Source organism: Eretmochelys imbricata, chromosome 5, assembly GCF_965152235.1.
Source record: "Eretmochelys imbricata isolate rEreImb1 chromosome 5, rEreImb1.hap1, whole genome shotgun sequence".
Classification (NCBI taxonomy): Eukaryota; Metazoa; Chordata; order Testudines; family Cheloniidae; genus Eretmochelys; species Eretmochelys imbricata.
Window position 1 is genome coordinate 2,824,520 of NC_135576.1, and position 70,932 is coordinate 2,895,451.

The 70,932-nt window shown below is 49.6% G+C and overlaps 1 protein-coding gene across 4 annotated transcripts; it reads left to right on the plus strand.

Moving 5' to 3' along the window:
• Positions 1–543: 543 nt before the first annotated feature.
• LOC144264777 (dynactin subunit 3-like) lies at positions 544–29,971 on the plus strand. 4 transcript variants are annotated; one of them, XR_013346098.1, is made up of 9 exons: positions 544–670; positions 1,601–1,685; positions 3,233–3,319; positions 4,376–4,459; positions 5,516–5,574; positions 12,078–12,137; positions 13,126–13,265; positions 17,687–17,843; positions 29,087–29,971. XR_013346098.1 is itself a non-coding variant. In XM_077816594.1 (7 exons), the coding sequence occupies exons 1-7, from the start codon at positions 581–583 to the stop codon at positions 13,213–13,215; spliced, it is 555 nt and encodes a 184-aa protein (XP_077672720.1). In that variant the 5' UTR covers positions 544–580; the 3' UTR covers positions 13,216–13,668. The 4 variants fall into 4 exon arrangements, 1 of the variants encoding a protein (XP_077672720.1); XR_013346097.1 differs by lacking the exon at positions 29,087–29,971 and adding an exon at positions 24,711–26,606; XR_013346099.1 differs by lacking the exon at positions 29,087–29,971 and adding an exon at positions 26,214–26,606.
• Positions 29,972–70,932: the final 40,961 nt, after the last annotated feature.

The following is a 70,932-nucleotide window of genomic DNA, read 5'->3' on the forward strand; positions in this document are numbered from 1 at the left end:
GCCGGGGACACCAGCCCTGCCCATCCTGGCTCACAGCCATGGATGGACCTGTCCTCCATGGACTGATCTAGCTCTTCTTTGAACCCTGGTATAGTCTAATATTCATATCCTTCGCAGCGCCCTCTGGCAAGGAGTTCCGCAGGTTGAGGGGCGCAGGGGAAGGAATACTTCCGGTTGTTTGTTTTAAACCCGCTGCCCGTTCGCGCCCCCCCAGCGCTTGTGTCCTGAGCCGCAGTAAACAACACTTCCGGATTCGCCCTCTCCCCACCCGTCACGATCGCTCAGGCCCCTCTCCCGGCCCCCTGGCCGCCCTGTTCCGGCCACGCCACGCCGGGCCCTGAGCCGTGCTGACGAACTGGCCCTGTCACGTGACGGGCCGGGACACACCGTCTCCATGACAACGCTCGGGGGGTGGGCGGGGTCATAGCCTCTCCGGGGCCACACTCAGTCGTTTTAAACTAACCACTTCCGGGTCATTGGCCCCCCGCCTTCGCCTCTGAGTTCTGGAGAGGCCGCCTTCGATTGGCTCCTGTCACGGGGGAGTCCCGCCCCCGCTTCCGGCCGGCTGGGTGTGGACAAGATGGCGGCGGTCGGGGCGCTGCAGGACCGGGTGGAGGCGCTGGAGCGGCGGGTGTTCGGGGCCGGGGCGGCCCGGGTGGGGCCGCGCAAGGTGCGGGGCTGGGCGGGCCCCTCAGCACCCGCCCCCCGGCCTGTGTGTGACCCCCGCTGCGGGGCCCAGGCGGGGGCGGCTCCCCCACCAGGGGACCATCCAGGGCCCCTGGGCTGGGCCCGCGCGGATCCTGCGGCTCGGGGCCTTGCGCCGCTCCAGGGGCGGGTGGCTCCAGCCTCCGCATTGCCCGGCAGCAGCGCCGGGGGGCTTGTGGGGGGCGGGGATTGGGCCCGGGGGGGGAGGCTCTTGGGGGGGCGGGGATTGGGCCCGGGGGGGAGGCTCGTGGGGGGCGGGGATTGGCCTGGGGGGGCGGCAAGCTTTGGCTGTTGGTTCCTTCAGCAGCGCGGCCATAACCCCCCCCCGGCTGCGGGTTCTCCTCCAGGGCCTTGCTCGCTCCACTCCTGCCCCCAGCGATGCTCCCCTGCGGTCAGAGCGCTCCCGGGCCGGGGGGGCAGGCCCTGCAGGGGGGGCAGGAGGACTAGTGCGGGGCCTATTGTCCCAGTGCCCCGACGGGCTGCCTGGCTCGGGGCTGCTTCGTTTACTTCTGAATTGCCGCCCCCTCTGGGGAACAACACGGGCTCTGTTTAGCAGCCCCTCGTAACATCACGTGACCATTCGGGCAGCTCCTTGAACTATGCTGCCTGTGAATGTTAGTAGCTGAAACCGTTTTAAATAGGTTTCAGAGCAGCAGCCGTGTTAGTCTGTGTTCGCAAAAAGAGCAGGAGGACTTCTGGCACCTTAGAGATTAACCAATTTATTTGAGCATAAGCTTTCGTGAGCTACAGCTCACTTTATCGGATGCATTCATCCGTTTTAAATAGACTTTTTATCTCCTGTCACTGCTGGTCTGTTCCTGACAATTTAGTCTTATTGGGATCCAGGAAGTGTCACTTAATCCCTGTTTGGTTTATACCATCTCTTACCTTCTAGGCAGCAGACAGTTTGGTGAAAGTTCAGGTGGCTTTGGGGAACATTGCAAGCAAAAGAGAGAGGATTAAAATTTTGTATAAGAAAAGTAAGTATTCATCCAGCATTTGTGTGTTGTGGTTTTTTTTACCCCCAGGATTTAGATCCAAATTGTATTTTATATGGTGGTCTTGTTGGGTGGCCTGTCTGAGATCATTTGAGGTGTGTTTTGCAGTGGGTTTAAAAACCACCTTAATTTGCCTCCCAAGGAGCTAATTATGACTGAGTAGACAAGCTGGCATCTCCCTTGCATGCAGTGTACCTCTTGAGAGGTGAGAGTAAGGTGTTTTGGTATCCGAGATCTAAAACCTAAGGTTTCAGCTTTATTCCTTCCCTAGGACTGTGTGTGCTATCCACTGTCATAGGCACCAACCCCATGCATGCTCTGGGGCTGGAGCACCCATGTGGAAAAATTACTGGGTACTCTGCACCCACCAGCAGCCAAGCTCTGTGCCTCACCACCTCCTCCACCTCCTCCCCTGAGCATGCCCCTTCCCGCTCTTCTGCCTACCACCCACTGCTTGCTGCTGCCAAACAGCTGTAGGGGAGGGGGGAGGAGCGGGAACATGGTGCACTCAGGGGAGGAGGCGGGGAAGAGGCAGGGATTTGGGGAAGGAGTCAGAATAGGGGCAGGGAGGGTGCTGAGTTGGGGTAGGGACTTTGGGGAATGGGGGTGGAGTCAGGGCAGGGCTGGGCCAGAAGGGGGGTTGAGCACTCACTGGCGCCAGAAGAAGTCTGCACCTATATCCTCTGTGATCAGATCCTCCTAGAAATCTGCAGCCCATCAGGCCTAGTGTTATCAGCAAGGGGTAGTACATATTCAGTGTATGTCCACCTGCAGAAAATTATGGGCTCTGACTTCTCACTGGCATTGGAGCTTATTTCTCCCTGTTGGGTCTATTAAGGACAACTCCTATTGCAAGCAACCTTGGGATTTTTGTATCAGAGGAGAGATGTCGCTGAAACGGCATGCTGTGCCTGGAGAGGACACTGGTGCCACTTCAGCACACCCTCAGCCAGCTTCAGAAAGCAAGACTTGCGTGTGTAAAGGAAAGACATTTCAGAGGGCAGGGGAAGTAGCAGGCCACATGATGGAAAGGGAGCACTCGCTCTGTGCCTTCCCTTTAAAGAATGAACTGTGACTTCTGCAGTTGAATTTAAAATTGGCTAATGTGATACTTAGCAGGTTAGTGGGACCTTGTGTAAATAATGGGTGCCTATTGGCTTTGGGCCATGTGTGTACACACTTTTAAAATAAAATCAAACAAGGAAACTTACAGGCTTGGTGCAGCAGCAACTTTGTATTGTTGAGTCAAAAGCCATTCCTCTCCGATCCCCCACTGAGGATGTCTCTGCATCTTGGTACATCTGAATTGTGATCTAATACAGTTAGCTAGCTCAGATTTGTAAGCTCTCTGAGGCTGAGTGTCTTTCAGATGTTCTATAAAATGCTGTGTAAGTTCATGGTGCTGTAGAAATACTGTAGCTGCTGATTCTTCTTAACAAAATCTTTTACTAAGTGGGAAATTGTGACAGGCAGTACTTCCAGAACTAATCACTTCTCTCTCCCTCCCTGTAACCTACTTCTGATCTTAGTTGAAGATTTAATAAAATATCTGGATCCTCAGTACATTGATCGAATGGCTGTTCCCGATGCCATGAAACTGCAGTTCATCTTAGCAGGTACGTCATGAAATGGAAGGAGTATGCTCATTCCCCAAAAGCTCACAAGACAAGTTGGGGTGGGGGGTGGGATTTTAATTGAATACAGTTCTTTTAATCTCTTAATCATGGGTTTAGGACAGAAATGCCTCACTTGGCGTCTCGTCTTCCGCTGTAAACTGGCTAATGCTTCAGTAAAAGATCAGAAATGGAGAAACTACAGTATGAATTGTATAGAGAAGAACAAGCCTGGTTCAGTCCCCAGTCTCTGGCTCCCTGGCAAGCACTTGGAATGCAACTGGCACCGTGGAGCTTGTTCCTGAATGAGGGGTGCTTTTCTTGCTATCAAAGGCCTTCCCTGAATAAGTAATGAGTGACCTTGACTCCCTCTGAGTCTGTCTAGCCTTTGGTCAGGAGCTTGTGTTAGGGAGAAAGGGGTGTGTGGAATTGCTACCCTATGTCTAGAAACTGTTGCTGTAACAATAGTTTTCATAACAGCAGTTAAGTGTATATATACTGTGATGTGCATTAAGTTGTCATACCTTGAGCTTGTAGCCCTGCCCAGCTCTCTCACAGGGGACCTGAGTCGCCCCTCTCCTGTGGTAGGCGTGTGTAAATCCATTGTCTGCAGTGGCGTTTTCCCCGATTCATACTGGTGTAAGTGAGGGAGAGTTGGAGCCACGAGGTTGACTTTTAATGGGGCTCAACAACTGAGCCAATGAAAGAGCATGTGCCTTTTCCATCACTAGCTTAGTGAGGAACATCCTGGCTTCTGCTCCTGGTTCTTCCCTTTATGTACTGTGTGCTGCCTTTGAGCTTCTGTTTCCCCATCTGATAATACCTACCCCAGAAAAGGGTGGGGGATGTTTGCGAAAGGCACAGAGATCCTTGGTTGGTTGGAGGGTGCGATAGTAACCCCTCAGTATTATTGTGGTGAAGTCTTTCTGCTGCATGTAGGTTTGATTGCCTTATGAGAAGGGGAAGCTGAACCAGGCCAATTAATCAACTTATTTTTTCTCATCTGTGGAAAGCTGAAATAGTGTTTGACTTAAACGTCTCCTCTGTCTTTTAAACCAGAGGAGCAGTTCATTCTTTCCCAAGCCGCCCTTCTGGAACAGGTGAACAACCTCCAGCCGTTCTTGGACAGTGCACACATCAAAGGTAACACTTTCAGTCATACATGCTTATCTGCAAGCTAACTTTTCATAGCTGCTGTCTTGCTGTTAGCGAAGACCAGTGGCCTCTCTTTCGTTACCCTTCGCGCTGAGAAGACTGTGGAAATGCTGTTTTTAAAAGTTCTCTAGCTGTCTGCCTCAACTAACCAGAAACCATTGTAAGAGTTTCCAGCCCTGAAGAGTTTGCAGTCTAAGAAGGCTAAAGCAGTGCAGCAGCATGCAGAACAAATGCAGAATGTGGCATGGCTGTCCTCTTCAGCAACATGGGCTTGAATGTATTCTCCTGGCTATGATACTCCCACTGTACAGGGAGGATGAATTTCAGTGACCCCAGAGCCATGTTATACTGGCAGGACTGTTAAATATTCCTGAGATGCTGGTCCAGTGAGCCAGTGTAACTATGAGGAAAAATGGAGGCCAACAGATACACACTTTAGAGAAGCCTTAGAATCTTATAGGGAAAAACTCAGTAGAAAGTCTCCATTCTAAGGGGTAGCTTCCTGTTCACTGAGTATCCCTGCCCCTTGCACAGTGAGGTCTCTCTAGTCTCCATGCAGTTGCTTATCAGTAATATTCACATATAGTAATCCAGTTGCATGCTTCATACAAGTCTCTTGGGCATCTAATCCTCAGCTTGGGACCCATATCTCATGGCTCCAGAAGCAGCAGAGGGGTGACTTTGGAAAGTTGTTTTAGGTTGGTTCTGATCAGCGTGTACACAAACAACTAAAATGTTGGCATTCCACTTATTTTGCAGTAAAGTGACAGTAACCAGTGGTGATATGGTGGCCAGCAGTATTTCTCTTCAGGGCATTCTGAGCTGTAATGTGCTTCCTCTGACAAAGAAGTGTATTAAATTAATCCCAATAGAAACACTTTAAATATGACAGGTTTCAGAGTAACAGTCGTGTTAGTCTGTATTCGCAAAAAGAAAAGGAGTATTTAAATATGCTTTTACACAGTCGTCTCTACTTTGGTAACTGCAATTTCCTGGATGTAAAAACTAAGTAGTTTTTCTTCTTTTGTTCTGTGTGCTTTGCAGCTGCTCCTGACCATGCTGCTAAACTGCAGCGACTTGCTCAAATCCACATACAGCAGCAGGTAGAGTGAATACTTATCATGGTTAATCTTCAATGGGCAGGGATGGGGCCTTTTGTTAACTGTAGGTAATTCGTGGGCAAGGATGGGGTAATTAGTAGCACAGACTAGAGCCACTCTAGTTAAAATTATCAGTATTGTTTTCAGTTTGTCCAAATCATGGAATTTGCCAGGAATCAGATGAGATCTCTGCTCAGGAACAGTCTCTGCTCAGTGTACAAATAGCTTTGGGTGGCTTTTTAAAAACTGAAGTGGATTTAACGGAGTAACATTTCTACATTAGAGAGAGGGTAACAGGCATAGAGAGGTGAAGTGACCAGCCCAGCATCACACAGGAAGTTTGGGGCAGAGATGGAAAGTGAACCCAGAGCTCCTGAGTCCTAGACCAGTGTCTTACTCCCCAAACCATTCATCCTTGTACCCTGTTGTGTTCCTGTTACTAGCTCCTTTGTCTCTTCTTCCCCCAGTTCTGTACCTCCGCATTAGGGTGTGTCTCTTTTGCAATCTTAGGCTCCTTGGGTGGGTCATTCCCTGACTGTGTCTGTAGAGTGCCTAGCCCAGTAAGGCCCTGATCCCAGTTGGGGCATGTGGCCACGAGTGCAGTGTAGATTTTGTAGTAGTTACAGTAGCACCTGGCGGCCTCGCTCGGGTCCTGTTGTGTAGGAACTGTACAGAGTGCACGAGAGTCGCTGTCCCAAAACACTTGCGCTTTGGGGAGATGAGCCATGTACAAAGGGTGCAGCGAGAGGGAGGCAGTCAAATATTATAGTGGTGCAGCAATGCCATATACGGTTCAGGTTGTGTCACAACATCTGTTTGAAGGTTGACCTTTCCAAGTCCTGTAAAAATGACATGCTTAGTTCCATGTCTCTGAAATTTGGTGTGTCTCAGCAAGGTGCAGGGTAAGTGGTGACACACATTTGGAGTCATTTGATGGAGAGGTTCCTGAATTACAGACGCCCCCGCCCCGCCGCCCCCCCAATTTCCTTTTGCTGCTTTGTGCTGTTAAACAGAGCGGTACTAATAACAGGTGAATCTCAGACCTGTTGACAGCTGTGAACTCACCCTTCAATTAACATAATGAAGGATAAATTCATCACAAGCCCCCACCTAGGTTAAAAGTAGTTTTAGACTGAGTGACTGGAGGTTGCTATAATTTGTGAATCATGGGGAAAATTTTATTTTGTGGGGTATGTCTGGGGGGGGAATTAGACAGGTGAAGGCTTCCTGGGAAGGGAGAGGTGTCTGGGGATGGGACAGTAGAGAAATAGAGGGAGACGGGTTTGGGGCTGCAGTGGGGGAAGTTATGGGGAGTGGAATAAATAGTGATGGATGGTAGGGGAGGCAAGAGAGGTGGGGGGGGGATCAGGTGTAGGAGGTAGAGCACCCCCTAGCTCTGCCAGTTTATCTTAACTGCTTTGCCAGTGCACCCCAATGCCCTACAGCCCCCCCCCCCAGCTCTGCCAACCCTATCCCAACCCTATCCCACTATACTGTAGTTGCCCTTTGCTCCAGGCGCTGCATGTGAGCTGGGTTATAGGCGGGGGAAGTAATGGAAATAGAAGTGTTTGTAGACTAGGGAATGAAGCCTTCAGGGAGATGCGTTCCTGGATAGGAGGCCTGGTTTAGTCGGGGGGGCTGGGTTGGAGGAGGGAACACCTTGAAGGGGTTAGGAGCATGGCTTGGGAGGTGTGCTGTAGCAGGGCTGGTGGGGTGCAGCTGGTGTGTGTGGAGCTGAGGGGAGACAGGGACAGCTGGCTCAGAATGCTGATTGCAGGATGTGACACCTACAGCTGCCAAAAGACCACTAGCTCCTACCAAGAACCTACCTTTTGTTTAAAACCACGAGGGAATTCCGTCATCCCCGTGCAGAACAGCAAGCCAAGCAAAACTCCACTGCCTGAAAACCAGGAGGTGCCCATGTGGGCTTAGCTCTGCCCTCTTTCAGCAGTGCCCCAATATACCCCATTAGAACACACACCTTTACTCTGCCAACCCCACAACTGCTGAAATGTACGAGCTTTTCACCTCGTGTTACAGCCCAGTCGCACTTAGCCACAGGATTCCATCAAACACTGTTAAAAGGACAAAAGAAGCTGACCGTGCCACCTTCCTGATGTTCCCCAGAGCTGGCAGTGGCTACTGAGAAGTATTTGGATGCACTCCAGCTGCAGTCACTGTGAGGTGGAACTTCACTAAATGGTGGGGGCAGTAACTGGGCCTGAGGATGTGTGTGGATTCCTTTGAGGTACATGGCAGAGCTGTGATTATGATAGGAGATCTGTGTTTTGCACCCTCTGATACGTGTGAGCAAAGGGAAGAGGTTCGTGGGTACCTTCTGGATGCAGTATACATCATTTCTATGCACAATTGTATTGTGTAGGTTATGTCAATAGCAGGGCAAGGGGCTTTTTTAGTACAGGATGTCAGCAGTGAGTGGGAGTGAGAAGGTTCTAATGCTTTCTTGATGGATAAGTGAAATGAGATGGTCCCCGATGAGTAGGTTTAAGGGAGCTGTAAAAGGCTGAGAAGTGGTTCTTAAGTTGTACACTTGTGCTCTTCTTTTGAGGAGCTGGCTAAGGCTTGCTAGCACTTGAAGCACTGCAGAGGCCCTGCTGCCATCCTTTGGTGTAGATACGACCTGCGCTGCCGGGAAGGGTTCTCCCATTGGCACAGGGAATCCACCTCCCGAGAGGCAGCAGCTCAGTTGATGAAAGAATTCTGATGACCTAGCGCTGGCTACGCTGCTGGTTAGGTCAGCTGAACTGCATCACTCGGAGGTGGATTTTTCTCATCCCTGAGCAATGTAGTTAAATCAACCTCATTTTCTAGTATAGACCAGGTCTAAGTGTGTGAGGGTACGTCAGGATCTGGAATCTTACAATGCCAAGGGCCAGTATGAGTGTGTGCTATTGAGGCATTGCTTGAAAAGAGGAGAAGGAAGGTGACATGGAGCAGCCTTTTTCTCCTTCAGTATTGCTAGATGGCATCCTGTGGGTAAGAGTAAATGGGCTTTTTGTGACCATCAAGGTCCAGGCCCCCCTGGAGAGAACAGAACCCCAAAGAATAAGCAAGTGAATCAACTGGTTGTATACAGTGTTACTGTGAGAAATGTGTGTCAAGTAAGGTCTTTTATGGAAGCTTGCGATGGTCTGAACAAGATGGTCATGAGGTGATATGTACACATGTAACGGTTTTGTGTGTGTAGAACAGTGTAACTGTAACTAGGGCCTGGCCTGCACTAAAGAGTTAAGTCAGCCCATCTAACGCCACTGAGGGTGTGAAAATCCATACCCCTGTGTGAAGTTATTAAGCTGACCTAGCCCCTTCCATTAGCATAGGCACTGTCCATGCTGCCTCTGTGCTACTGTAGCGTTTCAGGTGTAGACAAGCCCTAGGGTGCACCTGCAGCATCACCTCACAACAGGAGGTGAAGTAGTCAGGCAGGGAGGGTTACAGGCTAGCTGTTTACAAAACTAACTGCAAGGATCTAGCACTGTACAACCTAGGGAAAGACAACGGGGACTATTACGTTTAATGGAAAGACACTGAAACTGAAAAGAAATCCTTAGGTCTTGGAAAACTAAGGCCTGGTCTACACTAAACAGGAATGGTGTAGTGAAGCTGACATAACCCCCAGTCTAGACAGTGCTAGGTCAGTGACCTATCTATAGCTTCCCAGGGACGTGGATTACCTACGCCAATGGGAGAACCCCTCCCATCAGCATAGGTTGCATCTGCAGCTGTAGCATTTCCGTGTACAGCTGTAACGTTTCAAGTGCAGACCAGCCCTATAGAAGAGGGGGGAGGTCCTCCTCCACCCTTCTCACCGCTGCTCTGCTGTGTAGCCTTAAATTATTACTAGAGTCTGAGCGAGTGAGGGGGAAACCCCCGCCCCACACACACCCTGTTAAAAGGGAAGAGGGTTTGAAGTGAAGGTTATCCAGAAACCATGGGCCAGCATCTAAGCAGATGCTGTCTGTACGAGACTAGATCCTCTCGAGGACACGGTAACTTGTACTAGAAAAGGGAATTTAGTAGGGCTGTCAAGTGATTAAAAAAATTAATCACAATTAATCACACCATTAAACAATAAAATACCATTTATTTAAATATTTTTGGATGTTTTCTACATTTTCAAATATATTTCAATTACAACACAATGCAAAGTGTACAGTGCTCACTTTATATTTTTTATTACAAATTTTTGCACTGTAAAAAACAAATATTTTTCAATTCACCTAGTGCAAGCACTCTAGTGCAATCTTTGTCATGAAAGTTGCACGTATAAATGTAGAATTATGTACAAAAAAACCTGCCTTCAAAAATAAAACAATGTAAAACTTTCGAACCCACAAGTCCCATCAGTCCTACTTCTTGTTCCACCAATCACTCGGACAGACAAGTTTGTTTACATTTGCAGGAGATAATGCTGTCTGCATTGCAAGATATTTACATGCCATATGTGCTAAAGATTCATGTGTCCCTTACTGCTTCAACCACTATTCCAGGGGGCATGCATCCATTCTGATGATGGGTTCTGCTCGATAACTATCCAAAGCAGTGTGGACCGATGCATGTTCATTTTCATCATCTGAGTCAGATGCCACCAGCAGAAGGTTGATTTTCATTTTTGGTGGTTTGGGTTCTGCAGTTTCCACATCAGAGAGTTGCTCTTTTAAGACTTCTGAAAGCATGCTCCACACCTCGTCCCTCTCAATTTTGGAAGGCACTTCAGATTCTTAAATCTTGGGTTGAGTGCTGTAGCTATCTTTAGAAATTTCACATGGGTACCTTCTTTGCATTTTGTCAGATTTGCAGTGAAAGTGAACATGTGCATCATCCAAGACTGCTATAACATGAAACATATGGCAGAATGTGGGTAAAGCAGAGCAGGAGATGTACAATTCTCCCCCAAGGAGTACAGTTACAAATTTAATTAACACATTATTTTTTCAACGAGTGTCATCAGCATGGATGAATGTCCTCTGGAACGATGGCTGAAGCATGATGAGGCATATCAAACTTTAGCGCAACTGGCATGTACATATCTTGTGACGCCAGCTACAAAAGGGCCATACAAACACCAGTTCTCACTTTCAGGTGATATTGTAATTAAGAAGCGGGCAGCATGATCGCCCGTAATGTAAACAGACTTGTTCGTCCGAGCGACTGGCTGAACAAGAAATAGGACTGAGTGGATTTGTAAAAAAAACTCTAGAGCCTGCATTGTTTCGTTTTTGGGTGCAGTTGTGTAACAAAAAAACCCCCACATTTGTAAGTTGCACTTTCATGGTAAAGAGGTTGCATTATAGTACTTGTATGAGGTGAATTGAAAAATATGATTTCTTTTGTTCATCATTTTTACAGTACAAATATTTGCAATGAAAAATATAAAGTGAGCACTGTGCACTTTGTATTCTCTGTCACTGAAATCGATATATTTGAAAATGTAGAAACCCATCCAAAATTATTAAATTTCAATTGATATTCTATTGTTTAACAGTGATTAATTGCAATTCATTTTTGAGTTAATCGTGTGAGTTAACTGTGATTAATCGACATCCCTAGAATTTAGCTAATACAGAAGTGAAGCCTCAGATGGCATCTGTCTCTTTTCTGTCTAACTTTGCTTTTCCTCACTATTGCATCTTTGGAACTGCATTTTCTGTGAAATTCTGTTTGCTTTTTTCCCAAGCAGGTGTCTGGTATGCAGACTGTGGGGAGTGTGTGCACCAAAGTGAAGTGATAACTGGGGGCAGGTTTCACTCCTTCGGGGGTGACAAACCAGAGGGGAAAAGTCTGAGTGTCTGATAGTTAAGAACTCGGGGAGATGGATTTGGGGGGTGGGGACAGCTCGGCACCAGAAGGGCTAGTGGATCACCCTGCAGGGAGTAACTAGGTGGGTGGAAGCCAGGGTTGAGAACCTTATGTTTGTAGGCTGGCTAGTGGTGTCAGGGCCCTGAGCCACAGCAGCACAGCCAGAAGGCCCCCAAAGTTACAGGCAGGCAGTGACAACCCCTTACTGGTCTAGGTGGTCCCCCAGAATGTGTGTGTTGTACTGGGACACTGCTGGAAGGGGCAGAGCTAAGGTTGTTGCCTGCGCAACCTGAGCATTGCCTGGGGCTCAGAAGCTTGGGTTTTGCTCAGCTCCGTGTCCTGCAAGGGATGACGTTCCGCCCAGCAGCCTTATCTTTGCATTAGCGTAGATGTTGCCATTGATGGTCCAATACTGCCAGCTCCTGTGCTTTGGGGTTTCCTGCACCTCATCTGAGTGTCCTTTTCCCGCAGTAACCCCTGATCACAGCCTGGAACGGCCAGATGCTAAGCCAGGCACTGACCTGGGCTGAGGCTCCCCCCCCGCCTCAGTTTCCCTAGGATGGTTACCTTCCTCCCAGGGGGCTGGGAGGATAAATGCTTGGAAGTGCTTTGGAGCTGGAAAGTGCTGTATCCAGATCAGGATGTCACTTATTGCCTGCTCACTGAGCGCTCTCCTCCTGTTGCAGGACCAGTGTGAAGCAGTAACTGGAAACGTCAGGGTGCTCCTAGAAGACTACAATAAGATGGTATCCTTTAACCCCGGGCACAGCCCAGCCAGGACAATTGTTAATCTGAAAATAGCTGTACTAAGTGGCAGAATGACATTCTAAGGATTCTGCAGCCGGTCGGATATCTTGGGTAGCCGACTGTTCTAGCCCCTGGTTTTTGAACAGGGAGAGCTGTCTGCGTATCGTATTGTCCCCTATGGTGCATCCTCTGTTCGGTGTGTGACACACAGCGCTGTGTCATGTTACCAGACAGAGAACCCAACCGCTCATACTGCCCTGAGGGTCCAGCTAGCCCAGTGAGTGAGTGTCTAGATCTCCCCTTCACTGAGAGGAGCTCTAGAAGCTCATGCTGGGCTAGGGGCCTCGACAACCTCACAAGGGCTGGTCTCAACACAACAGTGGAGAAACCTGTACGTTTGCACTCTCCATTCTGACAGCTTCTTGCCCAGAGCCCATCCTGGACGGGCAGCTGTCAGCAGGTGGGTCGCTTGGACTGCTGATCACTGAGAGCACCTGCCTGAGCTACATTAGACTTCCTGGCTCTGCTACTTTCAGAGTGAGAAGTGTGGATCCCAAATGAAGGCTCTAGGCCTCCTTCCTGTGGTGTGGCAGGATAGAGAGCAGGCCGTGGAGTTCCAGGGCATCAGGTGGGCTGTTCTGACTCTGTACTAAGCCCCACTGTTGTCTTGGGCTTCTTGAAATCCCACCTCCGGGAGAGACTCCTTAGGATCAGCACAGTGCTTCCCTGGGTTTGAATCTGATCGCTTGCTCTCTACTTGCCTTGGTGCATGAGCCCAGACTCCACTGTTACCCGTCACAGGGTAGAGGCGGAGGCCCCAGGCCTGTTGTGTTCACGTTTGTACAAATCAGGTGTCTGACAGAACGGCAGGGCTCAGTCTGGCTTCTGAGAGTCGCCTGGGTTCATTCTCCGGAACCGTGGCGCCTCGGCTTTCCTGCCACATTCTTTGCCATGTTCTACCACTTCTTCCTTAAAAGCCTTTTTCAGACTCTGCTTCTGTCTAAGCAGTTTGTCCAGTGGGATGAAATGCTGACGCAGCTGGAAGCGGCCAAACAGGTGAAGCCTATGGCAGAGTGATGGCAGTGATGTATCGCCAGGAGAAATGCAGCCTGCAGCCCCAAGCTTGGGTGAGCTGGGGAGGATTGGCGCTGTACTGGTGCCAGCGTGCAGTGCTCTGGCCTGGCTGCTTGGCGCAGAGTGCTGCGTGCTGGGACTTGTCGTCTCAGGGGGCTGCACCTACATAGTGAAGATGAAGGTGGCTTCCAGTGATGGCATAGGCTCTTGAAACCCACTTTTGGCCCACAGGCTGCACTTTGCCCTCCCCGACTTTCTTAAAAATGAAGCCAGATGACTGGCGTCCTGTTAGAACTCGACTGTCTGCGCTCCTCCTGACTTGCACTTCCATGAAATAACTTTGACTTCTAATTTATTTAAAACTCCCGGCTCAGCTCACTCTTTGGGATGTGATGGAAACACGGATCTGTTAAACTTACTTGTGGACCAGAATAAAATCCTCAAACATTAACTGCATTGTGGCTCACTTGCTGTTCTTTGCTAACTTCTGGAGTTATGGTAAAAACATAAGAACGGCCATACTGGATCAGACCAATGGTCAATCTAGCCCTGTATCCTGTCTTCTGACAGTGGCCAATGCCAGGTGCCCCAGAGGGAATGAACAGAACAGGGACTCCTCAAGTGATCCATCCCCTGCCGCCCGTTCCCAGTGTTTAGCAAACAGAAATGAAATCTCCCTTGCGTAACTGCAGATACCTGCTGCTGTACCAGTCACTGTCAGCTTCCTCACAGCTGTACCCAGATTTATGCTTATAGCTGAAGAAATAGCAGTGGGCGCTGGACAGGCTGGCAGGAAGTGCTCTGGCTGGCATCGGGCAGCAAATTTCAGCCTGGTCTCTGGCACGGGGGGGACTGTGCCCATCTGATGATCCAATGGAGATCTGGGGAGAACTACTGAGCTGCTTTGGTGGGCTGGTGCATGTGCTATTAGGGACTCTAGTCAGTCGGTTGCACGTCCTGCCTTGGAGTGCCTGTGAAGGGAGACTGTAAACCCCTCCCCTGAAGAAAAGGGCTGTTTCCTCTGATCCTCACCCACCGTCCTTTTGCACAGGGCTGAGAGCCTGGGAAGTCACAGGGAAGGTTCTTCCCCTTCCCCTGCTTTGTAGCTCAGTGCCAAGAGGGGAAAATAAGGCCAGGTGCCTGCAGTGCAAGGGCATAAAAGTGGTGGGTCCTCCCACTCTTTGGGAGAGGCTCTGGGAACTGGGGAGAAGCCCAGCCGGTAGGTGCAGGGTCCGTCGCAGGCTGACAGGCCCCATCCTCACTAGGCTCCATTTGGGCCCTTCTTAAACTTTTGTCTTGAATAGGTGAACGTGGAGTGTCCTGGCTAAAGCAACAGGCTGCGAGTCGGGTGTTCCCAGTCTGGATGCATCACCTCTCTGCTGCTGTTTTCCTGTGAGAGCTGCAGGGGAATGTTGGCCACCCATGGGGACAGCGCACTACAAAGTGCCCTGTGTCAGCAGACGACTGCTGCTCGTAATGGCTGCTGAGGAAGGCTAAAACCAAAGGCCTCTCCCCCCTCCTCGCTCCGGTGACTAGTTAGTGCTCGTGGCGTGTCCTGCAGGCGCATACTGGGCCAATTTCCGACAATGGGGAGAAGCGAGCTCCAAGCAGGAGGCCCCTCTGACAAACCTCTGCCAGCCTCTTGACCTTTTCCATTGCGGAAACTTGCACTGCAGTGCAGCAGCTGGGAGACGGGCAGCTCTGAGCCATGCAGGCCCAGATGGGTCAAAACCAGCACCTGAAGCTCCACGCGAGAGACAAGGAGGCAACAACGAAGCCCCTGGGGCGCTGGCGTCATGTGCTCCTGCCCCACAGCGCCGCTCCCCAAGCAGACTGCCACCTTCTGCCCCAGCTCTGCTTTCTGGGCGCCTTGCAGTGGAGACCCCTATCCAGCACGTTGGGTTGGCAAAGGGCCTGACGGGGATGAAGGGCTGCAGCCGAGAGAGATGGTCAGAACTTCCTATCCCATACACTGCTGCTATGGGACTGTGCAGCAGCACCAGGGGGTCTGATAGCCAATGGTGGTAACAAAAGGCAGGCTCCCGTGGCGAAAGGGGGAGAAATCATCCTTGCCAAATGTTCCCGCTGCTCCTGCCAGCGGTGTGTCAGTCTGACGTGTGCTGAGCTCGCTCATCCATAGCCCCGGGCACTGGGCCAAGCATCCCAGAGAGCTGGGTGTCCACCGCTGCTGGATCCCCCTCCTTGCCCTGGCAGGCGCGAGGGGACAGGGAACCTGTGGAACTCCACGTGCCGAGGTCCTGGGTGTGGAGGGGAGGAGCGATTGGCCCATGCCCTCTCAGGAACACTCCAGGGAAGGAATGGAGTTCCCAAATGCCGCACCTCCTATGCAACATGGAGTTAGGAAACTGTCATCTGTAATGTTAATAAAGCCCAGGGTGTTTTAGCCCTGGCAGCAGGAGAGCTCGAGCATGTGTCCGGCAAGTGGCCGTCCCCTGTGCTCATGCAGCATTTCCCCTACACGTTCTAGCCGGGCGCGTAAGGAGCCCGTCGTCCTTTTCCCTAGTGTGCTGTGCTGGTCTGGAGCAGCCACCAACGAACCCCCCTCCTGTGCGAGCTCTGCTCGGACACTGAGCCAGACGCACCCAGGATCATTTCCTTGCAAGTAGGGGGTGACCCCTCCGCTTCGGGCCACACAGCGGGGCCAGGATCTCCGCCCGCGTTGGGGGATGCTGCCTGAGTGCGCAGGGCCGTGAGGGTGCACGGCTGTGCCAAACGCTAGATGGCAGCAATGTTTGCACAGTGACTCTCTGCCGCGGGCTGGACCCAATGCCAGCTCCAGAGGGGTCTGCCTGCGCCCAGCGGCTTGGTCCTGCAGCCCCGGAGTCAGGGGCACGTTGGGGATGAAGCACGGCTGTGCCGCCCAGGGAGGGACGGAGCTATGACGTGTCAGCACACTAGTCAACCCGGGCCCACCCCGCACGCCCAGCCTGGCAGCAGCAAGCCAAGCCCCACCCCTAGGGGGCACCCTCAGTGCACTCGCTGTGATCACGAACGGCGCATAGACCTCCGGAGCCGGCCGGTGTTAGCGGGAGAGCACCCTGAGCTGCCTATTGCCATAAGAAATGTGATGCCCAGGAAACTCAGCGTGCTGCCCTGTGGGATGCCTGGTGCCAGCAGCCTGCGATCCTGGCGGAGGCCGGGCTGGGCCTCAGCCAGCCCCGCTCGCCCCTCTTCTGCAGAGACCGTGGATAGCATGCAAGGGGGCTTAGTCCCCATTTGCTCCTTGACCTCTCCACAGCGGTGCCCCTCCGGGAGCCAGGGATGGCGCATTGGCTGGGGCATCGCTCTGTACGTCTAAGGCCTACCCCTGCCTGTGCGGCAACGGGACAGCTCCCAACAGCCCCTGGCAGCACCCCAGGGAGACAGGCTGGGGTGGGAGCCTCAGAAACCCAGGCCCTTCTGCAGCCGGGAGAGCCACCTGCGTGGGCCCATCAGGGTGGCTGTAATGGCAGTGGTGTCCTTACACTGCAGGGGGCGCTCTCCTTCCTCTGTAACAGCTCCCTGGCTTCTCACGCTGGCCTCTGATGCAGCAAAGGGCTGGGGGACCCCCATCAGGGCGGGGCGAGGTTTCCCTGGGGGCTGCACTTGACAGCTTCTCGATGGCCCTTCCGGCCTGACATTTCGGTTATTCTGTGCTCCACGGTGCATCCTCCCAGAGCAGTGCCCAGCCCCCTTGCCAGAGGAGGCAAGAGGTGCCCAGGTGGGGCCCAGGCTGTCTGAGGGCACCTTGCCCCGTGGGAGAGGCGACACCCTGCACTGCATGGCCTGAAAGGGTGGCATTCCCCCCGCTGAACCCTGCGAGCTGCCAGGACCTCTGCACAGGACCACGGACAGCGACACCACTCGGGGAAGCCAGGCAGCGTCAGCGGCCGTCTGCTCCTGTGTCCCGGCTCCACTGGGGCCAATGTTAGATGCTGCGGAGGAAGGCAAACAGCTCCTGTGCTGCACTGACCCCACTGGGCCATGGCATAGGGGGTACGTGTGTGTCTGTGAGTGTGGGTGCGTGTGCATGCTTTTGTGCACCCGTGCATGTGTGTGCGAGGGCGTTTCCTCCTGACCCTGGCTGCTTGGGCCCTGCAGCATGAGGACTGACTGCCCTTATAACTTGATCCTAGCTAGGATAATTGCAGACTCCGTTTCTAGGCACACAAACATCCACTCTGAAGATGGGCTGGACCTGCAGGGTTCATTCCGGAGCTAGATCGCTGCTGCGGCTCACTTTAGGGGTGTTCGTAGCCAGGCTGTTGGTTCAGCTGCTATAGAAATAGGCACCAGTTCAAGGTTTGGAACTGGACCCGGACTCTGGCTTCCCTAAGGGGCTGCTTTCAGGGCTCGTAGTTTAACCCTTTTTGGGCTTTCATGAAGTGATTTGCCTCGGCAGTTCCCTGCAGCAGGGAGTTGCACACGTTCACTGTGCTCTGTGCAACGATGTTTATCCTTCTATCCATTTCAGGTTTGCTGCTGTCCGATGTCATTGCCTGCCCGCTTCTCGTTCTGTCTTGGACATTTCCAAGGCGCCTTTGCCCCCGGTACTCAGTGCTGTACAGCGACTATAACGGCCTCAGATGCTATGGTGATGGGCACCAAGGAAAGATTCCAGAGAAAGCAAGGTGGGTGGCCAGCCTGGGCTCTGACCCCATCATCTCTCCCCTTTTCCACTGGGCTTCTGAGCCTTCTTTCTCCTCCTCCTCCTGCCTCTCCTGGGTTGCATCTTTCCCTGTTCCTACCTTATGGGGTGGGCTGAAGGGACCCAGACAGGGCCTCCTCTTCACCCTCCGTTACGTTATATCCCCTCTCCCATTCCCGGACTCTCGTTCCTGAGCCCTGCGTGGTCTCACTAGGGTGTCTGCTCTCGAGGTCCCGAATGTTCTGGTCCGTTCCCTGCCACAGTGTTGCCTTCCCCAGCTCTGGGTCTCCTGTGACCGAACCGAGAGCAGGAAGGCTCAGGGAGATCGCTGTGGGGAGGGCAAGAGAGATGCCCGCCAGCCCAGCCTGACCTGGCGCTCTCCGGCCATCAGCTGCTCCGTGAACTCCCCTCCGCCTGCCCTCTGGACTCCAGCTTCCTCTGCTGCGGGGAGAGGCCAGGAGTGTCAGAATGACCCCAGTGGGGGCAGGGAGCCGGCACTAATACCAGCTGCCCCAGACAGAGGGCATTGGGCCGGTACCGGCTCCTCACGGGTCAGGGTCTGGAGTCCCTGCCCAGCACGTCTCTGCCACCTGCACCTGTCAGGTGCTGTCCTTGGGCACCTGGCAAGTGACCAGCCAGGCACCGTGGGGCCCCTCTGACTTGCTCGTCCCACCAGCAGCATGAGGCCAGAGTACAGGCCTGGCCCAGGAGTCGAACTGCTGGGGTAATTAGCATGCCAGGTGAGCCCCAGGCCCCCCAACGTGGCGACATTGGCATGATACCATGGCGACACAGAGACCCAGCCCTCGGCCTGGCGCTGCCATGGTGGGGGGTGGCTCCCAGCAGACCCTGCCGCCCCTGTTGGCGACACTCACTGGGGAGGCATTACATCTCATCCGCCCCTCCTGGGCTTGCTCCAGACTCCAAGCCATGTCCTGTGTAGCTTCCTCCTCTGGTCCATCACCAGCTGTGCTGGGGGCTTGGAGCCTGGCTCCTCACACACCAGGGGATCCCTGGTGGAGACCAGGGCGGAGAGAAAATCCCTGGGGGAAGTGCCATGCTGTGACGAGCCCGAGATCGCCCTCCTCTTGGACCACCATGGACTCTGGGCAGCTCAGGCCAGCTCTGGGCAGCTCATGCCAGCTGCAGACAAGGGCTCAGATCCGGCTCCGCTCTCAGTACCAGGGCCCCATCACCGTGGCATCTGGGACCTCCCTGAGCCATTCTAGCCCTAGCCGTGCAGAGCTAACCCGGCGTCTCGTGGGCAGAGTGCTAGACCGACCCTGTTCCCGTCGTGCGGAGAGTTGCTAGCAGCTCCCTGGGGGAGCTCGCCTAGTGTAGGTAGCTGCTGTACGAGGGGGCCGAGGGGCCATGCTATCCTTTCAGGGTGAGGATGTGGCCAGGTTTCTCTGTGGCCCCTCTGCTGATGGTGCCATGCCAGGGCTTAGCCAGGAGTGGCCTGTGGGATGTGCTGGAGCAGCCGTTGGGCTGCACAGACAGCTTGGAGACTTGTCCTCGCCTGGGGAGCCCAGCTGCAGTGTCCAGGGTGGGGAATGGCTACAGGAATGTGGAGGGAAGGGCCGCAGGGACTACAAATCCCAGCATGCAATGTTCCCTCGGGATCCCCGCATCCCTGGACCCAGCAGCTCTCCCTGAGCTGCATGGAGCTGCTGGCTGGTTCTGGAGCACATGCAGGGGCCTTCTCCAGGTGCCAGTCTGGCACTGCGGCAGCTGGGGGATGTCACTAACTCAGATGGCTGCTTGGGATTGGATGTGGCCAGCTGGCCCCTCCCTGCCAGTGCAGTGATCCAGGGAAGTCCGGGGAAGTTCTGCTCTTGGCTCTGGGTCCTGGTGTCTAAATCCCTTTGCAGCCCCCAGAGCTGCCGTGGAAGACATCCTTCTCCTGGGAAATCCCCTGGCCTCCAGGAGGGGGAGTCACCCCCTCGGATCCCTGGGAAGTTCCCCCATTTTTATGTGATTCATGGCCCGGGAGCGTCTCAGACTGGGGCCACACTGTCCCACCTCTCTTCCACCTCTGCTCAATTCAAGGGAGGCTGAGGCAGGCAAATCCCTTCTTACCCAGCCACCTGGGGAGCTGCGGGGAGGCTGTGTCTGTGCCTTGCTCTGGGCAACTGAAAGACACTGGGGCCACGGGGGCTTTTACACAGCAGTGCTCATTGGGAGCTGGCTGCAGGGGAGAACCCTCCTCTGTCTTTTTTTTTTTAATTTGCAACCAATGAGCTGCTCAGGGCATCCGCTGTGGAACCTCTTCCCATCTGGGGTACTGGTTTGAGTCCCAGCGCCAGGCCCATCTGCCAGTGGCCCGTGGGATCTGAGCACGATGGGCTCATCACAGTTCCTAGCAGGGACGTGTCAAGGCCAAGGGCTGGAGTGGTGATGAACAACTCCCAGTCCCACTCTGGGAGGCACGTCGGCAGGGTGAGCGCCGGGGAAGCGTGCCTTGCCTCTCGTTCTGTGGCTAAACAGACCGTTCCCAGTGCTGTCAGTGCGCCTCCTTCACCGACTGGCTAAGGGGCAGATCTGCAGAAAAGGCCCTGGGGATTACAGTGGATGAGAAGCTGGATATGAGTCAGCAGGGTGCCCTTGTTGCCAAGAAGGCCAACGGCATATTGGGCTGTATTAGTAGGAGCATTGCCAGCAGATCGAGGGATGTGATTATTCCCCTCTGCTCAGCACTGGTGAGGCCTCATCTGGAGTACTGTGTCCAGTTTTGGTCCCCCCACTACAGAAGGGATGTGGACAAATTGGAAAGCATCCAGCGGAGGGTAATGAAAATGATCAGGGGCCTGGAGCACATGATTCATGAGGAGAGGCTGAGGGAACTGGGGTTATTGAGTCTGCAGAAGAGAAGAGTGAGGGGGGATCTGATAGCAGCCTTCAACTACCTGAAAGGGGTTCCAAAGAGGATGGATCTAGACCGTTCTCAGTGGTGGCAGATGACAGAACGAGGAGCAATGGTCTCAAGTTGCAGTGGGGGAGGTCTAGGTTGGATATTAGGAAAATCTTTTTCACTAGGAGGGTGGTGAAACACTGGAATAGGTTACCTAGGGAGGTGGTGAAATCCTTCCTTAGAAGTTTTTAAGGCTCGGCTTGACAAAGCCCTGGCTGGGATGATTTAGTTGGGGTTGGTCCTGCTTTGAGCAGGGGGTTGGACTAGATGACCTCCTGACCTTCCAACCCTGATAGTCTATGATTCTGTCCTATGATTCTATGAAAAACAGTATGATCTGGAGAGACTTTGCAGACTGGTCCGTACTGAGCTTCAAAGATAGCATGATAGAATAAACATTAAATGGCAGGAATGTAGAACTTAAACGAGGGAGATGTGATGGAATGATAAAACTGTATTATACTATTCAGCCACTCGGTGGCGCTGTGTGACAGACCTTATTTATGCTAACCTTGGCCACACCTGGCAGAGCATTAAAAGATCTTATAATAAACACATCTGGGGTGTATCTCTCTGGGAAGGAAGCTTTGTGGCCAGTCCGTATCTGGTGTTAGCCTGACTTGCTAATAGCAGCCCTGCAACCTATCATATACAAGGGATACGTGACAACCACCAGCCTCTCCCCTTCCTGAAAGAATCCAGTGTGCAGATTGCAACAAATCCCAACACAGGCCCACTCGCTGCACCCAGCGCACACATCTTGGGAGCAGCACCAGGAGCCCTGGTCATTCGGGTACCTAAATGCAGGCCTCCAGCTCTGAGAGCTCTCCCTTTGCTAGCACTGGTAGTAAGTCTCTCATCCTGTCTGTGGCCACCTCACCAACCCACACGTTCACAGCATAAGCTGGCCCATAATGCACCTGTCCCTGAGGCTTTCCTCCAGGGGCATTCAATCCATTTGATGTTATGAGAACGAAATAGCCCCAGCTTGACCTGAGCGGCAAATCAAACGAGCAGGTGCTTTCTCTTGCCTTGTTTGGATTTAATGAAACGGCAATAAAGAGGCAAAGCTCCCAGCTGCGGCTGCCAAAAGCATGAATTCTAGCCAAAGCATGTCTTGGGAGGCTGTCAGGAGAAGGTCGTGGGGAACTGAGTCGGGTTTCATGACGATCAGGGATTGGCAGCCAGGGTGAAATCAAACCCTCTCCTTGTAACCCTTCTCATTACTCCTTGTGGGCACAGAATTGTTCCTGGCCCTCCCCAAAAAGCAGTTTTAAAGGCTCCTTTATCTCCTGCCCAGCAGATCAGATCTCTGCCCTGGAGAGTCTGATCACCCTTGCTAGCTACCACCAGGGGCTGCAAGCCCCAAGCCACGTGCACCCCACTGCAGTGGGTGCTGTACCGGTAGGATCCTAGGGCTGAATCCTGAGGCCCTTCTTCAGTTCTGGTGCAGGCAAACTTCCACTGAAGCTTTGTCTGAATCCAGGACTGCAGGTCTGGCTCTGGACACTAGGGCTGGAAATGCCCTATCAAGTCATCTTGGGCTGGATCCTGCTCTTGGTCAGACCACTGTGAGCCTGCAATAACCCCAGTGGGTACAGTCACTCCGGATTCAAACTGGTTTAACTGAGATCAGTCTCTGCCCCCTTGTGCCCCTGGGGTCAGGGTGTGCCCCGTACCAACCAGCCGAATCTGGATGGGTGGGAGCAGGTCAGGTGTAGACTGATATTTGCAGCGATGAGTGTGCCAGAACCACCCTCAGTCTGCAATCCATATGGATCTGGCTGAGGAGTTAGACCGAGATGCGGGGCTTTCTGTTTAAAACTTGAGACCACTACTCCTCTTTCTGTCATCTGCCACCACTGAGAACAGCTGAGCTCCATCCTCTTTGGAGCCCCCCCTTCAGGTAGTTGAAAGCAGCAATCAAATCCCACCTCATTCTTCTCTTCCGCAGACTAAACAACCCCAGTTCCCTCAGCCTCTCCTCGTAATTCATGTGCCCCAGCCCCCTAATCATTTTTTCTTAGTACATTACCCGGGCCTATAACAAGTTGGTCATCTGGCTGTCCCTTAGTTACAACTGGCTGTGGTCGGTTTAAACCCTTGAGTCGTCTTCTGGTTCTGTATCCGCCAGCTAGAGAGTTTGCTCTGTTGTTTGTTCTTTCTGAGGGACAGTCCATGTTGACAGTTTCTGTTGGACTCTCCATTTTCGGTTTTGCTCACATGTGATCAAGGCTCTGAATTATTTTTCTTTGTGGCAGTTGGAGGTCTCCATCCTTTCCCTCCGTCCAATACGACATGAACACTGTCACCGGGTTCTGGACCCAGCAGGTTTCTAACCACGGGGCAGCTGTTTTAAAAGCGTTTGCAAGCTCGTTTTACCTTTTTATCAGATTTGGCTATTCTCGTCAAGTCTGGCCATTTCAGAGAGAGGTTCTTGTCCAGAGTTGGAACAGTAGTTCTGAGTTGTCTTCCCATCAGGAAGCTTCCAGTAGCTGCTATTGGTGCTGATCTGGAACTCAGAAGAGCAAGGAGTGGATCTTCCTGCTGTAGGATTTTCTTGGCTGTCTGCACAGCTCTCTCAGCCTCTCCATTCACTTGTGGGTAATGGAGGCTCCTAGTAATATGATCAAAATCATATTTAGTTTGGAATGACTTAAATTCTGCTGCAATGAATTGTGGTCTGTTGTCTGTCTCTAGTTATTCTGGAATGCCGAAGTGAGTAAAAGTACACTTCAGTTTCTCTATTATACAGCAACATATTATGTCTTTCAAATACGTTATTTCTAAATACCTGGGGAAATAGTCCATTACAATAAGGTCATGATGTTCTCTGAATTTGCATAAATCTGCAGCTAGTCTCTGTTAGGATATAGCTATTCAGGCCTGTCTGTAAAGGCCTGTACTCTAAGAATTTAGGTGTATTCTTATCACTTAGCTAATTCTAGAGGTATAAAAGAAAGAATCAAAATCACTGTCTGCCGGTGTAAGGTCCTTCTCGTACCGTGACAGACTGAGGCCCTGTTCTTAGGCTAAGGCCTTTGGCTAAGCAGCAGAGGCAGCCATAAGCTGGGAAGCGACCGGTCACCTCCTCACATTCCAAACTAGTCACATTGAAATAAGGTGCTATTGGGCTGTTAGGCACTATCAGGACAGGATTTTATCCTATCACCTCCAGAGAAAGGGAAGTGTCTAGAAAATGTAAAAGGAAACTTAGTTTGATAGCATCCTGTCTGGCAAGAACTCACTTATCAATAGCTGGGATGTGAAATCCTCACTTCTGTACTGTCTTGTCATTATAGTTCCCACTTTGCTATTGTTTGTCTGTATAATCTCTGTCTGGTTCTGTGATTGTTCCTGTCTGCTGTATAATTAATTTTGCTGGGTGTAAACTAAGGTGGTGGGATATAATTGGACAATATGTTAGGATTGGTTAGTTAAATTTCAGGAAAATGATTGGTTAAGGTATAGCTAAGCAGAACTCAAGTTTTACTATATAGTCTGCAGTCAATCAGGAAGTGGGTGGGTGTGTGGAGGGGAAATGGGAACAGGGAATGGGGGTGGGCAATTGGAATCATGTTTGGCTAAGGGCAGGAATGGGAATAGGGACACAGGTGTAAGGCTCTATGGTGTCAGAGCTGGGAAGGGGGACACTAAGGAAGGAAACTGGAATCATGCTTGCTGGAAGTTCACCCCAATAAACATCGAATTGTTTGCACCTTTGGACTTTGGGTATTGTTGCTCTCTGTTCATGCGAGAAGGACCAGGGAAGTAAGTGGGTGAAGGAATAAGCCCCCTAACAGTCTCTTCCAAGGGCTTTCTGGTAGGTGTGTTTGTACAGTATATGGTTCAGCATTGTTTCTTAAGTTGATTTGTACTGAATGTCCTTTCAAATGTCCAATATCATCAAATCCTCTATCCTTCCACCTGTCTCACTAGGTCCATCATGGCTGTCACAGTTTTGCAGAGAAGGTTGTTGGTCTTCAATCCTTTGATCACATGCACTCTGAGTGCATAGCTTTTATCTTTGTAAGTTGTTTCTGTGGTGAACTGGCCCATGCAGTTCAGAATCCCTCCAGGGCTAATCGAGGCTATGGCAGGTGATTTCAGCTGTGGGAAGGGTTAAAGGTGATTTTAAGTCCCTTCTTCGCTGACTGTGATCTTTGCTCCTGAGTTAATTTTAAAGTCAATATTCTTGCTATGAATATTCAGTTTCACTCTCCAGGCAGGCTCTGTGTCACGAGATGTGCTAGAGCTCAGAAACAATGGATCTCGATTGTCTGTAATATGGGCCAACTCCCCGATTGCCTGGTACGGCAAACAGCTGCAAAATGTCCTATTTTTTGCATTTATTACACCTTGCACCTTTGGCTAAAAATACATCTGTGGGACTGTGCATTTTTCCACATCTTGTGCATTTAGGCTCAAAGGCTTTGGGTTTTGACTTGAATTTGTCCCTCTTAGCCTGGGAGTTCTCTCTCCTTGCCTCAGGAGCTTTAGGATAATGACTTTTAGCCATCATGCTCTTTACAGTTTCTAAGCTAGTTTCTAAATGGTTCCGGCCTTTTGTTCTGCTGTTTGACTAGTTCAGACTGCTTTGCTATCTGTATAGCTGTGGATAGGATTAAGTCTGTTCGTAATTGTAGCTGTTATGACAGATTTTTGTCAGTTAGCCTAATAACCAGCCTTTCTGGGGTATTTTCATGTTTTACATTCCCAAAATCACAGTGTTCTGACAATGTATGCAAAGCTTTTATAAAAGATTCAACATTTTCTCTTGGTTCCTGCATTCTCTGCTGAAAACATGCTCTTCAGTAAACCACATTTCTCAGAGGTATAAAGTATGCACCAAACATACCCAGGAAGGACCCTTTATAGTCATCCTTGTGACTGTCTTCAGTAAAGTCAAAGGATTGAAAGATATGCTCTGCTTGCTTCCCTGTAGCATAAGTAGAGCCCTTCGTTTTCTTTTTTCTTTTATTTTTCCTGGGAATTTATCAGTGTTTATTATCACAACAACAAAAACAGGTGAAAATCAGTGCAAAAAACTATTAATAATTTTTCTGAATAAATATTAGGGTTTATTTTGGTGGACAGAAAGACAGGGGGAAAAGTATTCAGTAGATTAATGCTTTGAATGCCATTAATCAATGTGGCAGAGCTAAAACAGAACTCAAAACACCCCACCTCTGAGTTTAAGAAGACCATATATCTCTAATCCCCAAATAAAACTTTTCATTTGAATAAACAGTTTACTGTCGTAGACTTAGAACTATAATTAGACTATAAATATTTACATTTAATAAATGGGCCACACCATATGCGGTGCATACGCTCAGCTTCATCGTTTTTCTCCTGGTTTTGTTTTTCTAAAACTTTTGAATACTTCCTTGTGTTCTGAAATGTATTCTGATACAGATTTTCGTTTTCTTCCCATTTTAGTGTGTTAAAACTGCTGACAGCTTGAAATGTGTACGTGGTGGGTGTGAAATTCATCAGTACATTGAGAAGCGCACGCACTTCAGAGCATGCATGCATGCCTGTTTGTTTATAGTGTGTATCTTCTAGACTAATACAGAGCCTTACTTCAACAGGCAGCTTTGCATATACACACAGACTAATCTGTTATCGTAATACATATATCTCATGCCATGTACTGTATTTTCCTAATAAAACAAGTTATTTTTTTATAAATTTGAATGATACAAAAGTAGGGTGAAAATCAGAAAAAAACGAAGAATGAAGAAAAAATGAAGAAAAAACTGGCATCTGAAGAAGTGGGGTTTTTACCCATAAAAGCTTATGCCCAAATAAATCAGTTAGTCTTTAAGGTGCCACCAGACTCAGTGTTGTTTTTGTGGATACAGACTAACACGGCGCCCCCCGATAGAAAAAACTGAATAATACTTTTTGTAATACGCAGGATTTTTTCATAAAAGTCAGTTTAAACTGAAAACGAAGGGGCTTAAGCATAAGTTAAAGAAGATACCTGAATATCTCCTGTTTAATTAGGGAGTTTTGTAGCAATGCAAACTACTGCTTCCTGTCTGTCCATTCTGAAGGAGATGTCAAAGCTGAAATTCTCTGGGGGCATTGAAGAGTGGCATGTTGATGAGATCCTGCAACCTTTGTTGGGTTTTTTTTCTTCAGCTTGCAATATTTGTTGCTTTGTTCCTTTTGTTTGCAACCAGGGTTGCTGTTGTCCTTCCGTTTCTATTCTCCTCTGGCATTAGTTTCCTTCTGGCGCTATGTCACATATCATAGAATCATAGAATATCAAGGTTGGAAGGGACCTCATGAGGTCATCTAGTCCAACCGCCTGCTCAAAGCAGGACCGATCCCCAATTAAATCATCCCAGCCAGGGCTTTGTCAAGCCTGACCTTAAAAACTTCTAAGGAGGGAGATTCCACCACCTCCCTAGGTAACGCATTCCAGTGTTTCACCACCCTCCTAGTGAAAAAGTTTTTCCTAATATCCAACCTAAACCTCCCCCACTGCAACTTGAGACCATTACTCATTGTTCTGTCATCTGCTACCACTGAGAACAGTCTAGATCCATCCTCTTTGGAACCCCCTTTCAGGTAGTTGAAAGCAGCTATCAAATCCCCCCTCATTCTTCTCTTCCATAGACTAAACATCTCCAGTTTCCTCAGCCTCTCCTCATAAGTCATGTGTTCCAGTCCCCTAATCATTTTTGTTGCCCTCCGCTGGACTCTTTCCAATTTTTCCACATCCTTCTTGTAGTGTGGGGCCCAAAACTGGACACAGTACTCCAGATGAGGCCTCACCAATGTCAAATAGAGGGGAACGATCACATCCCTCGATCTGCTGGCAATGCCCCTACTTATACATCCCAAAATGCCATTGGCCTTCTTAGCAACAAGGGCACACTGTTGACTCATATCCAGCTTCTCGTCCACTGTAACCCCTAGGTCCTTTTCTGCAGAACTGCTGCCAAGCCATTCGGTCCCTAATCTGTAGCGGTGCATGGGATTCTTCCGTCCGACTCTGCACTTGTCCTTGTTGAACCTCATCAGATTTCTTTTGGCCCAATCCTCCAATTTGTCTAGGTCCCTCTGTATCCTATCCCTACCCTCCAGCATATCTACCTCTCCTCTCAGTTTAGTGTCATCTGCAAACTTGCTGAGGGTGCAATCCACACCATCCTCCAGATCATTTATGAAGATATTGAACAAAACCTGCCTGAGGACCGACCCTTGGGGCACTCCACTTGATACTGGCTGCCAACTAGACATGGAGCCATTGATCACTACCCGTTGAGCCCAACAATCTAGCCAGCTTTCTATCCACCTTATAGTCCATTCATCCAGCCCATACTTCTTTAACTTGCTGGCAAGAATACTTGTACATGGTAGGTTTTGGGGCTGCTACTAGCAGGCTGGGCTTCTGGAGTATATAGGGACTGGCCACAGAGCTTCTTCCCAGAACCTAATGGCTGAACTGTAAAACACAGTTTCACCTCCCATTACAGTGGTTAAGGCCCTGGGTTGGGATTCAGGGAAATTTGGTTCAGTTACCATCTCTGCAACTGTTCTCTTGGCTGGGTCTCCATGCCAGTGAAGAGCCTGTCTTTCTCCCACCCCCTTGTGCTTTGAATCCTGACTCCCTGCTGTTCATGCTGTTCCCACTCACATCACTCCCCATAGCAGGGTCAAGCACACTGAGGTCTGACATGATGCTTTGCACTTCGAGGGGCTGCCAGCCTCACAGGTGTCAAGGACCAGATTTAGCAGTCCTTGGTCATGAGAATCCCTTGAACAAGGGCTGATTAATCTGGTCCTAATGAAGTATCATCTTCATGTCACTGTCCTGGAAACTGAGGCACAGAGCAACAAAGGGGTCGATTCACAAAGGGATTTAGGCACCTAAGTCCAACACTGAAGTGGCATTGACACTCACAACCCTACTATTCAGATGCCATCTAATCCTGTAGGTGCCCAAATCCCCTAAGAGTTTAAGCTTCTGCTGATGGGCATATGCAAAACTGCCTAAATCCTTATGCCATCCCCACAGCTAATGAGCTGCTCAGAGCCTTCTATCATACCTAAGCCCCAGCAGGACTCTCAGACTAGGCGTTGCCCCACCTATCTCGCTTGTGGGGGCTGACGCGTTTGGCATGCTCAAAGCACCCTTAATTTGCACTAAAGACAGCCAGGTTGAGAATTTTGGGAATTGGTGTGGCCAGAATACCCAGGAGCCCTGGCCCTCCGATGGGACGTAGGAGAATTACGTTTGCAGCCACACTCGCCTGCGTGTAGGGCAGGGACTTGACCTCTCGTCTCCCCTATTACAGGTGAACGCTGTGACGCTGTATGGAATATGGGTGACCATTTATAATGTTATGGGTACCAATAGTACAAAATTGCAAGGAGTCGTACAAGATATGCCATGTAAGGTATCAGTGGAAAAGTTGTGATTTGCTAAATATGATAAGCTGATTTATTTGCATGTATCATCTTTGTATCGTGAGTTATAAATACGTGTGATATACTGACATCTCAAACTTGTGCTGTGTTTCTGGGTGAACCCCCCAGACAGATTGTCATCAGCACTACCCAGCCTGCTTAATGGCCTATCAAGGGCAATCAGCTGTACAACGAACCCATTGAGAAAAGCCAGGGGCCACGCCTGTGAGTCAGCAGACATGTAGGGACGTGCCTGTGGACAGGGCACTCCCTGTACCTTTCCATGCCCAAGTGCCGTGAGCTTGGGTTTGGGACAGAGGATGTACAAGCCACGTGGTAAAGGATATAAAAGGCAGCTGCATCTTCTCCATGTTGTCTTCAATCCTGCTTCTCACCTCTGGAGCAACTTCTCTACACACTGAAGCTTTGAACAAAGGACTGAATGACCCATCCAAGCTTTGGACATTTCCAGAGGGACTGTACAGGCCAGCAAACTCACCAGTGCTGCTCAGAACCAGATACATGGACTCTGAAGTCTTGTGCATGTATCTGATGGCTTTGACCATTTAACAATTCTCTTCTCATTCTTTTCTTTTATAATGAAACCTTTGGTTTTAGATACTAAAGGACTGGCTGGCAGCATGGTATTTTGGGAAAGATCCAAACCTAGACTGACCTGGGACTGTGGCTGGCCCTTTGGGGATCAGAAGAACATTTTTGTACAGCGAATAGAGTTTGAAATAACTTCTTACTGTACTGGACCTATGTGCTGACTGGGAGTCAGAGAACTGGAATGCACTAAAGGGGGCCATGTGATTTCTTTTGTTCAGTTTCTTGATAACCAGTGTGGGGGATCAGGAGCACGGATGGTGACTGGTGAGTGAGTCTAACTTCAGTGTTAACCACCAGCTTTGGGAGACTCTGCTCTCCTCTTCGCAGCCTGCCCTGACCTTGGCGTTTTCAGTGTAGGCTTCCCAAGGCACCTCGACTCACAAGTGCCCTAACTCCCAGCCTAATGGGTGAAGCTGTTCCACTGTATATAAATAATTGATTATTCGTTGGAGCAGAGAGTTAAACCCAACTCTCCCACAGCCTGCCTGAGCCACACAACCACACTCAACCCCCCCGAATATCTAATTTTTTACAATAGGTGGCCCAGCTCCAGCAGGAGCGAGTGAGAGAGACCTGGCCCTACTGCCCAGTGTTTAGAGCACTCAGCTGGGAAGTGGGGGTACGTCTTCACAGCAACCCCACGCCCCTGGGGCAGCAAGCTTCAGAGCCCGGGCTCACGCTGTGGCACCAGAAGTAGCCACGCAGATGTTCTGGCTTGGGCTGGAGCCCCGACTCCAAAGCCCAGGGGGCAGGTTTCAGCGCCCAAGTGGGAACCTCCGCATGGCTATTTTTAGCGCTGTAGCCCGAGCCCCAGGTGCAGCAGGTTTGTTTGTGCTGTGTAGACGCACCTTTCCGGACCTGGGCTGAAGTCCCAGCTCCCAGTCAGGCAGCGTGGGTTTGAAAACAGTCTCCTCCAGCCCAGGGGCGTGGCCATGTCACCAGGCTACTGGGCATAAGGACATGCGGCCGGGCGAGTGGGTGGGCATCACGCTACCTTCGATTCCCACAAGAAAGGGGCGGGGCTGATCTAGTTTAGGTACCTTTCCCGGGGCTCGTCACGTGACCAATCAGAGACATCAGCCAATCAGGGACAAAAAATGGTTCTCGCTCTACCCTTCTTTCCCCCTTATTACTGAAGGAACAGCAGCCGTGGGCTCTTTGATTCGCTGGGCTGGGCCAGGCCAGGCAGGCAGGGTGGCTGGCTAGACTAGGGTAGGATAGGGCCGTGCAGTCCTGTCCCAACCCCCCCCCCACCCTCACCAGCACTTGAGTGGCCATAGCTTTATAGGAGCACAAATCAGGCGGAAGGGGAGACACAAAAGAAGCCTTGAAGCATTTTCTCCTTTGTGGTGCAGGGCGGGTGGCCTGTTTGCTTCTGATGGGAGAGGGGCCCACCCTGTGGGTGGTTTGACATCTCAACCCACCACCAGAATTTTGCCGGGACTTGGCTTTGTAACGTTGGCCCGGAACTGCAGGGCGTCGGAGTGCAGCTGCAGGTTTTGCAGCTTGTAAAGGAGCTAAATAAGCAAATCTATCCAGCTGCTGACTGGAGGGACTTGGTAACAGGGCCTTCTGGAACAGCATCGCAAGCTGTCTGCAGGAGCATGGCCTAGTGGTTAGGGCTTGGCAGAGCGGGGTTCGAGTCCCTTAGCCTCACCTGACCGCGGGGGATCACAGCACGGCCCTCCCTCGCAGAGGGGTTGTGAGGATAGATACGTTACAGCTGGCAGCGCTCGGACACGCTGGTGCTGGGGGATAGATAGCTCCACGCCGCGCTCCCCTCTGGAGCTGGGATCCTACAGCACTGGCAACCGTTCAGTGGGGGAACTCGCTGTCTCAGATTACAGGGTGTGCCAAGCTGTTTACAGTCTCTGGCAGTGTCCCCTTTAATGCACTGAGCTCCAAACCTCCCCTTTTGTCCCAAGGGCAACCCCTCCGGTCTCCACTACTCTGAGGTGGGCTCTGGGGCTCCAGCAGCCCGATGTCTCACCCTGGCTCTCCAGCGGGTCCACGTGAGTTCAGACCCCTGGTAGAGACTTCACCCCTGTGAAAGCAACACAACCAGCAGACCTTTGCAGTGCCACAGGGCAGCCAGGGTTAATTAGCCAGCTGGAAGGCTGGGCCCTCCGGTAGAATGGGACAACAGAGTCTGTATGAGAGCCCACGTTGCCAGCAATTCCTGTCCTGCAGTCTAGAATCTCCGGGAGCCCCCCGACCCCTGTCTCTCTCTAGGCAGCAGCCATGCTAATCCCAGGCTGCTGCACCGGCCACCTTCATCTCCACGTGCAGCTGGGCTGGTTCCATGTGGTCTTCTTCCCTTGGCTGCAGGTCATTAAACTCTAATGCCCCGTTACTGGTCCCCATCATCTCTCCAGCCACATGGGGACAGGTCCTGATAATTCATTTGCACCAACCCAGCCTGCCTGTGTGACTCCAGCACCCCATCACCCTGTCCCACGGGAGAAATTAACCCCTTCACACCCAGTGGGTGGCCATACACACTGAGTGGGGAACCTGAATTGCTCATATTTTCCATAAAAATATTACCAAAAATGTCCACATTCTCCATGCTTGGGGACCAGGAAAGGGATGGGCAGACAGACAGACAGGGGAGAGTGCCCAGCGTTTATGGGAAGCCATTCACATAAGCACCCACCGAGTTACTGGGCTATCAGAAGTGTCTAACCTAGGAGATGAAGCCACAAGTAGGAGCCAATTGCGACGCTCAGCAGCAAATGCTGTGTCCCAGGGGTGGGGGGCCCAAAGCTGCATGGAGAAATGATTCCTCTCCTTGCTCTGGGTCACAAAGCTGCGTGTGTGGCCCGAAACCTCATCGCCTACCGCCGCGTTCCCCCAGCACCCTGGATTCCGGTTAAATGGCCCCTACTCCTGTGTGGCTTTCCCCGCGCGGGCCCCTGCTGGTTGGGCTTGCTGAGTGCTTGGAATCATCATGACCCCACGCTTGGGCTCCACACAGGGCCAAGGCCTGCCTGGAAATCCCCTGCGCGGATGCCACTGGATTTATTGACGGTCCTGTCAGCTGTGTTTAAAGTGGGAAATGGGGCAGCATTAACACAACTGCTGATTACTGCGCCGTGTTGCATTCTGGAGTTGTTTGTTTGCAATCCTCTTCTGGCTGGGTCCTTGCCTTAATCTCTACCATTAGCTGCAAAGGGAGAGACCCAGCCCTCCGAGCCTGGGAAGAGGGACATACGCACGGGGCTTTTCAGAACTTCCCAGAACAATATGCTTAATTTGGACTGAGCCCTGGGAGGACACGGCGCCTTGGGAGGTAGCGTGACAGGGAGGTCTTGGACCACACAGCGTGAGGATCATGCATCAGTTTGTAAGCGCCAACAGAAGAATACGGGTATAAGGAATATCCAAGATGGATTTGTCAAGAGCAAAAAAATCATACCAAACCAACCTATTTTCCTTGTTTGACAGGTGTCACTGGCCTAGTGGGTGGGGGGAAGCAGTAGATGTGCTATATCTTGATTTTAGTGAGGGCTTTTGGCACAGTCCCCCTTGGCCTTCTCACAAGCAAACTAGGGAAATGGGGTCCTGATGAAATTACTCGAAGATGGGTGCCCGACTAGTTGAAAGACCGTAGCCAAAGAGTAGTTAGCAACGGTTCACTGTCACACTGGGAGGGCGTATATAGTGGGGTCCTGCAGGGGTCTGTCCTGGGTCTGGTGCGATTCAGTATTTTCATTGATGATGTGAATAATTGAATGGAGAGAATATTTATAAAATTGGCAGATGACACCAAACTGGGAGGGGCTGCAAGCATGTTGGAGGACAGGATTAGGATTCCAAACGACCTTGATCAACTGAAGAATTGGTCGGAATTCAATAAGGTGAAATTCAATAAAGACAAATGCAAAGTATTGCACTTAGGAAGAAAAAAATCAAATGCACAGCTAGAAAATGGGGAATAACTGGCTTGGTGGTGGTGCTGCTGAAAAGGATGCGGGGGCTATAGTGGATCTCCAATTGAATATGAGTCAACAGTGTGATGTAGTTGTGAAAAAGGCTAATATCATTCTGGGGTGTATTAATAGGAGTGTCGTATGTAAGACACGGGAGGTAATTGTCCCACTCTGCTTGGCACTGGTGAGGTCTCAGCTGGAGTACTGTGTCCGGTTCTGGGCCCCCCACTTTAAGAAATATGTGGACAAATTGGCGAGAGTCCAGAGGAAAGCAAACAAAATGATAGAAGTTTAGAGAACCTAACATCTGCAGAAAGGTTAAATACATTGGGACTGTTTAGTCTTGAGAAAAGACTAAGTATAGACCTGCTAACGGTCTTCACATAGGTTAAGGGCTGTTACAAATAGGACAGTGATCAATTGTTCTCCATGTCCACTGAAGGTAGGACAAGAAGTAATGGGCTTAATCATCAGCAAGGAAGATTTAGTTTGGATATTAGGAAAACTTTCTAACACTCAGAGTAGTTAAGCTCTGGAACAGGCTTCCAAGGGAGGCTGGGGAATCCCCATCTGTGATGTTATTGACATAATCTGGGACCGTATAGATCATCGTTGCAACCAAGGTCCTGCAGTAGCACCAAATCTTGTATAAAGGGGTCAAATAAGGTGTCTAAGACAAGGTTATGGTTTGCTGGTTATGCTCATGCTGTCTGTTTGCATGTGTCATTTTTGTACTTAAAGATATAAGTATTGGCTCTAGACTGTCTGTATTTCAAACTTATGCTGTGCTTCTGGGTGACACCCCAGACAAGCTGGTGTCAGCTCTGCCTAGCCTGCTGGATGGCCCATTAAGGACCATCAGCTACACAACTGACCCACTGAGAGAAGGCAGACACGCCTTGTGACTCAGCAAGGTGTGCAGGGACCTGCCTATGGACAGAACTCTGTGGTTTTTCCAGGCTATGTGCTGGACAGCTTGTCTTTGGGACAAAGAAAGAAAGACCACGTGGCAAGAGACTGTAAAGAGCTGCTGCAGCTCCGCCATCTTGTCTTCAGTCCTGCTTCTTACCTCTGGAGGGACTTTGCTAAAAACGGAAGCTCTACACAAAGGACTGAAGGACCCATCCCAGCTGGGGATGTTCTCCAGAGACTTGATTTGAACCTGCCGTTTATTCCATCACTGCTGCAAGCCTGAACCAAGAACTTGGCCATCACTGCCTGTCATTGATTCCATTGAACCAATTCTAGCTCTCATCTCTATCTTTTTCCTTTTATGAATAAACCTTTAGATTTTAGATTCTAAAGGATTGGCAACAGCGTGATTTGTGGGTAAGAACTGATTTGTTTATTGACTTGGGTCTGGGGCTTGGGCCTTTGGGATCGAGGGAACCTTTGTTCTTTTACGGGGGTATTGGTTTTCATAACCATTTGTCCCCATAATGAGTGGCACTGGTGGGGATACTGGGAAACTGGAGTGTCTAAGGGAATTGCTTGGGTGACGTGTGGTTAGCCAGTGGGGTAAAACCAAAGTCCTCTCTGTCTGGCTGGTTTGGTTTGCCTTAGGGGTGGAAAAACCCCAGCCTTGGGCTGTAACTGCTGTTTTAAGCAATTTGTCCTGAATTATCACTCTCAGTTGGGTCCCGCCAGAACCAGCACCGTTACACACTGCTCACACTAAACACACATGGACAGCCAGTGCCACATGGTGTCAATACTAGAGCTTTGGGGCAGGCCACCTCTCTGACCCCAGTGTGTCCCGGCTGTAGTTCTATCTACAACGTCATTGGTTTCAGGGCAGAAGGGACCATTAGATCATCTGGCCTGATCCCCTGCACAGCATAGACCACTCAGGGAGTCCTGCATCCAGCGCATAATTTGGGATGGAGCTGGCGCGTGTCTTCAGCAAAGAGAACTATCACATTTCAATCTAGAGACGCCAAGCGATGGAGAATCCACCAGGTCCCCGGGATGCTGTTCCAATGCCTAATCCCCCTCCCTGTTAGAAATGAGCACCTTGTTTCCTGTTCGAACTTTGCTGATTTCAGCTTCCAGCCATTGTACCTCATTCTGCCTCTGGCTTCTAGATTAAAGAACCCTCTGCTATCAGAAATCTTCCCATGGAGGCACGTTCAGACCATGATCCAGTCACCTCTTAACCTTCTCTGTGATAAGCTAAATAGATTGAACTCCTTGAGTCTCTTGCTTAAGGCAGCTTTCTTGTCTGCCTCAGGTTTTTTCAAGGCTCTCATCCCTATGGCTATGTTTGAGCGGGGGTGGAGGGAATGGTAGAGAGACCCCTATGGAGCCAGCACCACCGTCCTCTACAGCACCATGGGTTTTCTTTACACAGGAACAGGTGTGTACTCACTGAGCACGTTTGTCTCCATCTTGATCAACAACGCTAGAGGTGACCCAGGGACTCAGAGAGCAGTGAGCCTCTCTCCAGCATCTGGGAGAGACCATGGGATCTGCTCTGGTGGGTCTACATTAGTAGCAACCACTCCGGAAACCATGAGGCATGCTGGATGACAGCTGCGGGAAAACCTCTGCTCAGTGCACAACAGCAACCAGAAAGGCCAACCCCAGGCTGTGGGAATACAGGGCCAGAGAAAGCACACAGCAAACGTGCACCCGGAGAACTCTCTAGCCAGCAGAGTTAAGGACAATAAGAAGGCGGGATTTCTAAAGTCTGTTGGAACAAAAGGAACCGTAACAGCGGCATTGGGCCATTGCTGGCTGGAAATGGCTGGATTGTCAGTGGCAGGGTAGACGAGGCGGAACTGTCCAGGAGCTATTTCTGTTGTGTATTTAGGAAAAGGCCAGATGAGATCTCTCTGTTAGATGATGGTGATAAGGAAACACTTTCCATCCAACTTTAACTATGGAAAGTGTTCATAGAATCATAGAATATCAGGGTTGGAAGGGACCTCAGGCGGTCATCTAGTCCAATCCCCTGCTCAAAGCAGGACCAACTCCAACTAAATCATCCCAGCCAGGGCTTTGTCAAGCCAGACCTTAAAAACCTGTAAGGAAGGAGATTCCACCACCTCCCTAGGTAACCCATTCCAGTGCTTCACCACCCTCCTCGTGCAAAAGTTTTTCCTAATACCCAACCTAAACCTCCCTGTGATGGGTTGGGTCACAGAAACCCCCTTGGGGCTGCCAACTGATGTGCCAGGACTACTTCTGCCCCGGCTTTCCTGCCCTCCCAGCTGGGGACTTCAGCGCCCTGTCTGGTTTGAGCCAGACCCGCTAGCCGGCTGCAAACCCAGACCCAGGTCCGAACCACGTCCCCTAACAGCTGTAGGCTTCAACTGAAAGCAGCTTAAGAAGTAAAAAGAAAAGGAGGACTTGTGGCACCTTAGAGACTAACCAATTTATTTGCGCATAAGCTTTCGTGAGCTACAGCTCACTTCATCGGATGCATACTGTGGAAACTGCAGCAGACATTATATACACACAGAGATCATGAAACAATACCTCCTCCCACCCCACTGTCCTGCTGGTAATAGCTTATCTAAAGTGATCATCAAGTTGGGCCATTTCCAGCACAAATCCAGGTTTTCTCACCCTCCACCCCCCACACACAAACTCACTCTCCTGCTGGTAATAGCCCATCCAAAGTGACAACTCTCTTCACAATGTGCATGATAATCAAGGTGGGCCATTTCCTGCACAAATCCAGGTTCTCTCACCCCCTCACTCCCCTCCAAAAACCACACACACAAACTCACTCTCCTGCTGGTAATAGCTCATCCAAAATGACCACTCTCCCTACAATGTGCATGGTAATCAAGGTGGGCCATGTCCAGCACAAATCCAGGCTTTCTCACCCCCCCCTTTTTTTTTTTTTAAACCTGGATTTGTGCTGGAAATGGCCCAACTTGATGATCACTTTAGATAAGCTATTACCAGCAGGACAGTGGGGTGGGAGGAGGTATTGTTTCATGATCTCTGTGTGTATATAATGTCTGCTGCAGTTTCCACAGTATGCATCCAATGAAGTGAGCTGTAGCTCACGAAAGCTCATGCTCAAATAAATTGGTTAGTCTCTAAGGTGCCACAAGTCCTCCTTTTCTTTTTGTGAATACAGACTAACACGGCTGTTACTCTGAAACCAGCTTAAGAAGTGTTCCTGTCTTTAACACTCAGGGGCTCAACTCCCAATGGGGTCCAAACACCGAATAAATCTGTGTTACCCTGTATAAAGCTATTCTCTGGGTTAATTAATAAGTAAAAAGTGATTTTATTAAATACAGAAAGTAGTATTTAAGTGATTCCAAGTAATAGCAGACAGAACAAATTACCAAGCAAAATAAAACAGAACATTCAAGTCTATGTCTAATACAGTAAGAAAACTGAATGCAAATAAAAACCTCACCCTCAGAGGAATTCCAGTAAGCTTCCTTTTACAGACTAATCTCCTTCTAGTCTGGGTCAAGCAATCACTTGACACCCCCTGTAGTTACTGACCTTTGTTCCAGTTTCTTTCAGGTATCCTTGGGGGTGGAGAGGCTCTCTCTTTAGCAAGCTGAAGACAAAATGGAGTGGTCTCCCAGGGGTTTAAATAGACTTTCTCTTGAAGGTGGATACCCTCTCCTCTCTCCTATGCAAAGTCCAGCTCCAGAATGGAGTTTTGGAGTCACATGGGCAAGTCACATGTCCATGCATGACTCAGTTTTTACAGACAGCAGCCATTGTCCACATGCTATCTTGAGCGTCCTCATGTAGACTTATGTGGATTGGAGCCTTCCAAGATCTGTTGTGCATTAAGTGCTTCTTGACTGGGCCCTTAACTTGCAAATTCCTTTCTAAAGAAGCTGACCAAGTGCCTTTCTAAGGTTATTTAAAATCAAACAAGTATATAGCCAATATTCATAACTTGGAATACAATAATGACACGTGGATACAAATAGGATGAATAGATTCAGTAGATCATAACCTTTACAGAAATATGTTACATGGCATATGTAGCATAAAACATATTCCAGTTATGTCATATATACATTCATAAGCATATTTCCATAAAGCCTTATGGGGAGCACTGTCACACTCCCCCACTGCAACTTGAGACCATTACTCCTTGTTCTGTCATCTGGTACCACTGAGAACAGTCTAGAGCCATCCTCTTTGGAACCCCCTTTCAGGTAGTTGAAAGCAGCTATCAAATCCCCCCCCTCATTCTTCTCTTCCGCAGACTAAACAATCCCAGTTCCTTCAGCCTCTCCTCATAAGTCATGTGCTCCAGTCCCCTAATCATTTTTGTTGCCCTCCGCTGGACTCTTTCCAGTTTTTCCACATCCTTCTGGTAGCGTGGGGACCAAAACTGGACACAGTACTCCAGCTGAGGCCTCATCAATGCCAAATAGAGGGGAATGATCATGTCCCTTGATCTGCTGGCAATGCTCCTACTTATACAGCCCAAAATGTCGTTAGCCTTCTTGGCAACAAGGGCACACTGTTGACTCATATCCAGCTTCTTGTCCACTGTAACCCCTAGGTCCTTTTCTGCAGAACTGCTGCCTAGCCATTCGGTCCCTAGTCTGTAGCGGTGCATGGGATTCTTCTGTCCTATGTGCAGGACTCTGCACTTGTCCTTGTTGAACCTCATCAGATTTCTTTTGGCCCAATCCTCCAATTTGTCTAGGTCCCTCTGTATCCTATCCCTACCCTCCAGCATATCTACCTCTCCTCCCAGTTTAGGGTCATCTGCTAACTTGCTGAGGGTGCAATCCACACCATCCTCCAGATCATTAATGAAGATATTGAACAAAACCAGCCCCAGGACTGACCCTTGGGCACTCAGATTGATACCGGCTGCTAACTAGACATGGAGCCATTGATCACTACCCGTTGAGCCTGATGATCTAGCCAGCTTTATATCCACCTCATAGTCCATTCATCCAGCCCATACTTCTTTAACTTGCTGGCAAGATAAAGTGGGAGACCGTATCAAAAGCTTTGCTAAAGTCAAGGAATAACACGTCCACTGCTTTCCCCTCATCCACAGAGCCAGTTATCTCATCATAGAAGACAATTAGGTTAGTTGGGCATGACTTGCCCTTGGTGAATCCATGCTGACTGTTCCTGATCACTTTCTTCCCCTCAAAGTGCTTCAAAATTGATTCCTTGAGGACCTGCTCCATGATTTTTCCAGGGACTAAGGTGAGACTAACTGGCCTGTAGTTCCCCGGAGCCTCCTTCTTCCCTTTTTTAAAGATGGGCACCACATTAGCCTTTTTCCAGTCATCCAGGACCTCCCCCGATCACTATGAGCTCTGCAATCACATCTGCCAACTCCTTTAGCACCCTGGGATGCAGTGCATCCCGCCCCATGGACTTGTGCTCGTCCAGCTTTTCTAAATAGTCCCGAACCACTTCTTTTTCCACAGAGGGCTGGTCACCTCCTCCCCATGCTGTGCTGCCCAGTGTAGCAGTCTGGGAGCTGACCTTGTTCGTGAAGACAGAGGCAAAAAAAGCATTGAGTACATTAGCTTTTTCCACATCCTCTGTCACTAGGTTGCCTCCCTCGTTCAGTAAGGGGCCCACACTTTCCTTGACTTTCTTCTTGGTGCTAACATACCTGTAGAAACCCTTCTTGTTACTCTTAACATCCCTTGCTAGTTGCAACTCCAGTTGTGAATTGGCCTTCCTGATTTCACTCCTGCATCCCCGAGCAATATTTTTATACTCCTCCCTAGTCATTTGTCCAATCTTCCACTTCTTGTAAGCTTCTTTTTTGTGTTTAAGAAAAACTGTTAAACCAAGCTGCCATGTTTACTATTCTTTCTACATATCGGGATAGTTTGTTCCTGCAACCTCAATAAGGATTCTTTAAAATACAGCCAGTGCCACACTCTGATGGCCCACTCCCTCAAGGGGTCCCCTGGGGAAGGCAGATGAGCACTGTATATTGCTAATGCTGTTGCAAGCATTACAGGATATTTTGGGAAGGGTCAAAGGTGGGAGTGAGGGTGGAATGGAGGATTCCTTTGTGGATCATGAGAGTCCAGAGGGGGAAGACAGAAAAGAGCAGAGAACGGGTTAACTCCACGCTCCTGCTAGGCCTGAAGATAAGACGCTGACTCCAGCCAGCTCAAGGCCACAGCACACATCTGACTCTCGGCTGCCTGCCAAGAAAGAGGGGGGCCTGGAATCCACCGACCAGCCATGAGAAAGGAAGATTCAACTGAAGAACAGACCTGCAGAGCCAGCCCATAACAAGGGAGGCAAACAAAGGCCAGCACGGAGGAAAACAAAGAGGACAACACAGTCTAGCCGGTGTGTTTTGGGAAAGTCGAGGAGGCCACAGAGAGCCAGTTTTGACTGGTGCAAAGAGCATCAGGCACAGAGTGGATGGAACACCCCCAAAGGAGCCCAGGACTTAAAACCCTCCTGAGAGCTGGAGCAATTCGGAGATCACAGTGGATCCTGGACGACCTGTGCACACAGGACAGAACTCCCGTCCACCCCCTCCCTCTTCTTCTTATGTTACACCCAGGCCTGGCCAGCCTTGGGTAGTGAGTGTGTGAGTATGAAAGTGGGTTAGGACTTGGGGCACTAACGCTTTCTTCCTTCCTCTGAGTGACGTGGGAAGCACCCATCACTCTCCGCTGTTATTTTATTATTCTATCAATAAAGCTTTAAAACTTAGACACTTGGTGTGTTCTGTCAGCTCCTCCCTTAACGATCCTGTGGCCTCAGCCTGATCACCTGATGCCTCAGGCAGATTGGTAACAGAAATCTGTCACACCAGCTCTCCCGGACTCCTTTCCCCCTCATGTTATTCTCCCAGGGGATCCTGCCCATCAGTTCCCTGAGGGAGTCAAAGTCTGCTTTTCTGAAGTCCAGGGTCCGTATTCTGCTGCTCTCCTTTCTTCCTTGTGTCAGGATCCTGAACTCGACCAACTCATGGTCACTGCCTCCCAGGTTCCCATCCACTTTTGCTTCCCCTACTAATTCTTCCCGGTTTGTGAGCAGCAGATCGAGAAGAGCTCCGCCCCTAGCTGGTTCCTCCAGCACTTGCAGTGTGTATGGTGAAGCATCACAAACCAAGTGCAAGTAGCGAAGCAACACAATGTGTAAGAACTTACACTGATGTCAGCTGTTTCTTTGCTTCCTTAAATGCACAATTGCACTCTTTAGTCCATTTCAATTTTTCCTGTGCTTGCAACAGTTCATGTAAAGCCGCCAATACTGTTGTCAGATTAGGCTGAAATTTACCATCGTAGTTAAGCAGTCCTAAGAATGAACGTAACTGTGCCACATTGCTTGGCAGTGGTGCTTCAGGAACCACCTTCTCTTTCTCTGGCAATTTCCTTAAATTCGTGGTATCAGTTACAAGTCCAAGGTATTCAGATGAAGGTTTGAAAAAACCCACATTTGCCTCAGTGTACTCTCAGTCCATGGTCTTCCAAACATTGCAAGACAGCATCCACATTTTGAAGACGATCCTCTTAATCCTTTCCTATAACAATGATGTCATCCAAATAGCACTGAACTCTGTTCAGTCCCTTCTGGCTCTCATTCTTGGCTTTCTGGAACAGGGCAGGTGTCCATGTGATACCAAAAGGCAACAAAATAAGCATTTTTGTGTGTTGATTGTGAGTTATTTGCAAGATGCCAAATCAGTCTCCATTTGCAGATATGCATTGAGCAAATCTAATTGACTGAAACACTGAAATACTGTCCTCCACTAAGAATAGCAAACAAATCTTCAACATGAAGTAGTGGATACTGGTCTGCACATAAAATTAGATTCAGTGTTATGCTGAAATCTCCACAAATTCAAACTGAGACATTCTTTTTTAACACTGGTACGATGGGTGTAGCCCACTCACTGTGTGAAACCGGTGACAGGACTCCAATGTTCCCTAAACAGGCCAAAATCAGCTTCCACCAGAGGCTTTGAACAATAAGGCACAACTCTGGGCTTGCAGTATTTTGGCTGGCTATCAGACGTAACAGTGAGCTTCACTGACACATTGCTCATCTGTCCAAATTCCGTTTCAAAAACTTTGGAGTGTCTGTCCAGTATTTCTTGAAGATTTTGAGGTGTTTTGGTGATCTCTTGATCTCAGTCCAATTCACCTTCAGCTTTTCAAGCCAAGATCTGCCAGATAATGGTGGATACTTTCTTTCAATCACATCACCTTGATCACTCGGTCCTTCAGCCCTTGCATAGATTGCACCCATCACAACACATCTTCCATTCTTCTCGTATCCTGGCCTTCCTTCTCCATGTGCGGCCATGTCTTTTCACTATAAAATCTTCCTATCTCTTTGGAGGTTGGCCGAGTGGTCACTTCAGTTCCCGTGGGTACCACACGGCGACAGCTGCAGTCCATCGATTGTCAGTGAGCCTCGCTATATGTCCAGCCCATTGCATTTTACTATGCCTGCTCTCAACAACGACGTCCTGCACTCCACTGTGCTGTCTGATCACTTCACTGGGGACTCTGTCGCAGATTGAAAGTCCCAGAATTCTTCTTTCCATCACCCCCTCCATGGCAGACAGTTGCTGCTCCTCTGTCTCCATCAGCACCCACGTTTTGCTGCCGCACAACATTGCTGGCAGTACTGTTGAGTTGAAGAGTCTGGCATGTGTTGCCTTGTTGATTTTTCCTTGCAGGACATCCTTGATAGAACTGAATGCACGCCAGCCTGCTTTCTTTCTTCACGAGAGTTCAGCTTCCTGATCATGGCGCATGTTAATTTCTTGGCCCAAATAAACATATTGCTCAACTTCTTCTGTTTGTTTTCCCTTGATTGTTATTTGGGTTTTTGGCAAGGTATCAGACCACATAAATTTTGTTTTGGAGTAGTTACTTTTCAGTCTGATTTGTGTGCTTTTTGTGTTGAGTTCTTGCAGCATTTTCTATAGTTGGATGGTATTTTTGGCAATCAACACAATATCATCTGCAAATCTGAGATGGTTTAACTGTTCTCTGTTGATGTTGATTCCACCCTTCCAACTCATGTGTCTCATTACTATTTCGAGGCAGGCTGTGAAGAGTTCCGGTGAAACAGTGTCTCCTTTCAGAGTAACAGCCGTGTTAGTCTGTATTCGCAAAAAGAAAAGGAGTTTCACACCTTTCTTAACTGGGATGCAAAAGGGAGTATCAAATAAAGTTATATCTGTCGTGCAGTCAAAATTTGCTTCCTTTAATAGTTTGATGTAGTTTGTGTCAATGCCCTGCTCTGCAAGAGCTTTCAACACTGCATTGATCTCTATGCTATCGAACACTTTTTCATAGTCAACAAAGGCAATGCATAATGGGAATTTGTATTCCCTTGATAGTTCCAATAGCTGGTTTATAGTGAAAATATGGTCCAATGTGCTGAAATTCCTTCAAAAGCCTCCCTGCTGTCTCGGCTGCTGCTTGTCCAGACTCTGAGAGAGTCGGTTTGTTATTATTTTGGTGAACAGCTTGTAGAAATGTGAGAGCAGGCATATTGGATGATAGTTCTTCAGATCTTCATGATCATCCTTCTTGTACAGCGGAATGGTGTTGAACTCCTTCCAGCTAGATGGTATCTTCTGCATTTCCAAGTAATGGCTAAACCTCCGAGCAAGGGTTTCCCAGAGTTCTTGGCCTCCAGCTCTTATCATTTTGATTGTCAGTCTATCTTTACCTGGGGGTTTTCCTTCCTTCATTTGGTGAGCTGCATGTCGAACTTTGCTGACAAGGACTGGGAGTACATGCTTATTGATCTGTTGAAATGTTGGTCCGAGGACATTTATCTGAGACACGAACAGTTCGGTGTAGAAATCTTTGCAGACTGCTTCCATCCCTGTTCTGTCAATTACTGGTTTTCCGTCCCTGTCCTTCAGCACCGTTATTGTTGACCTGTACAGCGTCAGTTCCCCTTTGCATTTTTTGAGGCTTCTGTGATCTTCAGACGTCTCTAAGAGCCTTTCATTTTAGTACTTCTTGAAGTCCTCCTTTAGTCTTCTTCTTATCAGCTTGCAGAGGAGGGAGTACTCAAGTTTGTCACCATCATTTTGTGTCATATTCCTCCACTTCTCTAGCCAGTTCCATGTTTCCTCTGAGATTCTTCCCTTTGCTCTTTTTGGTCTTTCTTTCTAGGCTAATTTCATGCATTGCCTCAATTTATCAGTGAAGTTTTTATAATCCTCATCGCAGTTATCTGTAAGACTCCAGTATTCCTTGGAAATGTTCACTTTCAAGATTGCTTTGTTGACTATTTTTGGCCTCTGTCTCTGATTTGCCATCTGTCGCGCTTTCTTCTCCACCTTTTCATTGAAGCTGAGCCATGCTCTGAGCAAGCGATGGTCACTAACCAGTGTTAAATGATGGTACTACTGAAATGTCTTGTACAATGTGCTGCTTGTCGATCAGAATAGAGTCAATCTCATTCTTGTTCTTCACATTGGGTGCAACCCATGTCCACCTCCTCTTGGCCTTCTTCTTAAACCAGCTGCTACCAATGAACATTTCTTTCGTCTCCACCAGAGACGAAGTCGCTCTCCTCATGGATTCTGTTTGCCAATGCCATACCTTCCAATGAACATTTCACCTTCTTTCCGTCTTCCAACTTTGGCATTGAAATCTCACAGTGCAATCCTATATGTGGATTTTTGAGAGAGGGTTTCCTTGAGCTCCTGATAGAATTATTCCACATTGTCATCTTCGCTTGTGCTTGTGGGAGTGTAGCGCTGAATAATCTTGAGGGTGCTGACAGCATAGCCAGTGGGTGGTAAGAAATGACTAAAACAACACTAATAAATGGGCCCCAACTCCTTGTGCATCCCTCAATCCATTCTGCGACAGTGGTGGGGAGTTCAGTCGACAAGAGGCTGTTAAGAATCTCAGGGGCCAGAAAAAGGACTGCCCTCTCAGTGTGCACCTATAACTGCAGGACACTGACGAGAGACGATTGAATCAACCATCTAATGGAGGAGAAGGCAAAGACAACCTGTGGCATCCTTGGTCTCTGCAAAACATGATGAAGAAAGGAGATGGAAGTGAAGTGGAGAGACCAAAGTACCATCATGCTGGGACAAGGGAAAGACGCAAGAACCGTTGGAGGGATCGGCTTACTCATCAACGAGGAATGGTCTCCAAAAATCATAGAATCATGCATAGAGGGGTGATTCCTGCTTGGGTTTCCTGTGAGTCTTCCCACTGTAGCCCAACCATCGGATCTCCTTTATCCTGTTGTTATGGCCACACCTACACCTTATGTATATGCATCAGGGTTTCAACCCTCTTTTCCTTATCTGTACTTCTACACCCCATGAATATTGGGGTGCACTGTTTTCATAGGTGGTTTCTTAGTTGCCCTTATTTTCATCGGCATCTATGCATAACATGTGTCCATGGTAACCTGCAGTGAAAGCAGGGCAGCCTATGATGTTGCAATCAAGTATCTTGTGGTCTTGGACAGTATGAGGTCATTTTTCTAGAACATCACCCATTGGCACATTTTTTCCAGTGATCTTGTAACCTCACCGGCACAGCGTTATTTCTAGGTCACTCATTCATGTCAAGTATTCTAAAACCTATGGCCCAGTATGGCTAAGCTAAAACCTTACAGGTCTCAAGCTGTAGGTCTTGCATTATAGTCATGCCTTACTTATATACCTAATACACACTCATCCCTCCTAAATACTTGTCAGCCTAATACTTCTATAATCCTACAGTTTACATCTATTTAGCATACATTGATTATATATGAGCTAGCGTGTGAGTTGAGCATAACACTAAATAACACAACGATAAATGGATGATTAAATAAACTAATTGGCTACAATGGCAATTGCTCCTTCAACAGCCTTGCTGATACAGAAAGGAACATTTTCCAGCCATGGTCATTGCATACTTGCATAATCCAAGGACTAATTAGTCACACCCTGCATCACTTAATGTTTGTCCAAACAACTTCCTTAGAGCAGCAACGAACTCTGCCACCGACTTGCCACTTCCCTGATGTCGGTAATAGAACCGACGTGGTTCTTCCGTCGTCCATGGGGTCAGAGAAGAAGGTTCCGGCAAGGCTGCAGCACTGTGGCGTATGTGGCCGTTCCGGGCACAGCTGGTGACGGTAAGGTGTGCAGCAGCCTGTGTGCCTTTGGGCCCCGCACTGTGAGCAAGGCTGAAACTTGTCTGTCTGGAATGGGGTTGCAGGTTGCAAATGGTTAAAAATGTTCGAGGGACACCACCCCTGAGTGGCGGTTTTTGTCAAATTCACCAGCATTGCCCACAAGAGTTGCCATTTCTCTGCTGTGCAGTTGGATTTCACACCCCCTGGATGCCTTCTCTGCCACAGGGAACCTGTATGTTTGTTACTGCACAATGTGCCCGCGACCTGCCTCCTCTGGCTGCACAGAACACGGCAGACTGCCGAGTTCTCCCTTCAGCTGGACTTGGGCTCCCTCTGTGGGCCACAAACCTTCAGTACGGGCTGTTTCTCTGACTGCCTGCCTGCCTGCGCAAGATCAACCAAGGATAACTGCTTACTCCCACCTCACTGCTTTGTTTCTGTAGCAGCTAGGCAGCAGTGGCAGAAAACTCCCCATCACTGCTTTGTTTGCTGTCGCCTGTTCCTTTGTTCTGTCGTTAATTGCCAAACACCCTCCCCCCCACCTGCTGGCTGGCTCGTGCTGTCCCTGCAGCAAAAGCACCAGTTGGTCACCTTGTGCCTCTAGGTGACCCTTCTCCCTCTTGTTATAGTTTGCTTGCTATAGTTTGTTGTTCATAGATTCATAGATTCATAGATATTTAGGTCAGAAGGGACCATTATGATCATCTAGTCTGACCTCCTGCACAACGCAGGCCACAGAATTTCACCCACCACTCCTACAAAAAAAAAAAGCCTCACACCTATATCTGTGCTATTGAAGTCCTCAAATTGTAGTTTAAAGACCTCAAGGAGCAGAGAATCCTCCAGCAAGTGACCCGTGCCCCATGCTACAGAGGAAGGCGAAAAACCTCCAGGGCCTCTTCCAATCTGCCCTGGAGGAAAATTCCTTCCCGACCCCAAATATGGCGATCAGCTAAACCCTGAGCATATGGGCAAGATTCATCAGCCAGATACTACAGAAAATTCTTTCCCAGGTAACTTGGATCTTACCCCATCTAAAACCCATCACAGGCCATTGGGCCTATTTACCATGAATATTTAATTACCAAAACCATGTTATCCCATCATACCATCTCCTCCATAAACTTATCGAGTTTAATCTTAAAGCAAGATAGATCTTTTGCCCCCACTACTTCCCTCGGAAGGCTATTCCAAAACTTCACTCCTCTGATGGTTAGAAACCTTCGTCTAATTTCTAATCTAAATTTCCTAGTGGCCAGTTTATATCCATTTGTTCTTGTGTCCACATTGGTACTGAATTTAAATAATTCCTCTCCCTCTCTGGTATTTATCCCTCTGATATATTTATAGAGAGCAATCATATCTCCCCTCAGCCTTCTTTTAGTTAGGCTAAACAAGCCAAGCTCCCTGAGTCTCCTTTCATAAGACAAGTTTTCCATTCCTCGGATCATCCTAGTAGCCCTTCTCTGTACCTGTTCCAGTTTGAATTCATCCTTCTTAAACATGGGAGACCAGAACTGCACACAGTACTCCAGGTGAGGTCTCACCAGTGCCTTATATAACGGTACTAAAACCTCCTTATCCCTACTGGAAATACCTCTCCTGATGCATCCCAAGACGACATTAGCTTTTTTCACAGCCATATCACATTGGCAGCTCATAGTCATCCTATGATCAACCAATACTCCAAGGTCCTTTTCCTCCTCCGTTACTTCTAGTTGATGTGTCCCTAGCTTATAACTAAAATTCTTGTTATTAATCCCTAAATGCATGACCTTACACTTCTCACTATTAAATTTCATCCTATTCCTATTACTCCAGTTTACAAGGTCATCCAGATCCTCCTGTAGGGTATCCCTGTCCTTCTCTAAATTAGCAATACCTCCCAGCTTTGTATCATCTGCAAACTTTAGTAGCACACTCCCACTTTTTGTGCCCAGGTCAGTAATAAAAAGATTAAATAAGATTGGTCCCAAAACCGATCCCTGAGGAACTCCACTGGTAACCTCCCTCCAACTTGACAGTTTGCTTGCAGTTTGTTGTTTGCTTGCTGTTCGTCTTCATTTGGCAAAGGCAGCCAAAGACACTTACACTTAATTCAATAAATGTTAACTTAATTCAGGAAGGTTTGTCCAGGCTTTTGCATGGAATTGCCATATCTGACAAGCTGCATGGTGGCCTGGTCGAGTAGGCACATTCAGACCTTAGTAGAAGGCTGCGAGATGTGTAACAAGTAAAAAAAGCCGGTCACCAGACCTGTACTCTACAAAATTACCTGACAGACCTTGGCAGTGGATTGCAACATATTTGTTTTTCTGGAAAGCACACACATACATTATTGTACGCAATTACTTCTCCAGATTTATTGCCTTGCCTGTATTTACACAGACCTCATCGGCACAGGTCAGCCAGAAACTAAAGTCAATATTTGCAAGACACGGAGTTCCTGAAGTCTTCACATCTGATAAGGGGCCTCAGACCTCTTATCTCTGACACATTTCTAGCATTTGCACAGGACTTTGATTTGTAGTCCGCATTAGCGCTGGAGCATCAGGGAGGTGGAGAGGGCAGTGTAGACTTTAAAAAGACTTCTGCACCAATCAGTGGACCTAAATAAAGCACTCCTGGCATATTGGGGAACACCACTTGCATCTGGATGATCTCCAGCAGAGCATCTGAGGGGGTAAAGACTGAGGATGCCTTTACCTGTGGCACTGATTAAGTGGCCTGATCTGAAGGAATTTCGAAAGTGGGATGCTGAAATAAAAGTTTAACAGCAATAAATCTTCAGTGTTCGGCACAGAACAAAAGCACAACCTGACCTGAGCCTGAGGGACAAAGTTTGGCCCAAAAGCTCCCAGATGTTTGAAATTTTTCGGAACTTGGACAGAATTTCCCAGCCTGGTGGAGACTCCAAAAGGACTTCTCTGGAGGAATCAGGATGAGCTGCAATATTTCATAACTCAACAAAGAGAGAATCTGGGAGCTGCAGGCTGGGTGTTAGGAAGTGATCCCCCTTCACAGGGATCGCCATATGCAAACTCATTGGAAGTGAGAACATGGTCTGGAAGACTCTCAGACTCCTTCAAAGACTTGATCTTTAGAATATCGCTCAGGACTATTTAAATGCAATTGTTAAGGTGACACGAGTGTAAATAGTTTTAAGAAATTTGAAATTTATTTTGAATTGGGCTCGCTCTCTCTCTCTCTCTCTCTCTCTGTGCGTATCCTCCCCTGCCCCACATTGTTTACAATGTTTTAATTTTTTATTGTAAAGAAAGGGAGATGTACAGTGGTTATAGGGGTCCCGGCCCTCCACAGCTACCAGAGGGCACCAGGATGTGTTGCAGCTGAAGGGTAATAAACAGAGGGTTGTCCCTATCAGAAAGTTCTCCAGTTATTATTTAAGACATAGTGCTTTGTGCTTATATCCTCACACTACTGGGTCTCCATCACTGGTCAGTTTAAACTCAAGACTGGATATTTTTGTAAAAGATCTGCTCAGGTTCAAACAAGACTGTCTGGTTTGAAAGAAGGAGAAACTAAAGATCTCACCATTATCAAAGAACATTAATTCCCCAAACCAAATTCACCAGGCACTGGCATGGAATAGAACAACGAAGCCATCCAACAACATGGAATGGCTGCTTTCCCAAAGACCATGACTTCAGGGAAGACCTATCGTAATCCCTCAGTGATGCTCACCAGAAAGGACAAATGCAAAAGAGTTACCAGAGAAACTGTCAAAAGGCCAATGGGGAAACTCAACTGACAGATGTAACTATTGTGACGTGTGGTCACCGAGCACACCTGCAAGAGGATGTCAGATGTGTTCAAAATGTCTCCAGGAAATATGGTTCAAGGAATTGTCAAATGCAGCCAGGAGAAGTTGTCACATGGGTTTGAAAAGAGTGTTTAGTGCGGAATGTCAATGGTAGGAAATCAACAGCATCACAGGACCCAGGTGCCTGGGTATCCGTGATAAAAAATGGAAAGAGGACCATCTCTCAGAGCTGGATGTAAGATCCACTGAAGAACTGTCAGATATTGAAGGGACACTTGATGTCAAGGCAGTGAATGGCACGAAAGACCCTTTGAAAGGTTGAGTTGAAATAGAATCGTGCTCATCACCACCTACTGCCAGTCCCAGTTGGGAGAGACAGAGCAACCTGTCATAGGCTTCAGTGTCATTGAAGAGATCATTAGGGTGACTCCAGGAAAGGCATATGCCCTTTTCTCACAGCGTGTGCAACTCTTAACCTCAGCTCTTCATCTAGAGGGAAATGGAGCAAAACTCACACCCAATTAAATACACCAGTGGGCAGAGGATATTTGCACAGTCAAGAAAGGAACAAGGGATCTCAGTATTCGGAGAAGAGAAGCAGTTGAAGTGATGCGCATAGCGTGAACCAATTGCACAGAGGGAGACAACCTGGTACTATTTATTCCCAATGAAACAGTGCCCTGGCCCAAAGGGCTGGATTTTACACAATACAGAGTGTGCCTCCCAAAAGGAAACTCTCATCAAACAGGAGTGAATGTCAGGAGTGTCACTGAACAGGGAGAACTACCTGAAGGAGTTTTACAGAGTTCATGCTCTGTCCATCCTCTGATCATGGCCTACCCAGATCTCCAGGAACCATTCACCTTGCATGCTGATGTCTGAAAGGAGGGCTTGGGGACCAGCATCAGGAGAGAGAACTCCAGGGGATTGCCTATGGATCCGGAACTCTGACACCTGCAGGGAAGAACTCCCATTTACAGTCTGGGAAACTGGACTTGCTAGCTCTGAAGTGGGTTCAGAGATTCCCTCTTCTTTGCATCTTCACTTACAGTCTGTACTGATAATAATCCCCTGACATAGGGGATGGTGTCAGCCAAGCTAAATGCTTCTGATCCGAGATGGCTTTTGGAGCTTTCAGATTTCAACTTCACCATAAAATTCCAGGCTGGAGAAGTGAACATTGATGCTGACTGTTTCTCCAGGGAACCTTTCAATATGGAAGCCTATGTGGGAGAATGCATGCAAGAGTATGATCCCGAGAGCATTTCAGCAACTGTTCCAGCTGCAAAAGCCCCAAATGAGGGTCATGTGGCATGAGTGTCAGGAATTACTGCATATCTATCCACCCTGCAAGCAAACCAGTACAACAAATTGTACCCAATAGCAGAAATATTATACCTGAGGAGCTAACATCAGCTCAAGCAAGAGATCCTGCAGTTGGAAGAATTATAGAGTGGAAGAAAAGCAACCACAAACTGAGCCTCAAGGAAAGAAAAAGGGAATCCTATGACATTTGACTGTGTCTATTTGAGTAGACCTGGCTTCATGTTGACTTCCCTGGTGTTTTGAGATGCCAGACAGCCTGTAGGACCCAACTTGTACAGCAAGACAATACAGAGAGCTAGTTTGTAAACAGTTGCATGAAGAAATGGCTCACTTGGCAATAGAACAAATAGTCACCTCGCGAGAGGCAGGTTCTTCTGGCCTAAGATGTGACAGGACATAGAACGTTGTGTCACAAGAGTTTTGTCAATGTGTGAAGCAAAAAAGGCCTAATGCACTTAGTAAAGCACCTATGCAGAGCGTCAGCTCCACGGCACTTTTTGAAATTATTTGCATTGATTACCTTCATTTGGAGAGGAGTAACGGAGGGTCTGAATATATCCCGGTGATTGCAGATAATTTAACAAAATCTGCCCAAGCACCTGACAACAAAGAAGTCTGGTAGAGTTGCTGCTGAGAAAATATTCAGTGGTTCCGCAATGAAATTTGGGTTCCCTTCAAAGCACACCATGACCAAGGAAAGGAATTTGAGAGCTGCAGGAATACAAAGGTATCCAAACTTCTAAGAAAACTCCTTACCCTCCTCAAGCAAATCTTGCTGAGCGTTTTAACTGAACTTTACCCTGCAAGCTCAGAACTCTAGAAGAAGACAAGAAATCAAACTAGAAGGAATATCTGAAGCAAGGGATGCATGCCTGTAATTGCACAGTTAATGAAGTGACAGGTTTCTCACCCTGCTTCCTTTTGTATGGGACATACCCAAAGTTACCTATTGACTGTTTTCTGGACTGAGGCCAGATCGGGAAAGTGACACCTACCAGGGATATGCCGAGTACTGGAAGAGGCCGATGAAAGAAATTTACCAGATTTCATAAAAATAAATTCTGCAATTGGTCATTAGAAGGAAGGAATACTGTGACAGGAAGGTGTGAGGACTCGAGCTTCAGTCTGGTGACCATCTATTGATGAGGAATGTGTTGGAGAGGGGAGGGCCAAGAAGGTGACAAGCACTTTGGGAGGATCAGGTTCATATAGTCACTAAGAGAAAAAGAAACGATAGAGTTAAACCAGAAAATGGAGCCAGAAGGAGCAGGATCTTCATTGCAACCTACTAATGCCCTATGACTGCCTTATATCAGAACAGCAAAGGCAGGAGCTATCCAATGGAAAAGATTTTGCCAAAGTAAAGGGGATGTCTTTGCAGAAACAGCTGGAGGAGACTGTTCTGGAGGACCTGGACAGCTCAGAAGGGGAGGGTTTTGGAACTGGACCGTTTCCTCCATTGACCCAGCTGACCACCCTGTTGGTACAAGACAAAATATTCTGCACAGAGAAACAAGGACACAATTGAATCCTTACCGGCTCCAAGCACACACAGCCATCTCCAGAGGGACTGAGGCCTGCCGACCTGGACCTGCATGCTGAGAACTCTGTTTCAGAACATTTGGAAGATGATGTCACCCAACCAGAGTCACCAGGAGATGAGAATATGTTAGTACAAGAGGAAGTACCTCTATTTGTAGGGATTGGGGAAACCTCAAAGATAACCAGCTCGAATATGACAGCCAAAGGAAATACGGCCATACACTCATTTGGGGAAGCGTCTCTTACAAGTCTACAGTTTGGTGGGCATGGCCAGCCACCAGGCTAAGCTGTGTTTGAGGGACCTTTGGCACCAGCGATCCCTGCCTCTCACCATGGCTCCCTGCTGCAAATCCAGCCAAGCCAGACTCCTGCGGGACTTGTCCGATGCCCCTTCAGGGTGCAGTGCTCCCAGGGAGTATGGACAGGGACACAGGCAGCCTTTCAGAACAAGGCAACAACTACTGGTCACTTGGCTACTGAGTCTGAAAGTCCTTAGGTTAGCACAGAGAGGCAGAAGTTATGCCTTAGCCCAGCCTGGCCAAATCAGTGCCATCAATTGAGCTGTGACGGACTCCATCCCTGGCTCTGTCCCCCTGTCCCCCTTTGTCTGCCCAGAGCTCCTGAGTCCCTCCAGCGAGGCAGTCCTTATTTCAGTCCCCGACACCTTGCTCTCCGGCTCAGTTCACAGGTCCCGCCTGCCTGGGTTTCCTGCTGTTAGATGTGGATTGTTCAGTCATTGGGCACCTCTTGGTCTCGTTGGACCCTCTGTTGATTTGGGTTGGTTTTGGCCAGTTCTTTAATGACTCAATCCACACAGGGAGGTGACACTCACACTCCAATGTCTCTTAGGCCATGTCAACACTACAAAATTTTGCTGGCGCAAGTTACATCGGCACACACAGTTAGTATATCGCTTCTGTGTGCATACTTGGCTCCCTGCATCGACAGTACATGGTCTCGCCAGGAGTCTGTGTGTGCCGATGCACAGTGCAGTGCACCATGGGTAGGTATCCCAGTGTGCAGCCCACACGCTGTCTTTTGGGTAGTTTTGGCAAAGCATAGTGGGGCAGAAACAGCTTGTGCAGGGATGACTGGGAGCTCGGGATCAACTTCTGTGATGAAGCGGGACTGTTCTTAATCTTTCCTCTGAATAGTGTGGGGGTGCCTCAGTTTCCCCTAGGCAGTTCTTAAGTCTCTAGGTGGTGGGGTAAGGGTGTATGATCCTTGCAGAGCCCTAGAGGGCAGGTGTGTGCAGGGGTCTGGACACAGAGAATGGCTGACACCCTGTTTCCTGGCAACTGATGGCCTGGCCCTTCCCCCCTGCAAGGTGAGAGCTAAAGGGTTGGAGAACAAAGGAATCAGGTGACCTCCTGGCCCGGGAAAGGGACAAAGCCCAGAGGAGGGGGGGCTGTAGGGAGTTTCAGTTTGGGGCTGGCTGGGGAAGTGGAGAGAAGTGCAGACATGGTTGTCTGGCTCACTGCCCCCCAAAATGGACCCAGCTGAGGGGTCCTGTTCTCTGCACCTACAAGCTCTGTGTTAGACCATGTTCCTGTCATCTAATAAACCTTCTGTTTTCTTGGCTGGCTGAGAGTTCTGTCTGACTGCGGAGTTGGGGGGCAGGACCCTCTGGCTTCCCCAGGACCCCACCTGGGCGGACTCGCTGTGGGAAGCACACGGAGGGGCAGAGGATGCCGATGGAAGCTGTGTGAGCTGTGTGTCCTGCAGACAGGCTGCTCACAGAAAGGAGGCTTCCCCAGAGTCCTGCCTGGCTTCGTAGGGAGCAGTTCCAGAGCATCGCCCGGGGACTCCATGACAACTTCCCATAATGCAATGTTATCCACCTCATAGTATGCCTATTTCCCATGAACTCACGCAGGGCTTGTTGCTTTCCGCCCTCTCTGACACAAGCATGGGGCCTGCACAGCTCCGCACCGTTGTCAGGAGTGTTGCAAGCACAGGATGTGTGATCCTCCAGTATTTCCAGAGCCACAAGAATAACTGGAGAACGCAACGATTTCCTGAGGTCAGTTTGCTGTGGGACATAGTGAGCACCAATTCAAGGTGGTTGGTGGCATTCATGGAGCAGCTGCAAACAGTGGAGTGCGGTTTCTGGGCCCAAGAAAGGAGCTCTGATTGGTGGGATCTCATTGTAATGCAGGTTTGAGATGATGAGGCGTGGCTGCAGACTTTGGGATGTGCAAGGCCACATTCCTGAATCTATGTGCCGAACTCGCTCCAGCCCTCCAGGGCAGGGACACCAAACTGAGACCTATGCTGACCGTGGAGAAGTGTGTGGCACTCGTGCTGTGGAAACTTGCAACGCTAGATGGCTACCGATCAGTAGGAAAGCATTCTAGAGTGGGAAAATCCACTGTGGGGTCTGTTGTCATGCAAGTGCGCAGGGCCAGTAATTGTCTCCTGCTACATAGGACGGTGACTCTCAGCAATGTGCGGGACACAGCAGATGGCTTTGCAGCCATGGGGTTCCCGAACTGCAGTGGAGCAATAGATGGCAAACATATCCCTATTTTGGCCCCAGAGCACCTTACCACAGAGCACATCAACAGGAAGAGCTGCTTTTCCATGGTTATGAAAGTGCTGGTGGATCACCAGCGATGCTTCACTGACATGATCAGGAGAGATGCAGGATGCTCACATCTTTAAGAACACAGGACTGTTCGAAAGGCTGCCAGTAGAGACCTTCTTTCCAGACCAGTGGATTACCACTGGCAATGTTTAAATGCCAGCAGTGACCCTGGGAAATCCAGCCTATCCCTTAACTCCTCTGGCTCATGAAGCTGTCCGCTGGCCACCCCGACAGTACCAGGGTAAGACTCTACTACGGGCTCAGCAGGTGCAAAAGTGGAATGTGCTTTTGGTAGATTGAAGGGGCGCTGGCTTTATTTAATCACCAGATTGAGCTCAGCGTGAAAAATATCCCAGTGGTTATAGCTGCCTGCTGTGTCCTGAACAATATCTGGGAAGCAAAGGGGGGAAAGCTGCCACTGGGGTGCAGGTTGAGCAGCTGTCGGCGGAGTTTGAACAGTCAGACACAAGGGCTATCAGGGGAGCGCAGTGAAGAGCTATCCGGCTTGGAACGAGCACTGTGACAGTGAGCCACAGTGAAGCGCTGTGGTGCTCTGTGCTCAGCCTGGCACAGCTGCGCATCTGTGCACATGTCACCGCCAGTGTGCCGTTGTGGGTGTGCTGTGCGTGTGTGACACCAACGCCATTTGGCACTGATCCTCTGGGTTGGTAGAACGAGCATCGCTTCCTCTCCCTGCAGGCGTGATACACGGTGTCGTAAACTAATAAAGATGGATCACTTCCGGAACAAAAGCATTTTATTCACTTATAAGAACAGCTAAAAAAAAAATTGGAAGAACTTAAAAGTAAAAACATTTTAACTTAAAAACATTTAGGAATCTTAAAAATAAACCAGAGGAAGGAAACTTGATGTCCGTTGTAGCTACACAGACATCAGCCATGGCTCTCAGATGTCAGTGTGGGTGAAGCTGCAGCTGTCCGTGCTTTCCCCCGGGGTGGAGTGACGGGGTAGGCGGGCTGGCCCAGAAGGCCATGTGGAATGCCGAGCAGGGGGTGGGGCAGGGGCATGGAGGGAGGTGTTGTCCTGCAGTTCTCCATCAACTGCAATGGGAGTCAAGCCCGGGAATGTTGAACCTGGAGGTCTACAAGAGTCTGGAGCATCTGCGTTTGCTGCCAGAGAAGCCCCATTATGTCCTGATGCATCTCCCTCTCCTTTTCCTGCTCCTTTCTCCTCCCTGCTATTTCCTTCTGCATGCAGTCTGCACCATTCCCCCTCCAGGCCCTCTATCCCGGGGCGCTGTGACTCTGAGAGTTAGGGGTCCTGGTGGAGAATGCGCTGAACTTGAGTTCCCAGTGCGACACTGTGGCCAGAAGGGCCAGTGAGCCCCTTGGATGAAGCAGGGAAATACCGAGCGAGCGCATGGAGGTGGCCTTGGCCCTGTACACAGCACTGGAGTTACCACTTCGGGAATACTGCGTCCAGTTCTGGCATCTGCATGTCAACGGGATCCTAACAGATCTGAGAGGGTGCAAAGAAGAGCCTCAGGAATGAGCTGAGGCCTGGAAGTTCTGCCTGATGGTGGGTGTTAACGGAGCTCAATCTGTTTCGTTTATTGAAGAGAAGGTTCGGGGCAGCTTGCTTCCAGGCTACGAGTACCTACCTGGGGAGAAGATCTGGCAGTGAAGGCTCTTTCATCCAGCAGAGAAAGGCAGCAGGGGACCTAACTGTTGGAAGCTGCAGCTAGTTCAATGGAAGCTGGATATAAAGTGCAACCGGGAGGGTGATACCCACTGGAACAACTCGCTGAGGGATGCGGTCGGGGGCTCGCTCTGGAAGCTCTGCTCCAGCTGAGCTGCAGGCTGTGTGCTCAATGTGGGAATCCCGGGGCGAGCGTCTCTGGGCTGTGCTGCGCAGCTGCTCACGCTGAATGCTCAGAATGGTCCCGTCTGCCCTGCAGAGCTATCCAAACAGGGCTGCCATTTTTGTATGCTTTGGCCTTCATGCCCAGAGGCCGGGGGAGGTGGTCGTCCTCTGGGACCATTGTTAGAATCGCCACTGAAGGACAATATCCACCAAACACTGGTGGATATTCCAATACTTAGATTTACCCAGCCAGCCCAAAACAGCTTCTATCACACCTCCCTGGGTACTCAGACGTCCACACAACACAGTTCCCTTAAAGTGATCCATTCCCTTAAAGGCCTCCATCCAGACACACATGTCAAACAGATGATGATAAACTCTGAAAATCTTATTTCATCATATAAAAGAAAAGGTTCTCCTGACCCCAAAGGACCAAGCCCCAGACCCAGGTCAAATGATAACTCAGATCTTACCCAAAATACACGCTTACAGTAAGTTCTTGTTAACTAAACTAAAATTTATTAAAAAAGAAAAGAGAGAGAGTGTTGGTTAAAAGATCAATATACAGACCGACTTGGGTTCAATGCTTGAAGTCCAGATACAGAGCAGAGATGGTGAGTTTGTAGTTGCCAAAAGTTCTTTTAGAAATAGTCCATAGGTTATAGTCCAATGTCCATGTTCAGGGTGACTCCAGTCAGTGACTGGGGATCTCGATTCTTATGGCTCAGGATTGCCCCTTCTTGAAACCCAGAGCAGATCTGAGATGAAGAAGGATCGTGTCCCAGGGTTTTTATTCATTTCCAGCAGCCTTTTGCCCTGAGAAAACAATAGGTTTCACTTTCCTTCTCCCAAACATCCTGGCAATTAGCACAGGGTAACTTATCCATTAAACAGTTCAGATCCAGGTTACCACAACCTTCAAAGAGACATATAGACAATAACACTATTTCACTCAAATGTCTTCCTAAATATTAATACTCCTTTTTTTGATCTTTGAATCAAAGCCATAGCAATAGACAAGACTTGTTTGCTGACATGCTCAAATAAATTGGTTAGTCTCTAAGGTGCCACAAGTACTCCTGTTCTTTTTGCGGATACAGACTAACACGGCTGCTAATCTGAAACCTATCACAAGACCTGAGCACACAGCTCCCCTTCTATCTCTAACAATGCAGACTTGCATTTCAAAGCTCTATTCATTTACATCTCTTCCTAACAAGTCTTTAAAGTTCGGTCATGGGTCAGGTCAGTGTGAGTTAATTAACTCTTTCTGGCCCTGTGTCATCTTTCAATGAGATATTATATTACATTCATAATGTCACAGATGGAGATTCCACAACCTCCCTAGGCAATTTATTCCAGTACTTAACCACCCTGACAGTTAGGAAATTTTTCCTAATGTCCAACCTAAACCGTCCTTGCTGCAATTTAAGCCCATTGCTTCTTGTCCTGTCCTCAGAGGTTAAGAAGAACGATTTTCCTCCCTCCTCCTTGTAACAACCTTTTATGTACTTGAAAATTGTTATCATGTCCCCTCTCAGTCGTCTCTTCTCCAGACTAAACAAACCCAATTTTTTTCAATCTTCTCTCATAGGACATGTTTTCTAGACCTTTAATCATTTTTGTTGCTCTTCTTTGGACTCTCTCCAGTTTGTCCACATCTTTCCTGAAATGTTGCACCCAGAACTGGACACAATACTCCAGCTGAGGTCTAATCAGTGCATAGAGAGGAAGAATTACTTCTCGTGTCTTGCTTACAATACTCCTGCTAATACATCCCAGAATGATGTTCACTTTTTTTTGCAACAGTTACACTGTTGACTCATATTTAGCTTGTGGTCCACTATGACCCCCAGATCCCTTTTCGCAGTACTCCTTCCTAGGCAGTCATTTCCCATTTTGTATGTGTGCAACTGATTGTTCCTTCTAAGTGGAGTGCTTTGCATTTGTCCCTTTTGAATTGCATCCTATTTACTTCAGACTATTTCTCGTTTGTCCAGATCATTTTGAATTTTAATCCTACCCTCCAAATCACTTGCAACCCCCCTCAGCTTGGTATCGTCCGCAAACTTTATAAGTGTACTCTTTATGCCATTATCTAAATCACTGATGAAGATATTGAACAGAACCAGACCCAGAACTGGTCCCTGCGGGACCCCACTCGTTATGCCCTTCCAGCATGACTGTGAACCACTGATAACTACTCTCTGGGAACGGTTTTCCAAACAGTTCTGCACCCACCTTGTAGTAGCTCCATCTAGGTTGTATTTCCCTAGTTTGTTTATGAGAAGGTCATGCGAGACAGTATCAAAAGCCTTACTCAAGTCAAGATATACCACGTCTACCGCTTCCCCCCATCCACTAGGCTTGTTAGCCTGTCAAAGAAAGCTCTCAGGTTGGTTTGACGTGATTTGTTCTTGACAAATCCATGCTGATTGTTACTTATCACCTTATTACCTTCTAGATGTTTGCAAATTGATTGCTTAATTATTTGCTCCATTATCTTTCTGGGTACAGAAATTAAGCTGACTGTTCTGTAATTCCCTGGGTTGTCCTTATTTCCCTTTTTTATAGATGGGCACTATATTTGCTCTTTTCCCATCTTCTGGAATCTCCCCCTCTTTTATGACTTGTCGAAGATAATTGCTAATGGCTCAGATATCTCCTCAGTCAGCTCCTTGAGTATCCTAGGGTGCCTTTCATCAGGCCGTGGTGACCTGAAGACATCGAACTTGTCTAAGTAATTTTTGACTTGTTCTTTCCCTATTTTAGCCTCTGATCCTACCTGATTTTCACTGGCATTCACTATGTTAGATGTCCAATCACCACCAACCTTCTTGGTGAAAACAGAAACAAAGAAGTCGTTAAGCACTTTTGCCATTTCCACATTTTCTGTTATTGTTCCCCTCCACCCCCATTGAGTAACGGGCCTACCCTGTCCTTGGTCTTCCTCTTGCTTCTAAAGTATTTGTAGAATGTTTTCTTGTTACCCTTTATATCTCTAGCTAGTTTGATCTTGTTTTGTGCTTGCCAGGAGCTAAGATTCGCGATGTGACGGAGAGACTGCCGAGACTCATCAAGCCCTCAGATCGCTACCCCTTCCTGCTTCTTCATGTGGGCACCAATGATACTGCCAAGAATGACCTTGAGCGGATCACTGCAGACTACGTGGCTCTGGGAAGAAGGATAAAGGAGTTTGAGGTGCAAGTGGTCTTCTCGTCCATCCTCCCCGTGGAAGGAAAAGGCCTGAGTAGAGACCGTTGAATCATGGATGTCAACGAATGGCTACGCAGGTGGTGTCGGAGAGAAGGCTTTGGATTCTTTGACCATGGGATGGTGTTCCAAGAAGGAGTGCTAGGCAGAAACGGGCTCCACCTAACAAAGAGAGGGAAGAGCATCTTCGCAAGCAGGCTGGCTAACCTAGTGAGGAGGGCTTTAAACTAGGTTCACTGGGGGAAGGAGACCAAAGCCCTGAGGAAGTGGGGAAGTGGGATACCGGGAGGAGGCACGAGCAGGAGCGCATGAGAGGAGAGGGCTCCTGCCTCATACTGAGAAAGAGGGGTGATCAGCAGGTTACCTCAAGTGCCTATATACAAATGCACGAAGCCTGGGAAACAAGCAGGGAGAACTGGAAGTCCTGGCACAGTCAAGGAATTATGATGTGATTGGAATAACAGAGACTTGGTGGGATAACTCACATGACTGGAGTACTGTCATGGATGGATATAAGCTGTTCAGGAAGGACAGGAAGGGCAGAAAAGGTGGGGGAGTTGCACTGTATGTAAGGGAGCAGTATGACTGCTCAGAGCTCAAGTATGAAACTGCAGAAAAACCTGAGAGTCTCTGGATTAAGTTTAGAAGGTTGAGCAACAAGGGTGATGTCATGGTGGGAGTCTGCTATAGACCACCGGACCAGGGGGATGAGGTGGACGAGGCTTTCTTCCGGCAACTTGCAGAAGTTACTAGATCGCAGGCCCTGGTTCTCATGGGAGACTTCAATCACCCTGATATCTGCTGGGAGAGCAATACAGCGGTGCACAGGCAATCCAGGAAGTTTTTGTAAAATGTAGGGGACAATTTCCTGGTGCAAGTGCTGGAGGAACCAACTAGGGGCAGAGCTCTTCTTGATCTGCTGCTCACAAACCGGGAAGAATTAGTAGGGGAAGCAAAAGTGGATGGGAACCTGGGAGGCAGTGACCAGGAAATGGACGAGTTCAGGATCCTAACACAAGGAAGAAAGGAGAGCAGCAGAATACAGACCCTGGACTTCAGAAAATCAGACTTTGACTCCCTCAGGGAACTGATGGGCAAAATCCCCTGGGAGAATAACATGAGGGGGAAAGGAGTCCAGGAGAGCTGGCTGTATTTTAAAGAATCCTTATTGAGGTTGCAGGGACAAACCATCCCATTGTGTAGAAAGAATAGTAAATATGGCAGGCGACCAGCTTGGCTTAACAGTGAAATCCTTGCTGCTCTTAAATACAAAAAAGAAGCTTACAAGAAGTGGAAGATTGGACAAATGACCAGAGATGAGTATAAAAATATTACTCGGGCTTGCAGGAGTGAAATCAGGAAGGCCAAATCACACCTGGAGTTGCAGCTAGCAAGAGATATTAAGAGTAACAAGAAGGGTTTCTTCAGGTATGTTAGCACCAAGAAGAAAGTCAAGGAAAGTGTGGGCCCCTTACTGAATGAGGGAGGCAACCTAGTGACAGAGGATGTGGAAAAAGCTAATGAATTCAATGCTTTTTTTGCCTCTGTCTTCACGAACAAGGTCAGCTCCCAGACTACTGCACTGGGCAACACAGTATGGGGAGAAGGTGACCAGCTCTCTGTGGAGAAAGAAGTGGTTTGGGACTATGTAGAAAAGCTGGACGAGCACAGGTCCATGGGGCCGGATGCGTTGCATCCGAGAGTGCTAAAGGAGTTGGCGGATGTGATTGCAGAGCCATTAGCCATTATCTTTGAAAACTCATGATGATCGGGGGAGGTCCCGGAGGACTGGAAAAAGGCTAATGTAGTGCCCATCTTTAAAAAAGGGAAGAAGGAGGATCCTGGGAACTACAGGCCAGTCAGCCTCACCTCAGTCCCTGGAAAAATCATAGAGCAGGTCCTCAAGAATCAATTCTGAAGCACTTAGAGGAGAGGGAAGTGATCAGGAACAGTCAGCATGGATTCACCAAGGGCAAATCATGCCTGACTAATCTAATTGCCTTCTATGACAAGATAACTGGCTCTGTGGATGAAGGGAAAGCAGTGGACGTGTTGTTCCTTGACTTTAGCAAAGCTTTTGACATGGTCTCCCACAGTATTCTTGCCAGCAAGTTAAAGAAGTATGGGCTGGATGAATGGACTATAAGGTGGATAGAAAGCTGGCTAGGTTGTCGGGCTCAACGGGTAGTGATCAATGGCTCCATGTTTAGTTGGCAGCCGGTATCAAGTGGAGTGCCCCAAGGGTCGGTCGTGGGGCCAGTTTTATTCAATATCTTCATAAATGATCTGGAGGATGGTGTGGGTTGCACCCTCAGCAAGTTAGCAGGTGACACTAAACTGGGAGGAGAGGTAGATACGCTGGAGGGCAGAGATAGGATACAGAGGGACCTAGACAAATTGGAGGATTGGGCCAAAAGAAATCTGATGAGGTTCAACAAGGACAAGTGCAGAGTCCTGCACTTAGGACGGAAGAATCCCATGCACTGCTACAGACTAGGGACTGAATGGCTAGGCAGCAATTCTGCAGAAAAGGACCTAGGGGTTACAGTGGACGAGAAGTTTGATATGAGTCAACAGTGTGCCCTTGTTGCCAAGAAGGCCAATGGCATTTTGGGATGTATAAGTAGGGGCATTGCCAGCAGATTGAGGGACGTGATCGTTCCCCTCTATTCAACATTGGTGAGGCCTCATCTGGGGTACTGTGTCCAGTTTTGGGCCCCACACTACAAGAAGGATGTGGAAAAATTGGAAAGAGTCCAGTGGAGGGGAACAAAAATGATTAGGGGACTGGAACACATGACTTATGAGGAGAGGCTGAGGGAACTGGGGATGTTTAGTCTTCAGAAGAGAAGAGTGAGGAGGGATTTGATAGCTGCTTTCAACTACCTGAAAGGGAGTTCCAAAGAGGATGGCTCTAGACTGTTCTCAGTGGTAGCAGATGACAGAACAACGAGTAATGGTCTCAAGTTGCAGCGGGGGAGATTTAGGTTGGATATTAGGAAAAACGTTTTCACTAGGAGGGTGGTGAAACACTGGAATGCGTTACCTAGGGAGGTGGTGGAATCTCCTTCCCTAGAATTTTTAAGGTCAGGCTTGACAAAGCCCTGGCTGGGATGATTTAGTCGGGGATCGGTCCTGCTTTGAGCAGGGGGTTGGACTAGATGACGTCCCGAGATCCCTTCCAACCCTGATATTCTATGATTCTATGATTCTTGGCCTTTCTAATTTTGTCCCTACATACTTGTGTTATTTGTTTATATTCATCCTTTGTAATTTGACATAGTTTCCATTTTTTGTAGGACTCTTTTTTGAGTTTTAGATCATTGAAGATCTCCTGGGTAAGCCAGGGTGGTCTGTGGCCAGACTTCCTGTCTTTCCTACGCAGTGGGATAGTTTGCTTTTGTGCCCTTAATAATAGTTTTCTCTTTGAAAAACTGCCAGTTGTCTTCAATTGTTTTTCCCCTTAGATTTGCTTCCCATGGGATCTTACTTACCAGCTCCCTGAGGTTGCTAAAGTCTGCCTTCTTGAAATCCATTGTCTTTATTGCGCTGTTCTCCCTCCTACCATTCCTTAGAATCATGAACTCTACCATTTCATGATCACGTTCACCCAAGCTGCCTTCCACTTTCAAATTCTCAACCAGTTCCTCCCTATTTGTCAAAATCAAATCTCGACCAGGAAACAAAGCCTGTTAGAATGTGATTGGCACATGCACTGTGGCACAGTTGTGCCTAGGTACTACGGTGACAGGTGCATAGGTTCTAGCAGGGTTTCCCAAAGCATGAGGTGTGTTCCTCCCTGGGGTGGGGGACAGGGGTGGACTAGATGTGGGGCTGTGATGGGTTTTCTGGGGTGCAACCTGGAACTGGGGTACCGCTGAGCCCTCTGGCTCACCAGCATGGGCACCCTCTCACCCTGTGATGTTGTGACAAGCTGCAAACCTCTTCAGGTACTGCACTTTCAGAGACATCCACAGGCAGGGACACACCCAACTGCGTTACATGAATGCTTCTCCCAGCCATTCATGGACCAACACTAGAAAGGCACCAGCCAATTCCCCCAGCTCCCCAGCCTAGGACCCCAGGGCTGTGCCGTCCTGCCCTGTAAGTTATTACCCAGTCTGCCACTTCTACAAAGGAAAGTGGATGTGCAAGTGATGATGTCTCTTCCATTCTTCTTTAGTTTTTTCCAGCTTGTTGGAAAGACCCTTTGCCTTGACGTGAGTCAAACAGTCTCCATTGTCTCCGTGCTCTCTCTGAGAAGTCTCCATTGTATGCAGATCCTGGGTTCGTCCTTGGGAGTGTGGATTGCCTTCCGCAGGCCCTCAGCATGTCTGGCTGCTCCATTGTTATTCCTGAAAGGCTGGCTGTGGATGTTCCCAACCTCACAATGTATTTCAGTAACACACACAGATGATAGCACATAGAATCCAACAGCAGATTAATGTTCAACAGATCAAGACTTTTGCAGTGATATCTCACAAGGCAGACTTTGTACAAAACACAGGATAATTGTAGAATATGGGGGTTCCGGGGCGCTGCTTTGAAGCACAGCATGCCACAGGGGACAAAGACACTCCAGTTCTCCACTTTCAGTTTTCTATTTTTTTTTTAAAAAAAAGTCTCTGTTATGATTGTGCAGAAAACCTTCCGCATATGAAGTGTCACCAACGCTGAGATGTCTGCCTGAGCCCGGTGCAAGCCTGGGACGATAGTTCTCGGAAATGCAAACTGCCCTGTTCATTCCAGTGCCTGCTAATTCACATGCCACTGGGGATGCTCTAAATGCCCAGCAATTATCTGGTTCAGTGCTCTGAGCCTGGAAGGAAGGAGAAGGGGCAGGGGGCAGATTCTGAACAATTGCACTAGTGTTTCCTAAAAGTGTGTGCTGGGGAAAAGGGAGCGTGAAGGGGAGTTGGAGCAGAGCTGATCTCACGGCTTTTTGAGGCCTGATAATATCTGTCACTCTGGGGCTAGGCAATCACACTATCTCAGCCCTGGTCTACACTAGGAGTTCAGGTTGAATTTAGCAGCGTTAAATGGATTTAACCCTGCACCCATCCACACGATGAAGCCCGTTTTTTCAACTTAAAGGGCTCTTAAAATCGATTTCCTTACTCCACCCCCGACAAGGGGATTAGTGCTGAAATCGCCTTGACGGGTCGAATTTGGGGTACTGTGGACACAATTAGACGGTATTGGCCTCTGGGAGCTATCCCAGAGTGCTCCATTGTGACCGCTCTGGAGAGCACTCTCAACTCAGATGCACTGGCCAGGTAGACAGGAAAAGGCCCGCGAACTTTTGAATTTCAATTTCCTGTTTGGCCAGCGTGGCAAGCTGCAGGTGAGTGCAGAGTTCATCAGCAGAGGTGACCATGATGGAGTCCCAGAATCGCAAAAGAGCTCCAGCATGGACCGAACGGGAGGTACAGGATCTGATCGCTGTAGGGGGAGAGGAATCCGTGCTATCAGAACTATGTTCCAGTTTTCGAAATGCCAAAACCTTTGTCAAAATCTCCGAGGGCATGAAGGACGGAGGCCATAACAGGGAACCGAAGCAGTGCCATGTGAAACTTAAGGAGCTGAGGCAAGCCTACCAGAAAACCAGAGAGGCGAACGGCTGCTCCGGGTCAGAGCCCCAAACATGCTGCTTCTATGATGAGCTGCATGCCATTTTAGGGGGTTCAGCCACCACTACCCCAGCCGTGTTGTTTGACTCCTTCAGTGGAGATGAAGGCAACACGGAAGCAGGTTATGGGGACGAAGAAGATGATGATGATGATGAGGTTGTAGATAGCTCACAGCAAGCAAGCGGAGAAACCGGTTTTCCTGACAGCCAGGAACTGTTTCTCACCCTGGACCTGGAGCCAGTACCCCCCAAAACCCAACCAAGGCTGCCTCCCGGACCCGCAAGGCGGAGAAGGGACCTCTGTTGAGTGTACCTTTTAAAATACTATATACATGGTTTAAAAGCAAGCATGTTTAATGATTAATTTGCCCTGGCATTTGTGGCTCTCCTGGATATACTCCCAAAGCCTTTGCAAAAGGTTTCTGGGGAGGGCAGCCTTATTCCATCCACCATGATAGGTGGGTCAAAGAAACGCACCTTGCACTTGCAGCAGAAGGTGGTGGGTTTGGGATGGTACTTAGTTCTTGGAGAGATCATTCCCCAGTCTGGGACCAGCCCCGAGAAAGTTCTGTCTCCTGCACAGACAACCGTTACCCTTGTGGTAATTCCACTGGACCCAAGCTGTGGAGTTGTTGACTACAGTTTTCATCCCAGAGCTTTGGGCTCTTTTAGACTCCCCAGGAGCACCTTGAAGATAAGGACAGAGACTTTGAACTCGCTGGGAAGCCAGTGTAGGGAGTGGAGGAGAGGTGTGCTGTGCTCACAGTGCCTGAGGAGACGCACCGCAGCCTTCTATGTTAGCTGGGGTTTCCTAAGTGCTGAAGGCTTCCTGCCTGGCGATCTCACCTTGCTGGAGTCCAGTCCAGCGGTGACAGATGACTGACCAAGGCCAGGTCATTGTCTCTCAGGATGGGACGGAGCCGCCTAGCCAAGTGGACATGACAGAAAGCGCTGCTCGCGCGTGAGAGCTTCGCACTCAGCGAGGGAGGAATCCCAGAGTTCGCCTAGACTGACTGAACTGACCCGCTGTGTGTATCTTCAACCAATGGAGACCGCGCCGTGACTGCTCAGAATGCCTCACTCTGCCCCCCAAGATCGCCTCTGGCATGCTCGGTTTCTCATCCAGTTTCTCGTCCAAGCACTGGCCTGTCTTGGTGCGAGCAGTGTGGCCGTATGTGGTAGACCTGCATAGTTCATGCTGTCTGATCAGGTCAGTGGCTGCATGTAGATGTTGACCAGGACTGGATTGAAAATCGATCCTTGTGGGATCTAGTGGTGGAGGTGCAGTTTCCGATTGCTGCTCTTTGCCTGCGTACCCCCAGGACGGACTCAAACCTTGTCAGCGCACTCGCTGGGACCCTTGCCACCTCGCTCAGGCGAGACAGCAGAATCTCATGGCCAGCAGCATGTCACACGCTGCGGAGGTCCAGGAGGATGCGAGTGGATGTCTGTTCTCCGTCCATTGCCAGGAGGAGATCGCCCATCAGTGCCACAAGCCCGCTGTCAGTGCCATGTGAACCCAGACTGTGCTGGGCTGAGGATACTCACTTCAGTTGGATGAGCTTGAAGCTGGGCTTTGACGAGCTTCTCCATGAGCTTGTCAGGCGCGGGAGGTTTGACACTGGGCAGTAGCTGGCTAGAACCGATGTAGCCAGCATTCAGTGCCTCAGTTTCCCCTTGTGTCACATGGGGATAATGACACTGCCCTGGCTCACAGGGGGCAGGGGGATGTCAGCCATGTTTCCAATGTGTCTTGAGGGTGCTGGATGACAGACGTGAGAGAAAGACAGTTTGCTTTGTGCAGTCAACCCTCCTGCCCCAATGGATTCATTTGGCAGGCAGGGGAGCCGTCCCCAGCAATGAAGGTGTTAACTCCTCTCTTTCCCCGCACCCTGGCCCCTCAAAGCTCGGCTGAGGGTGGGGAATCCTGGCTGTTTCTCTAATGGGAAAGTCGGCTGCAAAGCCCCAGCCTGCCATGAGTGTGAGCAAGGAGCAGACAACGCTCTGCCCTTCCAGCCCACTTCCCTGCTCTTCCCAGCAACCTGTGTGTCAGCAAATTCCTTGGGGTTCAGGGAACGTGGCCGGGAGGCAGCTGGGCACATGCAGCTCTGCTTTTCCAGCAAGGCTCCTCCGGCTGTTCTGGACGGCCTGGTCCCGTGGGCCTGACAGGCGGCCAGCAGCCAGCCAGCCTGCATTTCCAGAGTGGTGGGGCTTTCCAGGGCTGCGCTCGCAGAGCCTTGGTTAGCATCTGCACGTGGGAATTGAGGACTTTGCAGGAAGGAATTTGCTGGTCAAGGAGAGAAAAGAGCGAAGGGGCTGATGATTCCTGTTAATAGTTGCTTAGGATACAATGCCTGGTTCCCATCTACAGGATGAAGGGTTCTGGATTTGGAAATTCCCAATCCCGTGTCTGGCTGCACACCTCTCCCCCAGCCCCCCCTGAACCTGATCCCTGGGACAGTTTCTCTTGCAGGCTGGTTATTTCAACAGCTCTGCAGGGAATAGAGATCACCAGAGGAGAGGCAGGGGAAATGGCCCCAGTATGCCAACGGCAGCTTCTGCAAGCAGCGGGGGGCCTGAGGGGCATCAGCAGAGCTGTGTGTGTGCAGGGATCCCAGGACTGGCATAACGAGGGGCTGAAGATCGGGACTGAGGGGGATCGGCAGAGTTGGGGGTCAGAGTCCAGGGCTGGAATAGGGAGGAGCGAGAGCACGGTTGTGGTGTAGACTCCAGCTGGTTTCCCAGACCCCGGTGGCCTTTCTCTGTCCTGCAGTCTCAGAGGCAGGGCCAGATGCGTGGCAATCGCAGCTGCCCTGCTGGGTTTGGCACAGGTTCCGTGCCCTACGGGTAGCCCTGGGCACCGGCACAATCCCCCCCTGCGACGGGACACCTGCTGCACACAAGAGCTGAGACGAAGCGGGGACCTGCCCTGAGGGGATGAGACGGGAGCTGGTTCCGCACTGCCCCTGCAGCGGGGTTGGCAGGTTCCCCCCTCAGTAATTAGAGGTGGGGACAGACTGGGGGTCACAGGCTGCCAGAGGCAGGTGGGCTGAGGAGAGCCAAGCCATGGCGCCTGGCTGATAGTTGGTCCTGGGAGAGGGGGGATCTCGAGCCGAGACGCTGCTGCAGATCGGATAGCAGCTCCTGCTGGACATGGGGGAACCCGCACCTGCCACCCTCCCCGGCCCCCCACTGCCCAGCTCCGCTGCCACCCCGGTTGTGCGGCTGGGAAGGGACCTCTGGCTCTGGGGCGACGGGCGCTGCTCCAGGCTGAGCTGTGTGTGCCCAGGCTCCTGGGCTGCTGATAAGAGGGATGAGGAGCGAGCTCGGCAGTGCACAGAGCAGGAGGCGGGCGTGGCGGGCGGGGGGCAGAGCCGCTGGGGTCACCAGGAGCGGTGAGTATCGCAGCCACCTGGGGCAATGGCAAAGGAGCCGCTAACTCCCCGCACGCCTCTGGCTCGGAGGGCCCAGCTCTGAGCCCCCCAGGTCTCACCTCTGCCCCCTCCTCCCGATTCACCTGGGCTGGGTCCATTTTCTGTGGTCCCCACACAGGCCCCCTCTTCTCTCACCTGGGCTGTGGAACGAGAGGGGGCAGGCAGCAGGCGGAGGGGGGGAGTCAGCGGGCACCCGGTGCTCCTGAGGGGACGGGGGGGGGGGCACAGAAGCTTGGGCCCAGGGTGATCAGCTCAGCCAGAGCCCAGCATGGGCATCTGCCCAGCAGTGTCCTTTCCCCAGCTGGCTGGATGGGTGGAGACAGCACAGCCATCACGCGCAGGACGCTCAGTCTGGGGGGACGGCCCCTGGAACCAGTAGTAGGGCTTTTATCCTCTGAGGGTCTCCAGCCACCAGGGGGCTCTGGTGCACACATGCTGCTGACCACTGGTGAGCTGCTGGCGGACCCCATGGACAGCGCCCTGGTTTCTGCACATTCCTGGGTCTGTGTGAGCCCCCTCCGGCTTGTCCCACGCTGGACACTCCCTCGGCACTCCACATGCTCCCCTGTGCCCCTGGCCCCACGTCCAGTCTGCATTGGGAGTTTGCTGGCTGCAGGACGCTCCCCGCAGGGGCCCCTGTGCCAAGGGGCAGCTGGGGGAGGGGGCCGGGACTGGGAGGGGAACGGCCCTGGGGACACGTGAGACTCCAGGCCTTTCAGGCAGCGACGGAGCCAGGGAATGGAAGATGTGCACACACACGCATGCCCTGGTGCTCACAGACGC

Bases quoted from the DNA above. Each gene is read 5' to 3' on its own strand.
- LOC144264777 (XM_077816594.1), top strand. From the start codon at position 581: ATGGCGGCGGTCGGGGCGCTGCAGGACCGGGTGGAGGCGCTGGAGCGG. The intron at 5,575-12,077 runs GTAGAGTGAATA...CTCCTGTTGCAG, and splicing joins AAATCCACATACAGCAGCAG to GACCAGTGTGAAGCAGTAAC. The intron at 12,138-13,125 runs GTATCCTTTAAC...AGCCTTTTTCAG, and splicing joins TAGAAGACTACAATAAGATG to ACTCTGCTTCTGTCTAAGCA.